The sequence below is a fragment of the Arachis ipaensis genome, chromosome B2 (assembly GCF_059453495.1).
Source record: "Arachis ipaensis isolate K30076 ecotype BB chromosome B2, ASM5945349v1, whole genome shotgun sequence".
NCBI lineage: Eukaryota > Viridiplantae > Streptophyta > Magnoliopsida > Fabales > Fabaceae > Arachis > Arachis ipaensis.
Window position 1 is genome coordinate 41,693,006 of NC_142437.1, and position 72,089 is coordinate 41,765,094.

Consider the following 72,089-nt stretch of genomic DNA (forward strand, 5'->3'; position numbering starts at 1 on the left):
TCTGATTCAAAAAGAGAGAAAGTACTGCAGATGCTGTCCGGATCTGACCTGCCTGCATTTGGAAGAGCTTTTCTAGAGCTACAGAAGTCCAAATGGATCTGACTTCTAGATCTTTCCAGCAATATATAATAGTCCATACTTTGCTTCAGATTAGAAGGCCCAAAACTGGCGTCTAATGTCAACTTCCTGCCCCCTTCCAGTGTCCAGCGCCGAAAGAGTAGAGCCTAACATCCAAAGGCCCAGAGAGGACCCCCTAGCTGGCATTCCACATCCCAGAGACCTCATAGCACGTGGATCTCATTAAGGTTCAGCCCAAATACTCATCAAGTGGGCCTCAGAAGTGGATTTTAGCACTAAATAGACTGTTTTACCCTTATTAGTCATTTGTTTAGTTTTTAAGGGATTAGATTCATGTTATTCGAACAACTTATGATCCTTTTTCACACTCTCCAATTCAGGAGAGCATATTTTTGTTTTACACTTTATTTTATTTTCAGTATGAGTTTCTAAACATCCTAGGTTGAGCGGAGGAGTCCTGCTAAGTCCTATGAATTAATTAAAGTACTATTTCTTCTTTTTCGATCCGTGCCTGATCTATCTCTAAGATGTTAAAAAATTAATCTTCTACACAAGTTTGTTTCATAAATTTAACAAACCTAGTTCCCATAACAAATTAATTTTATCACATGAGTTTCATTAACACAAACATTTCATTAAAATTTTCAATCTAAAACAAAAATCATTATACATCATGGGTCAACTTCACATTCTATCCATATTTCTTTATAAAAACCTAACCCTAACCCTAAATTTCCAAATTGAGAAACTCTAACCTTAAACCCCTTGCGTCAGCCACACCCTCACCCCTGTTTCACCCCCTTTTAGCGTAACACGCCCACCCCACGCAAAGAAGAGAGTATCGCACAAGGAGAGGGAGCTGCGCCAGTCGTCGCGGTCGCACCGCTGCCGCTATGCTCCATGTCGTTGTCGCTGCCGTTCACAAAGAGGAGAGAGACGTTGAGACAGAGAGCACTGCCAAAGGGAGAGGGTCCACCATCATTGTCGATTCGTGCTCACCAGAGGAAGTCGTTGCCACAGACGATTGTCCCGCTGTGACGCGTGCGAGAGGAGGGAAGTTGTGTGTTGTTGTTGTCGCCTCAAGCTGCCAAGCGGTCGCCGTTTCTGCTCGGGGTTGTCGTCGTTTTGTCACTGCTAAAGGAGAAGACGCGTCCGAGAGAGAGAGAGAACTAGGGGAACTGATGCGCAAAGGAGGCTAATCGGAAGACTACCAATATCATTGAATATTCCATTTAAGGGTGGAAAAAGGCCAGGCGGCCTGCCAGGGGCCTGTAGCCTGGCCTGTGTTTGACCTGACCTGTTATAAAATAGGCACAAGTTCAGACTTTTACAAAAGCCTTATTATGTTAATAGGCCAGGCCCAGGCTCACTAATTAGCCTTATTGGCTTCTCAGGCCTGCCGGACCTGTTAATACATAATTACATATATAAATAATTTTTTTATTATTAATAAATTATGAGATATTTTAAATTTATTATATTTAATTATAAATAGTTTTGTATATTTTAAATACTTTAAAATTTAAATTTTTTATAAATATTACTCTAGAGGCACAAAATCAACCGTTGATGCATCAATACATTTATTTATCATTCTCTTTAGTTCTATAGAAAATATTTTAATTATATTATAAGAAAAATAATAAATAAATGTATTGATACATCAACGGTTGATTTTGTGCCTCTGGAGCTTGTACATGTTCTCCAGATTATCGATTTTGTTCTTGTACTGTTGTTATGTAGGACATTTCGTTAATTATTTAACTTTGACCTCACTGTGGGACTAAATTGATGCTAAATGAAACATTTTTGGATTCAATTAGGACACTTTAAACCTTAAGGATCAAAACAGAATTACGCCCAAACATAGAGGACCAATTTAGTACTTTACCCTATTAAATATAAATATGTTTATTAAAAAATAATTTATTTAAAATAATATTTTTATTTTTGTAAAAAAAAATTATCAGGCCTTTTAGCAAGCTTCAGGCCAGGCTAGGCTGAATAACAGGCTAGGCTTAGTACTTTAAGAAAAAGCCAAGGCCAGACTCAGGCCAATTGACTACATGACAGGCCAGGCCTGCTAAGAGCAAAGCCTGGCCTGGCCTGACCTGTTTCCACCCCTAATTCCATTCAACTATATACATATAGTCATAGTAGCTAGAATCTCGATTTAATTATTAAAATCTTCCGATATTACAATTTTAAATTAGTCAATCGATTTTATGAAATTTTTACTAGGGGTAACGATTTTACGATTTAAATCTTGTTAAAATTTTACGTTTTACGTACTTAATTTGGTTTTTCAATTTTACGTAAAATCTCAATTTTTTTTACCTTGCGTATAGCACACTAAAATATTTAAACACCTCAAAATAGATGTCACGTACATTGGACAGAATGGACCTTAGTTTTATGGTGAATATCAACCATATTGGTGCTAAGTTAATGTAAGCCTTTTTTTCTTTTTACCCTAAATCTTTTTATATACCTCATGAAAATTTTATTTCTCCGTTTACTCTATTATTTTTTTACATTGTATGCAGCTCAACATAAGCTCACGTCCAACAATTGTCAATCCGAAACCACGGGCTAAATACCAAAAAAAATATGACAACAATATTAAAAATTATTTAATATTAGCACTTTTTGCAACTATTGGGAGTTTACTGAGCGAGATTCAGGTGATTTTTATATAGCATGATACATAAGTTCAGTAGGTGATGAAAGAATCTTCCTTTAACATTGTTGAATTTTTCATATTATAAACCAAATAAATTCTTAACTAATACGTAAGAAATGCAAAAGTATTTCAAAAAAAAATAATTTGTTCTGATAAGTTAATTAAGTAAATTATAGAAAGCTTATAAGAATTTATTGTATTAATTCACACTGCTAACAAGTTAAGATGATTTAGATTATCTTTGATACAAGAATTATTAGATATTATTGCATTAAACTTTTTTACAACTAAACTTGATTCAGATTCAATACTTAAAAATTAAAACTAAGAATTTTAGATATTTTTAACATACACTTTTTTAAGTCTAAGAATGATTCAGATTGAGTCAGACACAAGTCTCAAAAATTTACATATATTATTTTTATAAGCATTATGAAGATTTAAGAAAGATCCAAACTAAATCAAAACACTAACCTAATAATTTTAGATAGTTTTTTTTTTTACAATCTTTTCAGGTCTAAAAATTACTAATAAATCAATTTAAAAGATGTCAGTATTGTGTTTAAATTAAAAACACTTTATAGTTTTTGACGTTCTAGTTCTAGAATATAATAAAATATTGAAACTATCTGATATTTATAATTGAATCTAATGTAAAATAAACTTAAAGTATAAACTAAATACATTTTAAATACTCGTTTGAGGTAGAAGAGAGAACTTTACAAAGAAAAAAGAAAGAATATAAGAAAACAAATATGAGAAGTTTTATAGCAATTCAACACTCTGCTATTTCTTAATGTTCCATACTTCCATGCTTGCTTTGTTTACATTTTGTCAAAATGATGTTGAAAATCATTCTTCCTTCATTACAGGTTGAATTTTTAATATAGGTACCTTTTATTTTATAAAAATAGTAGACCTATTTTACACTTGTGACAATAAAGTGAGAAAGTTATTTTTTAAATATTTTAGGATTTAACATTTTTAGAGCCAAAAGTATCCATTTGAATTGGGTGCATTTCTAAAGGGATGTTGTATCTAGTGCTTAGTTTTTGAGATTTATGAACTAAACTATCATTGCTTCTTAGGTGGGCACAATATTTAGATTTATCTTTTAGAAAACAGTTAATAGTCAAAATCGTCTCTAAAAGATACATCGATCTCTATTTTCGTCCTCGAAAGAATAAAATAATCAAATTCGTCCCCGAAAGATAATAGATCTGGTCGCATAGCCCTTTCGTCATCTCTTCCGTTAATCCTTCCGTCATCTTCTTCTATGGTAAAATTTTCTATGAGACATTCTATCAAACATCTTATATGCATCATGCTTAACCCATCAGACCTTATCCTATGGTGAAATCCCAAAGCTTCAGGCAGAGAAGAATTTCTTGCATATTCTTTAAGCGTGGTGTGGTAAAGTATATCGAGCTTATCGTGGTCGTCGACAGTATCAAAGGCATATGAGGCTTCGGAGATGCTATCAAGGCTGCAGAACAAGTGCTAGTGGTATAAGCCGTTCTTGAGGACAAGGGAAAGGAATTAGCGGAGCTCAGTGAGAGAGTTGCAGATCTCTAGGAGAACTGAAGAAACTGCCTAGCCACCTGCGATGGGAAGAGTAAGCATTTAAATAGATGGCGCAGAGTGCAGCACAGTATCCGGCGATGAAATCTTGAGCGCTGTGGTGATGAAAGTCAGCGGGACGGAGCTGTAGTAGTTATGGAATTTCAAGGAAGAACGATATCTATGGTTATCCAAGCAAGAGTTGGTGGCTATAGAGTTTCAAGTGTTGATGAAGAGAATCACCAAGAAAGAAGATGGCTAATGGGTGGGGTTTCTAAAGTTGGTGGGTCGGATTTAGGCCTTTGTTGGAATAGCCTACGAAAAAAACGACGTCGTTTTATGTGTTAAAATGTAACTTAACGTGCCACGTCATTTTCTGTTAACGTCAAAAGTAAGAAAAATAACGGAAGAATAAACATGATTAGATCCGTTATCTTTCGAGGACGAATTTGATTAATTTATTTTTTCGGAGATGAAAATGAAAATCTAGCGAGGTATCTTTTAGGAATTATTTTGATTATTCACTCTCTAGAAAATTATTAATTGGTTTTCTAGTTTTTTTTTCCTTTTAAATTATCAAAAAATAATGTATAAATTAAAATTAATTTTGTATAAAATTAATTTTAAAGGGAAAATTTGGTTTTAAAGGTTAAAAACCTATTTTAAAGGAAAAAAACTATTTTTAAATAGAAAACTAATTTTTAAATAAAAAATAAATATTTTTTAGATCGATTTTTATTTTTATGATCTGTTTATTAATTTTATAATTTTTTAATAATTACTTTTATTATTTAAAGTTATCTTGGGTTATTAACTTAATTCAAATTTCTAGTTAATCAAAAGTCAAGTTTGATTTTTTTCAGTTAACCTTAGTCATGTTTATCCTTTAAAAAGAGATTTCGGATTCATTTTAAAATACTGATAGATAAAATTAAGAAAAAGTTAAATAGATATGGATAAATTAATTGCTTTCGTGATTTGATACAAATTATTTTTTCATTTTAACTTAATTTTGACTTTGATTTTATTGGACTAAAATTAATTTTATCTTCAAATCAGCAACAAAAAGATTTATACTATCATTAAATTATATTTAAGAGTATAAGAATAAAATATTTTTATCACTATCAGATAAAAAATATTATCTATGAATATTTTGATTAAATATATAGCATTTTAAATTCTATCTAAACTATTTTTAAAAATCATAATTTAAAATTTGATCTACAGAATGGATTTATAAAAATAATAACTATTTAAAAATTTCTTAGATATATTTCAAGAAAGATAAGAGTTTTTACTCTATTTCGTACGCATCATTAATTAAAAAAAAAAGTTGATTAAAAACAATACTTTTAAATTTAGAAAATTTAAACTTGAAAAGTAAAAATAACGTATATTACTAATGTAACAATATGCATAAAATGGAACAAATCTTTCAGCACTTTTAAATTTAATTCCTTACCCCAATGGATTAAATTAAAATAAGATAAGATAAAACACTATGCTTTCTCTTTTTTTTACCCGTTCCGTCCCTTTATAAACCATTGTTTGCTTCCCAAATTCCCATCATTAACAAAGTATCTGATCTTCTTAATATTTTCTCTGGACTCATATATATATATATATATATAGTCATCACAAGGCTCTTATTCTTTCCTATCAATCTATCGTTACACCAATGGCCATGCGAAAGATTTATGCATCTCTCCCTGCTGTAGCTGCTGGAGTTGGATTCTTCTTCTATAATGCGAAGGTAAGAAAAAGATATCTATTATTTATATTCATATAAAATGTTATATAATTCCAAAAAGTAACATCAAAGTTTCTATGAACGCAGGAACATGCAAGAAGAATTTCAGCATCTAATCAGGAAACAATATCTATAACAAGAGTGGTGGAAGAACAAACCAAGGCCATTAGAGAAAGAACAAACCAAGGCCATTAGAGAACCAAGTGTGGCACCACAGTTTGATGGTTTGCATTGTTTTGAAACATTTGTTATGAACAAGGTAAAAGAAAAAGATATGTATTTATTTTTGTTCATATAAAGTGTTATATAATTCCAAAAAGTAACATAAGGTTTCTATGAATGCAGAAACTTGCAAGAGAGATTTCAGCATCTAATCAAGAAACAATATCTACAACAAGAGTAGTGGAAGAACAAACCAAGGCCAGTAGGAAACCAAGTGTGGCACCACAGTTTGATGGTTTGCATTGTTTTGAAACATTTGTTATGAATTAAATTCTCTGAAAGATGTACAACTTAACTGATTCTGTGAGTTAAATAAAACAGTAGAAGAATTCATATTTGTTCTTTTAACTAATTTGTTTCAATTTATTTCAAATCATTCAAGATAGACATAGACACATGGTTAATTTCCACTGTAAACCATCCTTAATTGTTAAACGTAACAACATTGCATGCTACAACAGACTTAATTAACCGGGAAATTTGAAAAAAAAGAATGAAATTTTATGATGTAACTGAGTTTATACAACCATCATACTCTGTAGTCTGGACCAACAATTTTTCACGGTCCAAATCAGGAAAAACTTCAATGACTACCCCTCAACACTAGCCAATGGTAAATTATATTATTTTCCAATCGACATTATTTTTTTTATAATGATTTTGCCTACAACAATAAAATCTAAGGTTCTAATAGAACTCCTTCAATTGCTTGTTCTATATAATGGATTACACCTATCATCATCTTCTACCTATAATGGCAAATCTTGCAACACCAAATATGCAAGCAATTTTAAGAAAAATAGCCTATAAAAATGCACAAATCGTTTTACACAGTGCACATATTACAAGCTGTTAGGCATTTGAAACGTGGTATGTTCAAGATCCGAAAATGATCAAATGAAAAATCAAGAACTGCAAGCTATCATATGCATGGCACTTATACATTGTGCTTAATGAAGATAGATCAGTGAACCTAAATTGCAAGCATAACAGAAGCAAACTAAGGCCTTCCTCCACCCATACCCTATCTTTTAATTAGGCTCAAATGACAAGCAAACCAGAAAAAAAAAAATTAGGGCTCCAGAATGTTAATTAGTTCATTCTTAGTATCAACGTTTAATCACACATAAGAAAATTAAGGTTCTATTTGGGCATAACAGAGCACATAACAGATCATAGAAGAGGAATTCTCTCTTGTCCCTGTTTGGATTCAACTCTGGGGACTTCCGGAGCAATACTAGAAACTCCTATACAACAAGGTGAAGATAAAATTACCTGGTAAAAGGAGAAATCTGGAGAATATTCGGTGGCTTCAGGACATGAAGTAGTGTTCCAGTTTTGGAACCTGAAAAATACCCCCAAAGATAAGAATATTTTGTGAAAGACTTTACATGAAGGGATTCCGATAAAGGAAAATCTTAATTCAAGATTTCAAAACATAAACCCTACCTGTCTGATTTGTGATGCTATGGAGGAATCGGTACGCCATTGCCTGTGGGGATGTGAAAGCGTGGTTGAAGCATGGGATCTTGTAGGACTTCCGCTACTGAATCAAGCTATGGAGCCATGGAGATGGTGGTTATTTTTAATGGAGTCTTTGAATCTCGAAGGAAGAAGAAGCTTGCTGCGAACCTTGTCTGGTGCATCTGGAGAGCAAGGAATGCTGCTGTCTTTGAGAATCATCGACGATTACCGGTGGAAATAGCTGAAGAAGCTTGCCGCATGACTGAGGAGAGATGTCTCTTACATGAAGCCTGAAACTCTCATATGAACTTACTTTACCTTTGTTTTTCTTCAATCTTCAATTGTTGTTCTACTTTTCTATTACCATAGTCCAAAATACCCTTTTGCTTGGAGTTCATTGTGGATCAAGTAGTTTCTCTAATAAAATTCATTGTCTTTTGAAAAAAAAATATTTAATTACTCTATTGGTTTATATAGTTTTGTAAAATTTTTAATTAGTCTTTGTATTTTTTTATTTTTAGTTGAATCATTACACTAATTTTTTTTAATTGAGTCCCTATATTTTTTTTCCCTTTTATTTGGGTCCCTGCACTAATTTTTTTTAGTTGGATCTCTATAAAATTAAGCCAATTACTATTATGAGGGACCTAATTAAAAAAAAATTTGGTATAGGGACCCAATTAAAAAGAAAATAAATATAGGGACCTAATTAAAAATTTTGCAAAACTATAGGGACCAACAGAATAATTAAACAAAAAAAACTGTAAAAATGTTGTCAACATTGAAGGAAATTACGGTACAAACTACAAAGGAAAGAGAGCTGCTTCTCTTATGTTACTTTGTCGTTGGAGCAAGCGTGGAAGACTGACGCGGAATGCAGACACATGGACAAATTGTGAGGTCATAGGACAAAGGATTCGATGGTCCCAGAACGTTTAGACAATTAAATGGTTCCATAACAAAATATATTTTTTAAGTTTTTTAATAATTACTAAATAATTTTTAGGGTAAAGTACTAATTTGGTCCCCTACGTTTGGGGTGAATTTTGTTTTAATCCCCAACATTTAAACTGTTCTAAAAAAAGTTTTGATTTGCATCAATCAGGTCCTGCCGTTAAGTGGGTGTCAAATTCTTAACGTCGTATCCGACGTGGCAATAGAGAGGAGACAGTGGTTAATAGACGTGTAATCCTTCCCGCCTTTGGACAGAACGCATGGTTACCCTGACTCTTCTTCTTCTTCTTCTTCTTCTTCTTCTTCTTCTTCTTCTTCTTCTTCTTCTTCTTCTTCTTCTTGTGAAGCACGAAACGATAACCAAAGGCAACAAACCCTACCGATTGTCACTGAAGGGTTGCGATTCGCAGCCAGAGAAGTGACATTGTCCTTCAGTAACGTTAAAGGTCCACAGCAGCAGTTAGTTTGAAACCCTTACATTCTGGAAGAATATCGTATCAGGTATTCCGTTATTAAATCTTCTCAACCCATTTGGTTTTCATCATCTTAATGCATGTTGATATGTAATGATGCATGTTGTTGTGTGATTGTTTTATTTTATAGTTTCATATTCGTTTCTTGTTTTGGTTTGGAAGTTTTTATTTTGTCCTGGTGATTGCATTTATGCATTTTTGTTGTTCTTGATCAATTTGAGAATTTTATGAAGTCTATTGTGTTTGTCTAACAGATTGTTCAGAAAATGAGTTATTTTAGTGTCAAGATACACCATGGGGGGGAAGTTTGGGTTTGATGGTGAACCTTTACACTATGTGGGGGGTGAGACTTCCATAGTGGACTACTGTGATGAAGATAGGTGCAGTAGGTTTGAGGCCATGGAGATAGTGGTCGAACAGGGATATGTGGCACAAAACATTGCTGCAATGTGGTATAAGTCTCTGAAAGATGAAACAGATGTAGGACTGAAGATGCTTCACACAGACCAGGATGCAATGGACATGGCCAGAATTAGAATGAGGGACAACATGGTAGAGCTTTTTGCTGTTCACAAAGATGGTGCTACTACTAGGAAAGGCTGCACCATTGAGAAAGTTGAAGACATACATGCTGGTGAGGCTGCTGCACCCACTGCAGACACTATTGGGCTTGGCCCAATTGTGCTGTACAAGGCCCAATCATTTGCTCAGGCCAAGGTGGGTAAGAAGCCCACGGTGGTGAAAGAAGCCCAGAATGATATGTTGGAGGATGATGATGAAGAGAGGTTAGATTTTTCAGGTGATGATGAATCTGAGGATGATGACTACCAGCCAGGAAATGATGATGAGGAAAACAGTGATGAACAGTCGAGTGAAAACAGCTCTGGAGATAGTGATCTGGAGGTTACATTTGATGACAGCGATGATGATTAGAATGGTGATGGGGGTTTGTATGATGTTGAAGTCACAACTACGAAAGATTCCCAAAAGATGAAACAGAGTGTTCCAACTGGGAGAGTACAAGGAGAATTTAGTGGCAGTGTTAATAAGGGTAAGGAGAAAGTGGTGGCTGCTAGACTAAGGGATGAAGATGATGGGTATGAGAGTGAGGAGTTGTGGGATGTCCCTATAAGTGATGATGAAGGGGATCCCTTGTTGAGGAAGTACCCCTTGTATAAGAGTTTGAAGAATATGAAGGAGTATAAATGGGAGGTTGGGACATTGTACGTAGATAGGAATACTTTTAAGGAATGTATAACTAGTTATGTTGTGCACAGTGACAGAGGAATATGGTTCTCAAAGTGTGATAGCCATAGGTGCAAAGCTGTTTGCAAAGAAGGTTGTAAGTGGTTTGCTTACTATCATAAGATGAAGAGAGAGGAAACATGGCAATTGACCAGCTGTTACAAAAAACACACATGCAGTAAGGCAACCAAGATTGGTATCATGAGTTCTCAGTGGCTGAGTAAGAATTTTATGAAGAAGATCTGTGAAAACTGATGAGCGGATAATTTATACCCTTTTAGCGTTATTTTTACATAGTTTTTAGTATGTTTTAGTTAGTTTTTATCATGTTTTTATTAGTTTTTATTCAAAAATTATATTTCTGGACTTTACTATGAGTTTGTGTATTTTTCTATGATTTCAGGTATTTTCTGGCTAAAATTGAGGAACCTGAGCAAAAATCTAATTCAGAGGCTGAAAAAGGACTGCAGATGCTGTTGGATTCTGACCTCCTTGCACTCGAAGTGGTTTTTCTAGAGCTACAGAAGCCCAATTGGTGCGCTCTTAATTGCGTTGGAAAGTAGACAACCTGGGCTTTCCAGCAATATATAGTAGTTCATCCTTTACCCAAGATTTGATGGCCCAAACTAGCGTTCAAAGTCAGCTTAAAAGTTTTGGCGTAAAACGCCCAAACTGGCACCAGAATTGGAGTTAAACGCCCAAACTGGCACCAAAGCAGGCGTTTAACTCCAGGAACAGCCTAAGCACGAAAAAGCTTTAATGCTCAGCCCAAAAACACACCAAGTGGGCCCCGTAAGTGGATTTCTGCATTATCTGCACTTAGTTATTCATTTTCTGTAAACCCTAGTAACTAGTTTAGTATAAAAACTACTTTTAGAGGTTTATTTTACAGCTTAACTTTAATCTTATGTAACTTTTACACTTTGAGACCTCCATGGGAGGCTGGCTACTCGGCCATGCCTACCCTATTTTCACTTATGTATTTTCAACGATGGAGTTTCTACACCCCATAGATTAAGGGGTGGAGCTCTGCTGTTCTTCATGAATTAATGCAAGTACTATTGTTTTTCCTTCAATTCACGCCTACTTCTTCTCCAAGATATACTCTTGTTCTTAATTCAGTTAAGTCAGAATGAAGGGGTGACCCGTGACAATCACCCAATCTTTGTTACTCGCTTAGCCAAGATCCGCGTGCTTGACAACCACAAAGCGGTCTACATGATGTTCAACGTAGTCATTGGACGCCATCCGGAGTATATTCTCTTGGGTCTCTGATGACAAGTCATCTTAGCCTGTTTTAGCTAGTCTTTTTCTTTAGTTTTCATTAGAATTATGCACTTTCTTGAGCTACAAGCAAGCTAATTGAGTAGATTTTCATGTTTCCCTTGATTGAACCAACCATATGTGAATTCATGCCATTTCATGAGGTTTTGTGCTATATTTGTGCATATTATGAAAGAATGAATATCTCATGATTTTGAGCATAGCTTTGATTAGTTTGGTTGATTAATGATAGGTGAAGAAAGCTTGGAGAAAGGTTGAAGCAAAGAGGAATGGCTAGAAGTGAAGAATGGAAGTTGAAATTGAACTTGGAGGCTAACGTTGGCACATGACATTGCAAGGAAGTGGCCAAAGTTAGCTCCAACGTTAGCCCCCTAACTTGGAGGCTAACGTTGGCGCCACTAGCACTAAGCATTGCCAACGTTAGGGTCAAAGTTAGACCCCTAACGTTGGCACCAACGTCCAAACCAGAAGGATGTGGGTTGCTGCTATGAAAAGTTGGGGTCAAAGTTAGACCCCTAACTTTGGCCCTAACGTTGAAACCAACTTTGGCTAACTTCAAAACCGGTTCAATTGGTTCACTTCGGTTCTTCTTCAAACTTCAAGAGCAATCAACCAAGGCCTCTTTCAACCCAATTCCACCAAGAACAAAGGCCCAACTCAAGGCTTGAAGATCATTTTGGAAAGTGTATAAATAGGATAGAATTCAAGTTAGTGAGAGAGCTTTCCTTTTGGAATTTTCATAAGAGTTTTTGGAGAGCTTTTGTTACTGAGTGAACTTTAATTTCTTTGCTTTCATTGCTTTCAATTTCATTTTACACTTGTCTTGGATCTTGGATTGGAGAATTGAAGAAATTCTGTTTCAATCTCAATCTTGGATCTCTCTGTTTCTTTACTGTTAATTGAATTCCATTTTCGGTTCATTGTTCTTCATCTCTTTTCTTTGCAATTTACAATTTCCTTGCTATTGTTCTTGTTGGATCTAGGAAGGCATTGAGATCTAGACTTGGTTTTCTAGTCTCTGGGTCCTGAGATCTGAATTTCTCATTTCAATTCCCTGTTTATTGCTTTTTCTGTTCATTTACTTTACTGCTTCAAGATCCGGTTTAATCCCAATTCCCTTTCCCTCTTCTGTTTGATGCAATTTAGTTTTTCCTTGTTTAATTTCTGCAAATCCACATCCCAATCCCCTTTACATTTCAAGCAATTTACATTCCTTGCACTTCAAGATTCCGCAATTTACATTTCTTGCACTTTAAGTTTCTGCCATTTAATTTCTTGTTCTTTAAGTTTCAGCAATTTAATTTCCTGCTCTCTTTAATTTCATGCAATTTACATTCTGCAAGTCACAAATCACCCAACCAACACTTGATTCGCTTGACTAAATCAACCACTAAACTAAAATTGCTCAATCCTTCAATCCCTGTGGGATCGACCTCACTCCCATGAGTTTTTATTACTTGATACGACCCGGTACACTTGCCGGTTAGTTCTGTGATGTTTTGTGAGGGATTCGTTTCTCAACAAAATATCTCATCAAGTTTTTGGCGCCGTTGCCGGGGATTGATTAGATTGACAATGATTAAGTGAGGTGGTAATCTAGATCAAGCACTTTTTCCTTAATTTTGATTAACCCACTAACTGTTTGATTTTTTGCTTAAGCTAACTAAAACTTCATTCTAGCAATAGATTGAAGCGCTACTGGTTTGTGTGCTCTTATGTTCTGCTTGTATGTCAGGTACAAGAAGAGCCATACCCAATTTTCATGAACAAGACGAAAGAACTCTCAGGAGGCTAAGGAGAGCTGAAAGAGGGAAAAGCATTGTTGGAGAAGAGGAATCAGACGAAGAATTCCACGAGATGGAAGGAGATACATCTAATCCAGAAGGAGGAGTCAATAATCAACCACATCAGAGGAGAGTATTGGCTTCCTATACCTTTGCAAATGCTAGACATTGTGGAAGCAGCATTCTCACCCCTAATGTCAATGCAAATAACTTTGAACTGAAGCCACAACTCATCACATTGGTCCAGAACAATTGCTCATTTGGGGGAGGACCATTGGAGGATCCAAATCAACATCTATCTACTTTCTTAAGGATCTGTGACACTGTCAAATCCAATGGCGTGAATCCTGAAACTTACAAGCTTCTGCTGTTCCCGTTCTCATTAAGGGATAAGGCTGCACAATGGCTCGAAACTTTTCCCCAAGGAAGTATCACTAGTTGGGATGACTTGGTGACTAAATTTCTAGCCAAATTCTATCCACCCCAAAGAGTCATCAGGCTGAAAACTGAGGTGCAGACATTCACACAATTAGATGCTGAATCCTTGTATGAAGCATGGGAAAAGTACAAAGCCTTAATCAGAAAATGTCCTCCAGAGATGTTCAATGAATGGGACGTGCTGCAAAATTTCTATGAAGGCCTGACATTGAAATCTCAGGAGGCATTAGATCATTCTGCTGGAGGTTCACTACAACTAATGAAAACTGCTGAGGAAGCTCAGAATCTTGTGGATATGGTGGCCAACAACCAATATTTCTTTGCTCATCAAAGAAGCCGCCAACCATCACAAAGAAGAGGAGTAATGGAGCTAGAAGGAGTGGATTCAATCCTAGCTCAAAACAAGATGATGCAGCAGCAAATTCAACAACAATTTGAGCAAATGGCCAAGAGGATTGATAGTCTCCAAGTTGCAGCAGTCAACACTAGCCAATCATCAACCACATGGGGACAGAGTGAAGAAACTCAAGAAGAACAACAACAAGAGCAAGTTCAGTATATGCACAACCAAGGACCAAATGAAGTGTATGGTGATACATACAATCCATCCTGGAAGAACCACCCAAACCTCAGATGGGGAGATAACCATACCCAAAACCAACAACCATGGCAGAGGAACTCAAACCAATACAATCCAAGAAACAACCAAAATCACAACCAGCAGCAGACTAACCAAAACCCCTACAGAAAACCTCAAAACAACTACCCCAACCTCAACCAATACCAATCTAATAACCAACCCACCAACCAAAATGCCTACCATCCACCACCCACATCTCATAACCCACCTCAAGTATCACCTGAAGCCCAAAGAATCACTCACTTGGAGGCCATGATAGACAAAATGTTGAAACACCAAGAAATGGTAGCCAAGAATCAGGAAGCCTCTATAAAGAGCCTAGAGAGACAGATGGGGCAAATCTCCAAGCAAGTATCTGTTGAGAGATCTTCAAACTCATTGCCCAGTGACACAATTCCAAATCCCAAGGAGGAATGCAAGGCAATACAATTAAGGAGTGGAAGAGCATTGACAAGTAACAATGACACTACAAGGAAGCAAGCAGAAAACATCAAAGAACCAACAGAGGATGAGAATCAAACAAAGGCAGATGAGGATAAGGAGCAAGATGTGATGCCAAACAAAGACACTGAGAAACTCAAAGAGAGGAACAACCAGCCACATAGCTCAAAGGAAGTAGCTCAGGGGCAGCGACAAATGGGAAAAAGCATCACACCCCCACTGCCTTACCCTCAGAGGTTCAACAAAGAGATGAAAGACAAGCAGTTCCACAAATTCCTTGAGATTTTTAAGAAGCTGGAAATTAACATTCCCTTAGCTGAAGCACTTGAGCAAATGCCTCTATATTCCAAGTTTCTGAAGGATCTTATCAACAAGAAAAGAAGTTGGCTTGAAAGGGGAACCATATTACTCACTAAGGAATGCAGAGCCTTGATTCAAAAGGGGCTTCCTCCCAAGCTTGAGGACCCAGGGAGCTTCTTGCTGCCTTGCACCATTGGGAAATTGACAATCACTAAAGCAATGTGTGATCTCGGAGCAAGTATTAACTTAATATCATCCTCCTTGATGAAAAAGCTGCATATAGAAGAGGTCAAACCAGTACAAATGTCTCTGGAGTTGGTAGACAAGTCAATGGTATACCCCAGGGGTGTAATTGAAAATCTCTTGGTCAAGGTGGACAGTTTTATATACCCTACTGACTTTGTGGTTCTAGAATCAAACGATGATGATGGTGACTCTGTTATACTGGGAAGGCCATTCTTGGCCACTGCTAGAGCTATCATAGACGTAGAGGAAGGGGAATTAACTCTCAGGATGCACGACCAGAGCATCACTCTGAAGGTATTACCAGAGGCACAATTCAGCAAGGAGAATAAAGACTATATGAAGAGTGCCCAGGAAAGTCACAGCAACATCCCAATGCTAAGGAATGTGCAAACTGATGAAAAAGTCCAAAAAGATGTTAGAGTACTGGCCACTGAGAAGGGAGGTTCCCAAGGAAAGCCTACAACTAGAAAAGAAAAATCAACAAAAGGAAAGATGAAGCGCAGAAACAAAACAAAAAGGGGTTGGAAGAATAGAAAGATTCCAACAGAGGGGCTTTCTAAAGGTGACAAAGTGCAACTGGTATATCAACAGCTGGAGACAAATCAACAAACCGAGGATTACTACACTGTCAGCAACATACTATCATTAGAACATGCTGAAATTGAACACCAGAGAACAAAGAAGAGGATCACGGTCAGGGGAGACAAATTGAGGCCCTACAAGCACCAACCACCATAAAAGAAAGCTTCAATGTCAAGCTAGTGACAATAAAAGAGCGCTCCATGGGAGGCAACCCATGCTTTAAGATTCTTGTCACTTTACATTCAATAAATTATGATCACTTGATGCATGAATTCTTTTCTCTTTTCATGAACGTGTCCATTTATTGCATGCACTATTTTGAAACATATGCTAAGTTTGGTGTGTCTTCAAGCACACTTAACCAATATCATAAAGGATTTTGTTTCACATGCTTAAAATATTTTGATAGAGCATATGGTCGAACACTAAGTTTGGTGTCCACACAGCTTCATGAAAATTTGAAATTCATGCATCAATAATCATACTTTTGTTATTTTTCAAAACCTTATAAATAGAAATTTTTTTATGAAGGCATTAATTGTGATAAACCCTTTGACAAGAAACAAGTTTGATGTTCATCAAACCTTGATGCACCAATTCAAGGATACAATTAATCCTTCATGAAAAAAAAAAAAGAGAAAAAGAAAGTATGATGAAAACAATTCTTATGAACATTTAAACTTCACTAATTGGAAGAAGAAACTCAATTTCTTTATATATTACCAAAATCAAGTTTGGTGTCTTCCAAAGGAAGTGTCATGGTTTAAATGAGACAAGGATTGATGGTTCATAAAGTTTTAATAAAAAGTACACCCTTGCTACGGTTGGATGAGACTAATGTGTGTTGTCTTGTTGTGGTGACTAGGAAGTCAAAGAATCTTCAAAGAAAAGGACAAGACAAAGGAAAGCAGAGCATAAGGACAAAATCCTATCACATGCTTCAAGGAAGAAATCTGCCACTCCTTGAGAATGATCACGGCAAAGGCAAGGGAAGGAGCAAATTTTGTCTTCATTCATCCATACATGCACACCCTTGATCTCCATAGTGTCTAATTGCATCCTAGCCCTTCATTGCTCATTTAAAAGCATACCACCTTCAAGCCATGCACATGACCGAATCACTCCTCAATATTACAAGCCTTGTGCAACTTTTTTCTTTCACTTTAAACTCCAAACACTTAATCTTCTCTTCATAACTCCCTAGCAAGTCCGAACCTAATCTCCTTCTCCTCCAAAAACACATCAAACTCTCCAACATTCTTCACATCCCCTCTCAACCAACCAAGTGATCATAGCATCCTCTTCAAGAACCAAACGACGAAAAGGAAAAGATCCAATAGTAGAGGAAGAAACATATGAATATGACCAATGGAGGTTCAAGTCTTGGTCTCATCAAATGCAAATTCAATGGATGAACGAGAAAAAAATCTATCCTGAAATTCCATTCATGCTACCGGATGATGGATGTCAAGAAATAAAGAACAAAATCCGGAAGAGGAGATGGGAGGAACTTACATCGCCAACCACCCGAGTGAATGCCAACATCATAAGAGAGTTCTATGCGAATGTCCCAAGGATTGACACGCGTGAACCCCCAACGTACAAGAGCTATGTGCGTGGGGTGGAAGTAGACTTTAGCCCGGAGGCAATCAAAAAAGTCTTGAAACTAAAGTCAGTCCGCTTTGATGAACCGGGATACCAACAAAGATTGACTGAGAATCAAGATTATGAGGAGATTGCAAGAGACATTTGTTTTGAGAACTCAGAATGGGAGGGAGATAACAAGAATAGATACAAGTTCCTGAAGAGATGTAACCTCATTCCGGAGGCAAAAGGATGGTACGAGTTGATGAAAAGGTCAATTCTGGGGACAGTAAATACCTCAGAAGTTAACAGGGAGAGAGCTTTAATGCTGCATTGTATCATGGTGGGTGGAGAGATAAGAGTTCATGAGATCCTTGCAAGAGACATTCAAAAGATAGCTGAAAAGAACTCGGCCGGATCTTGGTTGTACTATCCGAGCACCATTTGGAAGTTGTGTGCAAAGGCCAAGGTTCCATTGGAAGAGGAGAATCCAATGTGGTTAAGCCAAGGCATGCCCATAACTATTGAACGAATGATGACGCCCCTTGAAGCACACCAAGGCCGAAGGCCACATGGAAGAAGGGAAGGAGAAGAACAAATGGAAGAAGATGAGCCACACACGGAAGAAGAGCCACAAGAGGAGGAGCAGCCACATTTTTTCCCACATGGCAATATGGATATGACTCAAATGCAAGAAGCAATAGGGAGGTTATCTCAACAATACACAAGAATCCAAGCAAGGCAAGAAGAATATCATTCTCTGTACATGCAAAACCAACAAGCACAAGAAGAAAGAGAGCTAAGAATAATAAACAAACAAAATGAATTCGAGTCAAGATTTCTTGCAATACAAGAAGAACATGCCTTTCAATCTCATGAATCTTTTGGGAAGCTGGAACAAATGCAAGCTGAAAGTTTGAAGGCTTTCAAGGAGTTCACAACACTCCAAGAAGCAAGGTATGAAGTGCAAGCTGATTATAATGTCAATAGCCAAATCAAACTAAACTATATTGGAGAACATATGCACAACATGGACCCGGCATTCCCAACTTTTGATGAATTTTTCAAAATGAGAAGTGAGATGGAAGTGAACAGGGCTATGAGACTTGAAGATAGAGTGGAAGAAGCTATGAATAGGGCTGGCTTTTGGCAAGATCAACAAGAACCAAACAAGGATGGAGGGAACACTAGCAGCCAAGTGTATGAAAGGAGAAAGAAAAGGCATGACAAATGAAAGGTGGACTTGCTCCTTGTTCATCACAACATGCATTCTATCTGTTCTAATCTATCTTTGCATTTTTAAGTAGTCATTTAAAAGTCTTTGCATTATGTTTGTTTCTTTCAAAATAAGTAGGCTAGTTTTTATGTTGGCTTGTGTGTTCATTTTCACTTAACAAGAAGTATGTATTGTCCCCTGCATCTTTAAATTCAATAAAAGAACAGTTTGAATGTGAAGTGAAATGGTCTCTGTTAGATAGAAGTGGAATAAAAGTAAGTGGTGGTATGTGTGTGATTGTATAATAGCTTACCTTTAGTGAATAAAGAGCTAGGATATCTCCTTCTAAGTAAAGAGTGGCCTACTGTCTATGAATCTCAATTGAATTGAATTCCTTGGTTAGAAAGAAAAACAAAAAGAAGGAAAGAACAAAGAGAGCAAAAAAAATGGCAAAACAAAAGAAAAACAAAAAGAAACAAAGCTGGACACCAATAGCTTGAACCTTAAAATATATGCCTGTGATGTCTTTGTACTAGGATCTGCTTGGATTAGTAAGCTCTTAGGAGTGCCTCAACACTTGGTGACTTGGGTTAACTAACCCGGGATCATCAGCTGAAAGTCCACTATCAAGAGCAACCTAACTACAAGACATTTAGTAGCCCAAAGAGGTGCTGGGCATCAATGTTTTAAGAAGGAATGTGAGCCAAGTGTCTATGGTGAATAATGTGTCAAGTATAAAGAAAAGAAAATGAACTTGCTACACATGACACTCAAATAAAGCTTTTGAATAAAGTAATAGCCAAGGATAAAGGAATAATGAGAGGTCATAGCAGTATGTCATTTGAAGCTTGAAGGAGACTTTCTAGGCCTAGAAATCAATAAGAGGTGAGTATTTACATATCCACACAAAACCCCATGAACTATCAATAATACTCTGCTAGCATGAACTTCCTCTTCCATTTCATTCTTTCTTCTTAATAATTCATTTCTTGCTTGGGGACAAGCAAGCTTTAAGTTTGGTGTTGTGATGACAAGTCATCTTAGCCTGTTTTAGCTAGTCTTTTTCTTTAGTTTTCATTAGAATTATGCACTTTCTTGAGCTACAAGCAAGCTAATTGAGTAGATTTTCATGTTTCCCTTGATTGAACCAACCATATGTGAATTCATGCCATTTCATGAGGTTTTGTGCTATATTTGTGCATATTATGAAAGAATGAATATCTCATGATTTTGAGCATAGCTTTGATTAGTTTGGTTGATTAATGATAGGTGAAGAAAGCTTGGAGAAAGGTTGAAGCAAAGAGGAATGGCTAGAAGTGAAGAATGGAAGTTGAAATTGAACTTGGAGGCTAACGTTGGCACATGACATTGCAAGGAAGTGGCCAACGTTAGCCCCCTAACTTGGAGGCTAACGTTGGAACTTGAGAGTTTCTCCCCTGGGCACCAACGTTTGCGCCAACGTTAGCCCCCTAACTTGGAGGCTAACCTTGGCACTTAAATTACAAAGGGGGAAGGCCAACGTTTGCGCCAACGTTAGCCCCCTAACTTGGAGGCTAACGTTGGCACTTAAATTACAAAGGGGGAAGGCCAACGTTTGCGCCAACGTTAGCCCCCTAACTTGGAGGCTAACGTTGGCGCCACTAGCACTAAGCATTGCCAACGTTAGGGTCAAAGTTAGACCCCTAACGTTGGCACCAACGTCCAAACCAGAAGGATGTGGGTTGCTGCTATGAAAAGTTGGGGTCAAAGTTAGACCCCTAACTTTGGCCCTAACGTTGAAACCAACTTTGGCTAACTTCAAAACCGGTTCAATTGGTTCACTTCGGTTCTTCTTCAAACTTCAAGAGCAATCAACCAAGGCCTCTTTCAACCCAATTCCACCAAGAACAAAGGCCCAACTCAAGGCTTGAAGATCATTTTGGAAAGTGTATAAATAGGATAGAATTCAAGTTAGTGAGAGAGCTTTCCTTTTGGAATTTTCATAAGAGTTTTTGGAGAGCTTTTGTTACTGAGTGAACTTTAATTTCTTTGCTTTCATTGCTTTCAATTTCATTTTACACTTGTCTTGGATCTTGGATTGGAGAATTGAAGAAATTCTGTTTCAATCTCAATCTTGGATCTCTCTGTTTCTTTACTGTTAATTGAATTCCATTTTCGGTTCATTGTTCTTCATCTCTTTTCTTTGCAATTTACAATTTCCTTGCTATTGTTCTTGTTGGATCTAGGAAGGCATTGAGATCTAGACTTGGTTTTCTAGTCTCTGGGTCCTGAGATCTGAATTTCTCATTTCAATTCCCTGTTTATTGCTTTTTCTGTTCATTTACTTTACTGCTTCAAGATCCGGTTTAATCCCAATTCCCTTTCCCTCTTCTGTTTGATGCAATTTAGTTTTTCCTTGTTTAATTTCTGCAAATCCACATCCCAATCCCCTTTACATTTCAAGCAATTTACATTCCTTGCACTTCAAGATTCCGCAATTTACATTTCTTGCACTTTAAGTTTCTGCCATTTAATTTCTTGTTCTTTAAGTTTCAGCAATTTAATTTCCTGCTCTCTTTAATTTCATGCAATTTACATTCTGCAAGTCACAAATCACCCAACCAACACTTGATTCGCTTGACTAAATCAACCACTAAACTAAAATTGCTCAATCCTTCAATCCCTGTGGGATCGACCTCACTCCCGTGAGTTTTTATTACTTGATACGACCCGGTACACTTGCCGGTTAGTTCTGTGATGTTTTGTGAGGGATTCGTTTCTCAACAAAATATCTCATCAGTCTCTAATCAACGATTCACATCGTCTCTCCTGACAACAGAGCATCTGAATCTGAGAATAGAACCTTCATGGTATAGGCCAGAACCATTGGCAGCATTCCTGATATCCGGAAAAGTCTAAACCTTGCCTGTGGTATTCCAAGTAGGATTTGGGAAGGGATGACTGTGACGAGCTTCAAACTTGCGAATGTTGGGCATAGTGACAGTGTTCAAAAGGACAATGGTCCTATTCTGACGCTAGTGGAAACTGACAGATGATTAGCCGTGCGGTGACAACGCATATGGATTTGTTTTCATCTGAGAGGATCATACAGCTTGCCATGGAAGGAGGTAACACATCTTTGGAAGAAGGCAATAGGAAAGCAGAGGTTCAGAAGCAACAAAGTATCTCCATATGCTTATCTGAAATTCCCACCAATGAATTACATAAGTATCTCTATCTTATTTTATGTTTTATTTATATTTTAATTATCAAAATCTCATAACCAATTTAATCCGCCTGACTGAGATTTACAAGATGACCATAGCTCGCTTCAAGCCGACAATCTCCGTGGGATCGACCCTTACTCACGTAAGGTTTATTACTTGGACGACCCAGGGCACTTGCTGGTTAGTTGTGCGAAGTTGTGAAGAAGTGTTGTAATAACGATTTCATGCACCAAGTTTTTGGCGCCGTTGCCGGGGATTGTTCGAGTTTGGACAACTGACGGTTCATCTTGTTGCTCAGATTAGGTAATTTTATTTTATTTTTAAGCTTTTTATTTTTGAAAATTCCAAAAAAAAAAGTTCTTCAGAATTTTTGAGAACGAATTCTAGAGTTTCATAAGATATATTGAAGCCTGGCTGGCTGTTTAGTCATGTCTAATTTTTTGGACTGAGGCTTCCACTTCTCATTAACATGCTTGTATGTTTTATGCTAAAGCTTGGCTGGCTATTTGGCCATGTCTAATTCTTTTGGACTGAAGCTTTCACTTAAAGCTTGGCTGGCCATTAGCCATGTCTAATTCTTTTGGATCGAAGCTTTAGACTAACATTGCATGATTCCTGGAATTCTTATTAAAAATTTTGTATCTCTTTATTTTCTTTTCCTAATTAATTTTCAAAAAATACCAAAAAAATTAATAAAATCATAAAAACAAAAAATATTTTGTGTTTCTTGTTTGAGTCTAGTGTCAAATTTTAAGTTCGGTGTCAATTGCATCTTTTTAATTTTTTCTCAAAATTTTCGAAAACTCATGCATGGTGTTCTTCATGATCTTCAAGTTGTTCTTGATGATTGTCTTTGTTTAATCTTGTGATTTTCTTTTTTTGTGTTTGTTGTTGTTTTTCATACGCATTTTCAATTTGTTAGTATCTCAACATTAAAAATCTCTAAGTTTGGTGTCTTGCATGTCTTTCTTTTCTACAAAAATGTTCAAAAATAAGTTCTTGGTGTTCATCTTGACATTCAAAGTGTTCTTGCATATTTTTCTTATTTTGATTCATAATTTTTATGTCTTGTGTCATTTTTGTGTTTTTTTCTCTCTTCATAAAAATTCAAAAAGCAAAAAATATCTTTCCCTAATTTCACTCATAAATTTCGAAATTTTGGATTGACTTAGTCAAAAATTTTTAAAATTTAGTTGTTTCTTATGAGTCAAGTCAAATTTTCAATTTAAAAATCCTATCTTTTCAAAACTTTCTCAAAAATCAAATCTTTTTCATTTTTCCTATCAACATTTTTGAAAATTTTAAATTGATTTTCAAAATCTTTTTCTTATTTTTAATTCACAATTTTCGAAAACTTTACTAACAATTAATGTGATTGATTCAAAAATTTTAAAGTTTATCACTTGCCTATTAAGAAAGGTTCAATCTTTAAATTCTAGAATCATATCTTTTTGTTTCTTGTTAGTCAAGTCATCAACTTTAATTTCAAAAATAAAATCTTTTTAAATTTCTTTTTCAAATCTTTTTTTTTTAAAAATAAATTTCAATCATATCTTTTTCAAAATTCAATTTCAAAATCTTTTCTAACTTCTTATCTTTTCAAAATTGATTTTCAAATCTTTTTCAATTAACCACTTAACTTTTTGTTTGATTCTTAAAATTCTTATCTTTTTCAAAACCATCTAACTACTTTTCTCTCTCTAATTTTCGAAAATCATTAACTTCTTTTTCAAATTTTTTTTAATTAACTAATTGTTTTAAATTTTAATTTTATTCTATTCCTTTTAATAATTTCGAATTCTAATAATTAAAATAAAAACAAAAATATTTTTCCTTTAGTTTTAATTATTTTCGAAAACTCTCTCTCTCTCTCATCTCTTTCTATTTATTCTATTTATTTACTAACGCTTCTCTTCTTATAATTCGAACCCTCTCTCCCTTTCTGTGTTCGAATTCTTCATCTCTTCTCTCTACATCATTCTTCTATTCTTCTCTTCTTCTACTCACATAAAGGAATCTCTATACTGTGACATAGAGGATTCCTCTTCTTTCTCTGTTCTCTTCTTTTTCATATGAGCAGGAACAAGGATAAGAACATCCTTGTTGAAGCTGATCCTGAACCTGAAAGGACTCTAAAGAGGAACCTAAGAGAAGCTAAAGCACAACTCTCTGGAGAGGACCTGACAGAAAGTTTTGAAAAAGAAGAAGTGATGGTAGTCGAAAATAACAACAATGGTGGAGATGCAAGGAAGATGCTTGGTGACTTTATTGCACCCTCTTCTGACTTCTGTGGAAGGAGCATCTCAATTCCTGCAATTGGAGCAAACAACTTTGAGTTTAAGCCTCAATTAGTTTCTCTAATGCAGCAGAATTGCAAGTTTTATGGACTTTCATTGGAAGATCCTCATCATTTTTTAGCTGAATTCTTACAAATCTGTGACACTGTTAAGACCAATGGGGTTAATCCTGAGGTCTACAGACTTATGCTTTTCCCTTTTTCTGTAAGAGATAGAGTGGTGCACGAAATTGTGTTCTCCAGGCTCGAACAAATCCTGGTAATGGCTCCAAAGCTTGGTGCTCTGATCTTAATTCATAGTTGTCACAACTTCGATACAACTAACCAGCAAGTGCACTGGGTCGTCCAAGTAATACCTTACGTGAGTAAGGGTCGAATCCCACGGAGATTGTTGGTATGAAGCAAGCTATGGTCACCTTGTAAATCTCAGTCAGGCAGATATAAATTGATAATGGTGTTTTCGAATATTATATAATAAAATAGGGATAGAGATACTTATGTAATTCATTGGTAGGAATTTCAGATAAGCGAATGGAGATGCTTTTCGTTCTTCTGAACCTCTGCTTTCCTGCTATCTTCATCCAATCAGTCTCATTCCTTTCCATGGCTGGCTTTATGTGATACATCACCACTGTCAATGGCTACTTTCGGTCATCTCACGGGAAAATGATCCAATGCCCTGTCACGGCACGGCTAATCGTCTGGAGGCATCACCCTTGTCAATGGCTTCATCTTATCCTCTCAGTGAATAATATGCTCACGCACCCTGTCACGGCACGGCTATTCATCTGTCGGTTCTCGATCATGCTGGAATAGGATTTACTATCCTTTTGCGTCTGTCACTAACGCCCTGCAATCGCGAGTTAGGAGCTCGTCACAGTCATCCAATCATTGAATCCTACTCGGAATACCACAGACAAGGTTTAGACCTTCCGGATTCTCTTGAATGCCGCCATCATTCTAGCTTACGCCACGAAGATTCTGGTTAGGAGATCTAAGAGATATTCATTCTAGCTTATTTCATGTAGAACGGAAGTGTTTGTCAGGCACATGTTCATAAGGGAGAAGGATGATGAGCGTCACACATAATCATCACCTTCATCATGTTCTTGGGTGCGAATGGATATCTTAGAAGAGAAATAAGAAGAATTGAATAGAAAACAGTAGTACTTTGCATTACTCTTTGAGGAACAGCAGAGCTCCACACCTTAATCTATGGAGTGTAGAAACTCTACCGTTAAAAATACATAAGTGAAGGTCTAGGCATGGCCGAGATGGCTAGCCCCCTAAAACGTGATCAAAAGATCATAAGGTAATCCAAAGATGCCTAATACAATAGTAAGAGGTCCTATTTATAATAAACTAGCTACTAGGGTTTACATGAGTAAGTATTTGATGTATAAATCCACTTCCGGGGCCCACTTAGTGTGTGTTTGGGCTGAGCTTAAGTGTTGCACGTGCAGAGGCCATTTGTGGAGTTGAACACCAGTTTTTGTGCCAGTTTGGGCGTTCAACTCTGGTTTTGGATCCTTTTCTGGCGCTGGACGCCAGATTTGGGTAGAAAGCTGGCGTTGAACGCCAGTTTACGTCATCAATTCTTGGCCAAAGTATGGACTATTATATATTGCTGGAAAGCCCTGGATGTCTACTTTCCAACGCAATTGGAAGCGCGCTATTTCGAGTTCTGTAGCTCCATAAAATCCACTTTGAGTGCAGGGAGGTCAGAATCCAACAGCATCAGCAGTCCTTTTTCAACCTCTGAATCTGATTTCTGCTCAAGTCCCTCAATTTCAGCCAGAAAATACCTGAAATCACAGAAAAACACACAAACTCATAGTAAAGTCCAGAAATGTGAATTTAACACAAAATCTATTAAAAACATCCCTAAAAGTAACTAGATCCTACTAAAAACATACTAAAAACAATGCCAAAAAGCGTATAAATTATCCGCTCATCACAACACCAAACTTAAATTGTTGCTTGTCCCCAAGCAACTGAAAATCAAATAGGATAAAAAGAAGAGAATATACTATAAATTCCAAACTATCAATGAAACATAGCTCCAATCATATGAGCGGGACTTATAGCTTTTTGCCTCTTGAATAGTTTTGGCATCTCACTTTATCCATTGAGGTTCAGAATGATTGGCTTCTATAGGAACTTCAGATTTCGAATAGTGTTATTGACTCTCCTAGTTCAGTATGATGATTCTTGAACACAGCTTCTTTATGAGTCTTGGCCGTGGCCCTAAGCACTTTGTTTTCCAGTATTACCACCGGATACATAAATGCCACAGACACATAATTGGGTGAACCTTTTCAGATTGTGACTCAGCTTTGCTAAAGTCCCCAATTAGAGGTGTCCAGGGTTCTTAACCACACTCTTTGTTTTTGCTTTGGACCTTGACTTTAACCGCTCAGTCTCAAGTTTTCACTTGACACCTACACGCCACAAGCACATGGTTAGGGACAGCTTGGTTTAGCCGCTTAGACCAGGATTTTATTCCTTTAGGCCCTCCTATCCACTGATGCTCAAAGCCTTGGGATCCTTTTTATTTCCCTTGCCTTTTGGTTTTAAGGGTTATTGGCTTTTTGCTCTTGCCTCTTGGTTTTAAGAGCTTTGGCTTTTTTCTGCTTGCTTTTTCTTTTTCTTTCTATATATTTTTTTTTTCGCCTTTTTTTTTTCTGCAAGTTTTGTTCTTTGCTGCTTTTTCTTGCTTCAAGAATCATTTTTATGATTTTTCAGATTATCAAATAACATGTCTCCTAGTCATCATTCTTTCAAGAGCCAACATATTTAACATTCTTAAACAACAACTTCAAAAGACATATGCACTGTTCAAGCATACATTCAGAAAACAAGAAGCATTGTCACCACATCAATATAATTAAACTAAGTTCAAGGATAAATTCGAAACTCATGTACTTCTTTTTCTTTTGAATTAAAACATTTTTCATTTAAGAGAGGTGATGGATTCATAGGACATTTATAACTTTAGGACATAGTTACTAACTACTAATGATCATGTAATGAAGACACAAACATAGATAAGCACATAACATAGAAAATGAAAAACAGAGAAAGTAAGAACAAGGAATGAGTCCACCTTAGTGATGTCCTTGAGCTCTTCTATGTCTCTTCCTTGTCTTTGCTGCTCCTCCTTCATTGCTTTTAGATCTTCTCTGATTTCATGAAGGATGATGGAGTGCTCTTGATGTTCCACCCTTAGTTGCTTCCAATAATTGTGTGGAAGAAAATGTATCCCCTGAGGTATCTCAGGGATCTCTTGATTTGCAGTCAAATGTTCTACCACTGAGCTATAGACCCTTGATGGAAGCTTTTGTCTTCCCTTTCCTCTTTCTAGAGGTTTCTCTGGCCTTAGGTGCCATCAATGGTTATGGAAAAAACAAAAAAGCTATGCTTTTACCACACCAAACTTAGAATGTTGCTCGCCCTCGAGCAAAAGAAGAAAGAATAGAAGAATAAGAAGAAGATATGGAGGAGATGGAGGGAGATGTGTATTCGGCCATATGGGTGGGATTGGGTGGGAAAGAGATGTTGGATTTTGAAGGAAAGTGGGTGTTTGGATGTGAGTGGTAAAGGGTTAATTAGGGAAGAGTGTTTATTGGGAATAGAGGATGATTGAGAAGAGAGAAGAGAGTGAGTGGAGGTGGGTGGGGATCCTGTGGGGTCCACAGATCCTGAGGTGATCCTGTGAGGTCCACAGATCTTGAGGTGTCAAGGCATTTACATCCCTGCACCAATTTAGGCATGTAAAATGCCCTTGCACACAACTCTGGGCGTTCAGCGCCAGGTTGGTGCCCATTTTGGGCGTTCAACGCCCATTTGCTGCCATTTCTGGCGTTGAACGCCAGAACCATGCTTGTTCTGGGCGTTCAGCGCCAGGATGCTCCCATTCTGGGCATTCAGCGCCAGAATTATGCTCTGTTCTGGCGTTTGAACGCCAGACAGATGCTCCTCCAGGGTGTGATTTTTCTTCTGCTGTTTTTGATTCCGTTTTTGATTTTTTTGTTTATTTTGTGACTCCACATGATCATGAACCTAAGAAAACATGAAAAATAATAATAATAAGAATTAGATAAACATTGGGTTGCCTCCCAACAAGCGCTTCTTTAATGTCAATAGCTTGACAGTGGGCTCTCATGGAGCCTCACAGATGTGCAGAGCCTTGTTGAGACTCTCCAACACCAAACTTAGAGTTTGGATATGAGAGTTCAACACCAAACTTAGAGTTTGGTTGTGGCCTCCCAACACCAAACTTAGAGTTTGACTGTGGGGACTCTGGTTGACTCTGCTTGGAGAGAAGCTTTTTCTGCTTCCTCTCTATGGTTGCAGAGGGAGATCCTTGAGTTTTAAACACAAGGGAGTTCTCATTCCATTGGAGGAATATTTCACCTCTGTCAACATCAATCACAGCTCTTGCTGTGGCCAGGAAAGGTCTTCCTAGGATGATGGATTCATCCTCTTCCTTTCCAGTATCCAGAACTATGAAATCAACAGGGATGTAAAGGCCTTCAACCTTTACTAACACGTCCTCTACTTGTCCATAAGCCTGTTTTCTAGAGCTGTCTGCCATCTCTAATGAGATTTTAGCAGCTTGCACTCCATAGATTCCCAGTTTCTCTATTACAGAGAGGGGCATGAGGTTTATTCCTGAACCAAGGTCACACAGAGCCTTAAAGATCATGGTGCCTATGGTACAGGGTATTATGAACTTTCCAGGATCCTGTCTCTTCTGAGGCAATGTCAGTTGATCCAGATCACTTAGTTCATTGATGAACAAGGGAGGTTCAACTTCCCAAGTATCAATGCCAAATAATTTGGCATTCAGCTTCATGATTGCACCAAGAAACTTGGCAGTTTGCTCTTCAGTAACATTCTCATTCTCTTCAGAAGAGGAATATTCATCAGAGCTCATGAAGGGCATAAGGAGGTTCAATGGGATCTCTATGGTCTCTAGATGGGCCTCAGAGTCCTTTGGTTCCTCAGAGGGAAGCTCCTTATTGATCACTGGACGTCCCAGGAGGTCTTCCTCCTTGGGATTCGCGTCCTCTCCTCTCCTCACAGGTTCGGCCATGGCGCTTATGTCAATGGCCTTGCATTCTCCTTTTGGGTTCTCTTCTGTATTGCTTGGGAGAATACTAGGAGGGATTTCAGTGATCCTTTTACTCAGCTGGCCCACTTGTGCTTCCAGATTTCTAATGGAAGACCTTGTTTCATTCATGAAACTTACAGTGGCCTTAGATAGATCAGAGACTAGATTTGCTAAATTAGAAGCATTTTGTTCAGAGTTCTCTGTCTGTTGCTGAGTTGATGATGGAAAAGGCTTGCTATTGCTAAACCTGTTTCTTCCACCATTATTAAAGCCTTGTTGGGGCTTTTGATCCTTCCATGAGAAATTTGGATGATTTCTCCATGTTGAGTTATAGGTGTTTCCATAAGGTTCACCTAAGTAATTTACCTCTGCTATTGCAGGGTTCTCAGGATCATAGGCTTCTTCTTCAGAAGATGCCTCTTGAGTACTGTTGGATGCAGCTTGCATTCCATGCAGACTCTGAGAAATCATATTGACTTGCCGAGTCAATATTTTATTCTGAGCCAATATGGCATTCAGAGTATCAACTTCAAGAACTCCCTTCTTCATAGGTGTCCCATTGCTCACAGCCAGCCAGCCAGCCAGGCTTCACATGCTTCATGAAACACTAGAATTCATTCTTAAAAATTCTGAAGAAAAATATTTTTTTTTTTCGAAAACAAAGGAGAAAATTTTGAAATATTTTTGAAAAATTTTTTTGAAAAGAAAACGAAAAGAAAATTACCTAATCTGAGCAACAAGATGAACCGTCAGTTGTCCAAACTCAAACAATCCCCAGCAACGGCGCCAAAAACTTGGTGCACGAAATTGTGTTCTCCAGGCTCGAACAAATCCTGGTAATGGCTCCAAAGCTTGGTGCTCTGATCTTAATTCATAGTTGTCACAACTTCGATACAACTAACCAGCAAGTGCACTGGGTCGTCCAAGTAATACCTTACGTGAGTAAGGGTCGAATCCCACGGAGATTGTTGGTATGAAGCAAGCTATGGTCACCTTGTAAATCTCAGTCAGGCAGATATAAATTGATAATGGTGTTTTCGAATATTATATAATAAAATAGGGATAGAGATACTTATGTAATTCATTGGTAGGAATTTCAGATAAGCGAATGGAGATGCTTTTCGTTCTTCTGAACCTCTGCTTTCCTGCTATCTTCATCCAATCAGTCTCATTCCTTTCCATGGCTGGCTTTATGTGATACATCACCACTGTCAATGGCTACTTTCGGTCATCTCACGGGAAAATGATCCAATGCCCTGTCACGGCACGGCTAATCGTCTGGAGGCATCACCCTTGTCAATGGCTTCATCTTATCCTCTCAGTGAATAATATGCTCACGCACCCTGTCACGGCACGGCTATTCATCTGTCGGTTCTCGATCATGCTGGAATAGGATTTACTATCATTTTGCGTCTGTCACTAACGCCCTGCAATCGCGAGTTAGGAGCTCGTCACAGTCATCCAATCATTGAATCCTACTCGGAATACCACAGACAAGGTTTAGACCTTCCGGATTCTCTTGAATGCCGCCATCATTCTAGCTTACGCCACGAAGATTCTGGTTAGGAGATCTAAGAGATATTCATTCTAGCTTATTTCATGTAGAACGGAAGTGTTTGTCAGGCACGCGTTCATAAGGGAGAAGGATGATGAGCGTCACACATAATCATCACCTTCATCATGTTCTTGGGTGCGAATGGATATCTTAGAAGAGAAATAAGAAGAATTGAATAGAAAACAGTAGTACTTTGCATTACTCTTTGAGGAACAGTAGAGCTTCACACCTTAATCTATGGAGTGTAGAAACTCTACCGTTAAAAATACATAAGTGAAGGTCCAGGCATTGCCGAGATGGCCAGCCCCCTAAAACGTGATCAAAAGATCATAAGGTAATCCAAAGATGCCTAATACAATAGTAAGAGGTCCTATTTATAATAAACTAGCTACTAGGGTTTACATGAGTAAGTATTTGATGTATAAATCCACTTTCGGGGCCCACTTAGTGTGTGTTTGGGCTGAGCTTAAGTGTTGCACGTGCAGAGGCCATTTGTGGAGTTGAACGCCAGTTTTTGTGCCAGTTTGGGCGTTCAACTCTGGTTTTGGATCCTTTTCTGGCGCTGGACGCCAGATTTGGGTAGAAAGCTGGCGTTGAACGCCAGTTTACGTCGTCAATTCTTGGCCAAAGTATGGACTATTATATATTTCTGGAAAGCCCTGGATGTCTACTTTCTAACGCAATTGGAAGCGCGCCATTTCGAGCTCTGTAGCTCCAGAAAATCCACTTTGAGTGCAGGAAGGTCAGAATCCAACAGCATCAGCAGTCCTTTTTCAACCTCTGAATCTGATTTCTGCTCAAGTCCCTCAATTTCAGCCAGAAAATACCTGAAATCACAGAAAAACACACAAACTCATAGTAAAGTCCAGAAATGTGAATTTAACACAAAATCTATTAAAAACATCCCTAAAAGTAACTAGATCCTACTAAAAACATACTAAAAACAATGCCAAAAAGCGTATAAATTATCCGCTCATCATAGAGCTAGGACATGGTTTGACTCACAACCTAAAGAAAGCCCGAACTCTTGGGAAAAGTTAGTCAATGATTTCTTAGCCAAATTCTTTCCACCTCAAAAGTTGAGTAAGCTTAGAGTGGAAGTCAAAACCTTCAGATAGAAGGAAAGTGAATCCTTCTATGAAGCTTGGAAAAGATACAAGCGATTGATCAGAAGGTGTCCTTCTGGCATGCTTTCAGAATGGAGCATCTTATGTATATTCTATGATGGTCTGTCTGAATTGTCTAAGATGTCATTGGACAACTCTGCTGGTGGATCTCTTCATCTGAAGAAGACGCCTGAAGAAACCCAGAAACTCATTAAAATGGTTGTAAATAACCAGTTCATGTACAGCTCTGAAAGGAATCCTGTGAATAATGGGACAACTCAGAAGAAAGGAGTTCTTGAGATTGATACTCTAAATGCCATATTGGCTCAGAATAAAATCTTGACTCAGCAAGTCAACATGATCTCTCAGAGTCTGACTGGAATGCAAGCTGCATTCGGCAGTACTAAGGAAGCCTCCTCTGAAGGAGAAGCTTATGACCCTGAGAATCTTGGAATGGAAGAAGTGAATTACATGGGAGAATCCTACAGAAACACTTACAATCCTTCATGGAGAAATCATCCTAATCTCTCATGAAAGGATCAACAGAAGCCTCAACAAGGCTTCAATAATAATAATGGTGGGAGACCACGGTTTGGCAATAGCAAACCTTTTCCATCATCTTCTCAGCAACAGACAGAGAATTCTAAGCAGAGCCTCTTTGACTTAGCAACCATAATCTCTGATCTAAGTAAGACCACTCATAGTTTCATGACTAAAACAAGGTCCTCCATTAGAAATTTGGAGGCACAAGTGGGTCAGCTGAGTAAAAGAGTTACTGAACTCCCTCCAAGTACTCTCCGAAGCAATACAGAAGAGAATCCAAAAAGAGAGTGCAAAGCCATCAATATGTCCAACATGGCCAAACCTGCAGACTTCATAATCCTAGACACTGGGAAGGATGAAGATGAATCCATCATCCTTGGAAATTCCTTCCTAGCCATAGCAAAAGCTGTGATTGATGTGGACAGAGGAGAGTTAGTCCTTCAATTGAATGAGGACTACCTTGTGTTTAAGGCTCAAGGATCTCCATCTGTAACCATGGAGAGGAAGTGATAAACCACTATTTTATGGTTTATATTGTGCTAAATTGAGTGGTTTTTCATCCATTATTCTCACGCTTATTCATAGAAATCGCATGTTTTACGTTTTCCTTCCTGATTTTGTGCTATGATTGAAAACATGCTTCTTTGGCCTTAATTTCACTATGTTTAATCCTCTTTTATTACCATTCAATACCTTGATATGTGCGTTAAGTGATTTCAAGGATTATAGGACAGGAATGGCTCAAAGGATGGAAAGGAAGCATGCAAAAATGGAAGGAATACAAGAAGTTGAAGAAGTTGCTAAGCTGTCCAGCCTGATCCTCTCGCACTCAAACGGTCATAACTTAAGCTACAGAGGTCCAAATGACGCGGTTCTAGTTGCGTTGAAAAGCTAACATCCGGGGCTTCGGAACGATATATAATTTGCCATAGCTGCCTCGAAGCCAGATGACGCGAACGCGTGGATCACGCGGATGCGTGACCTGGCGAAAACCCAATCCGCGCGAACGCGTAGACGACGCTTCCGCGTCACTTTCCCGCGACCTGAACGTAACAGAAATTGCTAGGGGCAATTTCTGGGCTGTTTTTGACCCAGTTTTTGGCCCAGAAAACATAGATTAGAGGCTATAAAGTAGGGGAATGCATCCATTCATTAAGATGTCTTCCATTATTCACTTTTTATAATTTAGATGTAGTTTTTAGAGAGAGATGTTCTCTCCTCTCTCTTAGGATTTAGGATTAGGATTCCTCTTAAAGGATTTAGGATTTTTATTATTTCAACTTACAATTTCTTCTCAATTTCCAGGTTCAATGTTCCTTTTATTTATTTTTCCAATTTAATTTATGAACTTTTCCATGTTACATTTGATATCTTTATTAATGCAATTTGAGGTATTTTAGATCTATGATTTTTATTTAGCTTTCTACATTCTTGGCTTTGGTTGATTAATTGGTAACTCTTGAGTTGTCAAACTCATTGTGATTGATAATTGATATCTTTGCTGATTGATTTAGATTCCTATAACTCTAGTCTTTCCTTAGGAGTTGACTAGGACTTTAGGTGTTAATTTAATTTAACCACTTGACCTAGTGGGAGCAAAAATATAATTCTCATCACCATTGATAAGGATAACTAGGATAGGAATTCTAATTCTCATACCTTGTCAAGAGTTTTATTATTATTAATTTATTTTTCCTGTCATTTAAATTACCTGTTCCTTATTTTAAAAACCCCCTATTTACAAGACTCATAACCAATAATAAAAACACCTCCCTGCAATTCCTTGAGAAGACGACCCGAGGTTTAAATACTTCGGTTATCAATTTCAAAGGGGTTTGTTACTTGTGACAACCAAAACTTTTGTAAGAAAGGAATTCTTGTCGGTCTAGAAGCTATACTTACAACGGGAATTTATTCGTGAAAATTCTAGATCGCACGAGAGTTTTGTTCTTCAAAAATGGCTCCGTTGCCGGGGAATTGCAAACGTGTGCCTTATTATTGGTTATTGTAAATATTTTTCTTTTGCTTGTTTATTTGTTTCTTTTTATTTTCCTTTTTAATTTTTATTAGCTACTATGAGTTCTCACCCCTATCGCTTTGAGTTTGGTTCCAATGTTGTTGCAAGGAATGAAAATTATAATAGGAACGTGCATCAAGGTCAAAACAATCAGAGATGGAAGGAGCCACGAGGATCTGATCAACCCTTTCGGCAACAACACCTTCCACAGTACCACAGACAAAGACCGTCCCATAATGCATGCCAAGACAATAGTTATGGTGGACCTTTTCGTGACAACCAACCTCCACCAAATTACTATGGTCAAGAGCCATTCCAGGGAGCGTATCAAGATGATGGATATGGTGGATCCCCTTGTAGTTACCAACAAGGCCCACCACATGATTATGAACTGCCTCCTCAACAAACCTTTGGACCACCATACTCACAAGCCCCTTACTACCAAACACCATCACATGATTCTAACCCTTATCCACCATACCAACCACCCTATGAGCCATATGAGCCATACATAGATCCACCCCAATTCCAACCCAATTACTCCCCAGAACCACCACCTCAATATTCACCATCTCCATATCCTTATCAAGAAGAACCACCTCCATATTATGAGCCCTCTCTCCCAACCAATGAACCCTCATATCTACCCCAATCTCCAATGGACGACACCCTTCGCGTTCTTCTTTAAGGGCAAGCGAAGATGCAAAGGGGCGTACTGGAACTCGCTACTGCCTTAACCGAGGTAGTAAATAAATTAGCTTCCCAACATCTGAGCATTCAAAGTACTCCCATGGCTACATGTGGGGAATCAAAAGAAGAGCGAAGCATGAAGGAAACACTAGAAACTTCGGTGGACAATGAGGAGCATGACTTTGTATTGGAACAAGTGGAGGAAGCCATAATAGTTGCAGAGGAAGAAGTGGTTGAAGATTTAGAAGATGCTGAACCTCCATGGGAATCTAGGATTGTAGAGTACCCCTCCAATAAGATTGAAATTGATGTCAAGAAGGCTAGTGCACAACCTCCATGGCATATTCCCTATGAAGACTTGGATGTGATAGATCAAGAAGTAAGTTCCCTTGGTGATGAGAATCATGGATCAAGTCCTCCTAGTGATAAATCTACATCCGTAAATGAACTCCTTGAATATGAAGACTCTTCCCTGATTGAGTCTGAGAATAATGTGGAAGCGAAAATCCTTAGAAAAGGGCGGACGGGAGTTGAGTACGCTTTGTCAAGAACGTTGGAGACTTCTCCACCTAGGTTGTCGTCTACTCCTTCACTTGAGTGGGTAAAACTTATCTCTGCTCGTTTTCATATCCCACTTGAGTACGGTATTCTTGAAATGGACGGCCAACTCAGGAAGCTTTGTGGCATAAAGCGTAAGAGGAGACTGTTTAGTGATTGGAGTTACAAATCCAGGCTCATCAAGGTTAAAATTTCAAGAGTTAGATATAAGGACTCGACCGGTGATAATTTGGTTAGATCTAAAAGAAGAGTTTGGTACTCCATAGAGAATTCAGATTGCTTGCCACCCGGATGGAATCATGATGATCAACAAGAAGACGGGTGCAAAAGCAAGGTTTGGGACCCCAGAATTCAGTCTAGAAATCAACACTCTTGGGGCCTTGTCACTTGCTTTAACCTGCTTGAAGGCTTTCTGCGCCTAGTTTAGGATCCCAGAGGCCATTGGAATTACAAACATTGGTGGAAATTTCTGGATGAGTTCAAGCACAAGCCACCATAATAGGGAGCTCACCAAATGTCCAACTTAAGGACTTTAACTAAAAGTGCTAGGTGGGAGACAACCCAACCATGGTATGATCGTTCCTTTCTCAATTTTAATTTTATTTCGTTTTGTTTGTTTTTAGTTTTATTCTATTAAACCTGGAATCATGCATAACGCTCATATTAGCATTGCATTCTGCATACTGCATTATTATTAAAAAAAATATTTCGCACGTGACGCAACAGCGTCGACGACGCGTCCGCGTCATATATGCCTCAAGGAAGAAAAGAGATTTTACAGAGAGTCACGCGACAGCGTGGCTGGAGGCGCGCCTTTAGCACAATTTGACCCCACGCGACTGCGTTGCTGACGCATCCGCGTCATGTGGAAAAAATGCCTCCCACGCGTCCGTGTCACCCACGCGAATGCGTGCCCTAAAAATTGACGTAAAAAGGGGTGTATGGCATCAAGTTGTGATGGAGTGGCGCTGGAACCGTGCTAGAAGCACAGCCCTACCACACGAACGCGTGCCCCACGCGTCCGCGTGCCCCACGCATCCGCGCCGTTTTTCAAAAAAAGGCCAACCACGCGATCGCGACCCCACGCGACTGTGTCACCCTAAAATTTGACAATATGAGTTTCAAACAGAGAGTTGCGCGACCGCGAGGCTGCCCTCGCGCTAATGGCACAAATCGATCCACGCGACCGCGTGGATGACGCATCCGCGTCATTTCGTAGAAGCGCTATCCGCGCGAACGCATCACTCACGCGTCCACGTCGCCTGCGCCGTACAGCTTATCCAGATCAGCCAAATATCTTACCTTTTCTTCCCCAAATCTAATCTTTTCTTTCCCTTCTTATTTCTTTCTTCCCCCTTTCTTACTTTCTTTTTTCTTTTCCATTGGTGTTAAAATTCTCTTCTTCAACTATTGCATTTTTTTTGCATTATTATGGTGCTTCTTGACTTGTTTTATTGTGATTGGGTATATTATTCATAAGTCAATGCTAATTTTTATAATACTGATATTCCTTTTGCATTGATATGCACTTAAACTATCTTGCATTACCCACACTCTCTTCCCCATTGTTGCAACTTTTGCACTATTGATATGCCATTTGCTTCCACTATTTTCTCACTTGCATGTTGTAGCTACCATGTAATTGAGACCTTTATTATTTGACATTAACACCCATATTTTATTTATGTCTTATCTTTATTTCTGGGTTACTTTCCTTCTTTTTCTCTTCTTTCAGGATGGCCATCGAGGAAGGGAAAGGGAAAGCTTCTAACTGGGGAGATAGGCAAGTCAATCTGCACAATCTATAGAGAAAGGCATCAGTTGGAGCAGCCCATCCACTTGTACATCTTAGCATGCACCGAGGACGGTGCAATCTTTAAGTGTGGGGAGGTCGATACCGATCTCCATGGGTTAGTTAGTTCTTTTTTCAACACCAATGTTAATTTGTTAATTGCTGCATTTGCATGTTTGTTTGATTTTATGCATTTAGTTACTACTTGGTTGAAGTAATATTTTCTTTTTCAATAAATTTTTATAGTATTTCACTAATTTAAATTGAAAAAATTGTGTTAAACTTGTTTGGAAGTTGTATTTGGAACATGGTTTTTGAGCCAAAGAATACACAACCTGTGAGATTTTGAGCTTATTTATATGGTTACATTATTTAACCATAAATTTTTATTCTTGTGTGTTTTCTTCTCTAGAATTGCAATCTTTGCTTTGTTCCATTCTATATGTCCATTATTTAGTGTATTTACATGCTTGCATATGATTGAGGCCATTACTTGTTTTAAGCTCACTAATCCCAAATAAGCCTACCTTTTACATCACCCTTGTTAGTCCCCTTGAGCCTTTTAATCCCATTCTGTTCTATAACCACATTACTATAAGCAGAAAAACACTTAAATATCCCAAATTGAATCTTTGGATAGCTTAAGATAGAAAATGTGTATCAATTAAGTATGGGAAATGGTGGAAACTTGGGTTGATGAAAGTGTATAGTGTTTCATTGACAAAATATTAGGAATTTGGGTGCCTACTCATGTAAAACAGAAAAATCAAAAATCCATGTGCGTTGATGTTATTTTTGCTTTATTTTAAATAAAAAAATAAAAAAAATAAAAAAATAAAAATATTCAATAAATAAGGGGACAAAATTACCCCAATGTTAAGTTAATGAAAAATCAATGCATATGTGATAAAATTAAAGAAAAGTTGATACATGAATATGTATTGTAAAAGTGGGAATTATGGGTAGCTAGGCATGAATTTAAAATATATAGAGTGTGTGTATAGGTGAAGAGCTTAGGTTAATTAAAGATTCATATTATAGCTCACTTGGCCATATATATACCCTCACCCTTACCTTGGCCCCATTACAACCCTGAAAAGACCTCATGATGTTTGCATTGGTATACTAAATATTTGTTGATTGGTTAGATGAAGAACAAAGTTTAGAAAGCATGATTAGAGAAGAGTAGAGTGAATTACCCTATACACTTGAGAGACTAGAGTGATATACACTACTAGTGAGGGTTCAATGCTTGATTCTATGTTCCCTGCTTTCATGAGCTGTCTTCTTACAAGTTACTTGTTTTTACTGTATAATTTGAATTAGTGGAATTTGATTTATGTTTATCCTAAAGAACTTATTTACTTTTGACCAAGTAGGTAGAATCATTTCTGTATGTAGTTGCATTCATATAGATAGGTTGCATTTCATACATCTTACCATTCCCTTTCACTCTTCTAGTTCTCTTAAGCTTAGCATGAGGACATGCTAATGTTTAAGTGTGAGGAGGTTGATAAATCACTATTTTATGGTTTATATTGTGCTAAATTGAGTGGTTTTTCATCCATTATTCTCACGCTTATTGATAAAAATCGCATGTTTTACGTTTTTCTTCCTAATTTTGTGCTATGATTGAAAACATGCTTCTTTGGCCTTAATTTCACTATGTTTAATCCTCTTTTATTACCATTCGATACTTTGATATGTGCGTTAAGTGATTTCAGGTATTATAGGACAGGAATGGCTTAGAGGATGGAAAGGAAGCATGCAAAAATGGAAGGAAACAAGAAGTTGAAGAAGTTGCTAAGCTGTCCAGCCTGACCCTCTCGCACTCAAACGGTCATAACTTGAGCTACAGAGGTCCAAATGACGCGGTTCCAGTTGCGTTGGAAAGCTAACGCGTGGATCACGCGGATGCGTGACCTGGCGAAAACCCAATCCACGCAAACGCGTAGACGACGCTTCCGCGTCACTTTTCCGCGACCTGAATGTAACAGAAATCGCTGGGGGCAATTTCTGGGCTGTTTTTGACCCAGTTTTTGGCCCAAAAAACACAGATTAGAGGCTATAAAGTGGGAGAATACATCCATTCATTAAGTTGTCTTCCATTATTCACTTTTCATAATTTAGATGTAGTTTTTAGAGAGAGAGGTTCTCTCCTCTCTCTTAGGATTTTAGATTAGGATTCCTCCTAAAGGATTTAGGATTTTTATTATTTCAACTTACAATTTCTTCTCAATTTCCAGGATCAATGTTCCTTTTATTTATTTTTCTAATTTAATTTATGAACTTTTCCATGTTACATTTGATATCTTTATTAATGCAATTTGAGGTATTTTATATCTATGATTTTTATTTAGCTTTCTAAATTCTTGGCTTTGGTTGATTAATTGGTAACTCTTGAGTTGTCAAACTCATTGTGATTGATAATTGATATCTTTGCTGATTGATTTAGATTCCTATAACTCTAGTCTTTCCTTAGGAGTTGACTAGGACTTTAGGTGTTAATTTAATTTAACCACTTGACTTAGTGGGAGTAAAAATATAATTCTCATCACCATTGATAAGGATAACTATGATAGGAATTCTAATTCTCATACCTTGCCAAGAGTTTTATTATTATTAATTTATTTTTCTGTCATTTAAATTACTTGTTCCTTATTTTAAAAACCCCCAATTTACAAGACTCATAACCAATAATAAGAACACCTCGCTGCAATTCCTTGAGAAGACGACCCGAGGTTTAAATACTTCAGTTATCAATTTCAAAGGGGTTTGTTACTTGTGACAACCAAAACTTTTGTAAGAAAGGAATTCTTGTCGGTCTAGAAGCTATACTTACAACGGGAATTTATTCGTGAAAATTCTAGATTGCGCGAGAATTTTGTTCTTCAGGAAGCATGAAAAGCTTCTCTCAATACAGAGTCAAACAGAGCCCCCACACTCAACTTCTAAGTTTGGTGTTGGGAGGCCAACATTAAGCTCTGAATCTCTGTGAGGCTCTCTAAGAGCTCACTGTCAAGCTATTGACATTAAAGAGGCGCTTATTGGGAGGCAACCCAATTTTATTTAATTATATTTATATATTTATTTTCCATTATTATTTTATGTTTTCTTTAGGTTGATGATCACGTGAAGTCACAAAAACAACTGCAGAATTAAAGCAAAATAAAAAACATCATAAAAAAACAGCACACCCTGGAGGACAGACTTACTGGCATTTAAACGTCAGTAAGGATAGCAGAATGGGCGTTTAACGCCCAGCCTGGCTGCATTCTGGGCGTTTAACGCCAGAAAAGGGTGTCTGGCCAGCGTTAAACACCAGAATGGGACAGCAGACTGGCGTTTAATGCCAGGAAAGGTAGCAGAGCTGGCGTTAAACGCCAGATTTGGCACACTGAGGGCGTTTAAATGCCAAAATGGTGCAGGGACTCGAATTCCTTGACACCTCAGGATCTGTGGATCCCACAGAATCCCCACCTACCCCACCTCTTCTTTTCTCCTCTTCACACCTTTCCATAACACTCTTCCCCATACACCCTTGACCAATCACCTCAATACCTCTCCCCCAAACACCCTTCACCTATCAAATCCTACCCTCTTCTCCATACTCTCTTCACCACTCACATCCATCCATCATTAAACCCCACCTACCTCACCATTCAAATTCAAACAATTTTCCTCCCAAACCCACCCCTAAATGACCGAAATCTCTTTCTCCCCTACCCTATAAATACCCCTCCTCACTACCTTCATTTTCACACAATATACACATTATTACCCACCTTGGCCGAACCCACCACACATCTCCATCTCCTCAATTTCTTCTTCTTCTTCTCCTCCTTTCTTTCTTCTTTTGCTCGAAGACGAGCAAATATTTTAAGTTTGGTGTGGAAAAAGCCCCACTTTTTGTTTTTCCATAACCACTAATGGCACCTAAGGCCGGAGAAACCTCTAGAAACAGGAAAGGGAAGGCAATTGCTTCCACCTCCAAGTCATGGGAGATGGAGAGATTCATCTCAAAGGTCTATCAAGACCACTTCTATAAAGTTGTGGCCAAGAAAAAAGTGATTCCCGAGGTCCCCTTTATGCTCAAAAAGAGTGAATATCCGGAGATCCGACTTGAAATTCGAAGAAGAGGTTGGGAAACTCTCACCAACCCAATCCAACAAGTCGGGATCTTAATGGTTCAAGAGTTCTATGCCAATGCATGGATCACTAAGAACCATGATCAAAGTGTGAACCCGAACCCAAAGAATTGGCTCACAATGGTTCGGGGGAATTGCTTAGATTTCAGTCCGGAAAATGTAAGGTTGGCGTTCAACTTGCCACCAATGAGAGGAGATCATCATCCTTTTACTAGAAGAGTCAACTTTGATCAAAGGTTGGACTAAGTCCTCATGAACATCTGTGTGGAAGGAGCTCAATGGAAGAGAGACTCAAGAGGCAAGCCGGTTTAATTGAGAAGGCCTGACCTCAAACTCGTGGCTAGGGGATGGCTAGAGTTTATCCAACGCTCTATCATTCGCACTAGCAACTGGTCTGAAGTTACTATAGATCGGACCATCATGATCCATAGTATCATGAATAGAGAGGAAGTAGAAGTTCATGAAATCATACCTCTAGAACTCTACAAGGTGGCGGACAAGCCCTCCACTTTGGCAAGGTTAGCCTTCCCTCACCTCATCTGTCACCTATGCAATTCAGCTGGAGTTGTCATAGAGGAAGACACCCTCATTGAAGAGGACAAGCCCATCACTAAGAAAAGGATGGAGCAAATAAGAGAGCCCACTCATGGACCTCAATAAGAGCATGAGGAAATTTCTCATTAAGAAATCCCTGAGATGCCTCAAGGGATGCACTTTCCTCCACATAACTATTGGGAGCAAATCAACACTTCTTTAGAAGATTTAAGTTCCAACATGGAGCAACTAAGAGTGGAGCACTAAGAGCACTCCATCATCCTCCATGAAATTAGAGAGGACCAAAAGGCCATGAGAGAGGAGCAACAAAGGCAAGGAAGAGATATTGAGGAGCTCAAGCACTCCATAAGATCTTCAAGAGGAAGAAAAAGCCGCCATCACTAAGGTGGATCCGTTCTTTAATTTCCTTGTTCTTATTTTTCCATTTTTCGATTTCTATGCTTTATGTTTTATCTATGTTTGTGCCTTTATTACATGATCATTAGTGTTTAGTGTTTATGCCTTAAAGCTATGAATGTCCTATGAATCCTTCACCTTTCTTTAAAAAAAAAGTTTTTAACTGAAAAAGAACAAGAAGTACATGACTTTCAAATTTTAAAATAGTTTAATTATTTTGATGTGGTGGCAATACTTTTTGTTTTCTGAATGAATGCTTGAACAGTGCATATTTTTTATATTGTTGTTTATGAATGTTAAAATTGTTGGCTCTTGAGAGAATAATAAAAAAGGATAAATGTTATTGATGATCTGAAAAATCATAAAATTGATTGTTGAACCAAGAAAAAGCAGTGAAAAGAAGAAGCTTGCGGAAAAAAATGGCGAAAAAAATAATAAAGAAAAAGAAAAAGCAAGCAGAAAAAGCCAATAGCTCTTTAAACCAAAAGGCAAGAGCAAAAAGCCAATAACCCTTTAAAGCAAAAGTCAAGGGTAAAAAGGATCCAAAGCTTTGAGCATTAATGGATAGGAGGGCCCAAAGGAATAAAATCCTGGCCTAAGCGGCAAAATCAAGCTGTCCCTAACCATGTGCTTGTGGCATGAAGGTGTCAAGTGAAAAGCTTGAGACTGAGCGGTTAAATTCATGGTCCAAAGCAAAAAGAGTGTGCTTAAGAGCTCTAGACACCTCTAACTGGGGACTCTAGCAAAGCTGAGTCACAATCTGAAAAAGTTCACCCAGTTATGTGTCTGTGGCATTTATGTATCCGGTGGTAATACTGAAAAACAAAATGCTTAGGGTCACAGCCAAGACTCATAAAGTAGCTGTGTTCAAGAATCAACATACTGAACTAGGAGAATCAATAACACTATTTGAATTCTGAGTTTCTATAGATGCCAATCATTCTGAACTTCAAAGGATAAAGTGAGATGCCAAAAATGTTCAGAAGCAAAAAGCTACAAGTCTCGCTCATCTAATTGAGACTAATCTTCATTGATATTTTTAAAATTCATTGTATATTCTCTTATTTTTATCCTATCTTGTTTTTAGTTGCTTGGGGACAAGCAACAATTTAAATTTGGTGTTGTGATGAGCGGATAATTTATACCCTTTTTGGCGTTGTTTTTACATAGTTTTTAGTATGTTTTAGTTAGTTTTTATCATGTTTTTATTAGTTTTTATTCAAAAATCACATTTCTGGACTTTACTATGAGTTTGTGTGTTTTTCTGTGATTTCAGGTATTTTCTGGCTGAAATTGAGGGACCTGAGTAAAAATCTGATTTAGAGGCTGAAAAAGGACTGCAAATGCTGTTGGATTCTGTCTTCCTTGCACTCGAAGTGGATTTTCTGGAGCTACAGAATCCCAATTAGCACGCTCTTAATTGCGTTGAAAAGTAGACATCCTGGGCTTTCCAGCAATATGTAATAGTCCATACTTTGTCCGATATTGAATGGCCCAAACTAGCGTTCAAAGTCAGCCTAAAATTTCTGGCATAAAACGCCCAAACTGGCACCAGAATTGGAGTTAAACGCCTAAACTGGCACCAAAGCTGGCGTTTAACTCCAGGAATAGCCTAAGCACGAAAAAGCTTCAATGCTCAGCCCAAGCACACACCAAGTGGGCCCCGAAAGTGGATTTCTGCATTATCTGCACTTAGTTATTCATTTTTTGTAAACACTAGTAACTAGTTTAGTATAAAAACTACTTTTAGAGGTTTATTTTACAGCTTATCTTTAATCTTATGTAACTTTTACACTTTGAGACCTCCATGGGAGGCTGGCCACTTGGCCATGCCTACCCTATTTTCACTTATGTATTTTCAACGGTGGAATTTCTACACCCCATAGATTAAGGTGTAGAGCTCTACTGTTCTTCATGAATTAATGCAAGTACTATTGTTTTTCCTTTAATTCACCCTACTTCATCTCCAAGATATACTCTTGTTCTTAATTCAGTTAAGTCAGAATGAAGGGGTGACCCGTGACAATCACCCAATCTTCGTTACTCGCTTAGCCAAGATCCGCGTGCCTGACAACCACAAAGCGGTCTACATGATGTTCAACGTAGTCATTGGACGCCAGCCAGAGTATATTCTCTTGGGTCTCTAATCAACGATTCACATCGTCTCTCCTGACAATAGAGCATCTGAATCTGCGAATAGAACCTTTGTGGTATAGGCTAGAACCATTGGCAGCATTCTTGAGATCCGGAAAGTCTAAACCTTGTTTGTGGTATTCCGAGTAGGATCTGGGAAGGGATGACTGTGACGAGCTTCAAACTTGCGAATGTTGGGTGCAGTGACAGTGTGCAAAAGGACAATGGTCCTATTCCGACACTAGCGGAAACCGACAGATGATTAGCCGTGCGGTGACAGCGTATATGGATTTGTTTTCATCCGAAAGGATCATACAGCTTGCCATGGAAGGAGGTAACGCATGGTTGGAAGAAGGCAATAGGAAAGCAGAGGCTCAGAAGCAACAAAGCATCTCCATACGCTTATCTGAAATTCTCACCAATGAATTACATAAGTATCTCTATCTTATTTTATGTTTTATTTATATTTTAATTATCAAAACCTCATAACCAATTTAATCTGCCTAACTGAGATTTACAAGATGACCATAGCTTGCTTCAAGCCGACAATCTCCGTGGGATCAACCCTTACTCACGTAAGGTTTATTACTTGGACGACCTAGTGCACTTGCTGGTTAGTTGTGCGAAGTTGTGAAGAAGTGTTGTGATCACGATTTCGTGCACCAAGAACCCTAAAATCAAGTTGAAAACTTTGATAAAGAAGGCTCAGAGCAAGTGGAATGTTGATCTCACAATAACCAAAGCTGCCAGAGTGAAGCAGCAAGCCTTGGATGAGATTAATGGTACTTATGGAGAGCAACATAGGAGGATTCATGACTATGCTGCCGAGTTACTGAGGTCAAATCCAGGTTCCACTGTCCAGATACAAGTGGAAAGACCTCCTGAATTTCAATTGGAGACACCAATTCCTGGTAAGGACATGAGACCACGATTTGAGAGGATCTATATCTGCTTAGATGCTTGCAAACAGAGTTTCATGTTGTGCAGACCCATGATCAGCCTTGATGGATGCTTTATCAAGACTCCATATAGGGGTCAACTTCTAACAGCCATTGGATGGGACCCCAATGATCAGATTTTGCCAATTGCCTATGCTGTTGTTGAAGCAGAGACAAAAGACTCGTGGAGATGGTTTTTGCTGAATCTGTGTGACGATTCGGGAGTTGATAAGATCGGATGGTGTACATTCATGAGCGACCAGCAAAAGGTATCTCTCAATCTAAGCAGTACTCAACTAAAATTGTCTAATTAATTTTGTCTTTAATTCATGTTGTGCTATTATTGACTGGTGCTATTTTTTAAATTCTGCTTCCAAGGGATTGATCCCTACCTTTGATGAGTTGCTGCCTGGCATAGACCACAGGTTTTGTGTCAGGCACTTATATAGCAATTTCAGAAAAAGGTTCCCAGGTGTACAGCTAAAGATGATGTTGTGGAAGGCTGCAAAGGCAACATATATCCAGGAGTGGGAGAGAAGGATGAAGGAGATTCAGCTGATTGATCAAGGCGCTTATAATCATCTCATGGAGATCCCTGCCAAGTATTGGAGCAAGTCCAGGTTTAATTATTTTCCTAAAGTTGATACACTTGTAAACAACATGTGTGAGTGTTTTAACTCTGTTATTGTAGAGGCTAGAGAGAAATCCATTGTGTCTATGTTAGAAGATATTAGGGTTTATCTAATAAATAGGTGGGCTGACAACAGACAAAGTATAGTTACATATGCTAGAGAAATTTTGCCAAAAATAAACAAGAAAATTGAAAGAGAGTTTGATAAGGGTGGGGAATGGTTGGCCATATATGCAGGTAGGGACAAGTATGAGGTGTGTAGCAGTCAGGGTAATAGAGACAAATTTGTTGTGGACTTAAACTTACATGAGTGCTCCTGTAGAAAGTTTCAACTAACAGGTTACCCTTGTGAGCATGCCATGAGTTGCATTAGGAAAATGTGTTTGGATGTTAAGAACTATGTGAACAAGTGCTACAGGAAGGAGACCTATGTGGCCTGCTATCAACATGTAATCTACCCAGTGAATGGACCAAATCTCTAGGCTCGGACTGAGAATGATGATGTGTTGCCACCAGTGTTTAGGAAACCAATAGGGCACCCAAAACTAAGCCGGAACAAGACTGGTGATGAGCCACGCAACAATGGACCACTGGCTAAATTATCCAGGACTGAACAACAAAAATGTTCCTACTGTTTTGCACTTGGTCACAACAAAAGAACCTGCCCTAGAAAACGTAAGGTGGAGGCCTCAGCAAAAAAAGGTAAAGTTGTTGTTGTCAATTTGAACAAAATTCGTTATATGTGATTGTTGTTACTATCTGATGAACCCAATTTGTTGAACCCAATCCCCTGATGTCACTGTTTGTTGTTACTATTTATAGAATAAAGCAGCTCCACAAGCCAAGAAAGGTGCTAGCACAACTAGGACTCCAAACTCCAGCAACATCCCAGCCAAGACAACAACACAACCAGCAACAAAACTTCAGCCAAAGAGAAAGAGTTGTACACAAGTTGGAAGGAGCCAAGAGTCACAAACATCCTCCAAGAGACTTAGATGCAGTAGCAGCGCCAGTCAACCCCAGCCATCGACAGCAACAATCACTAGCCCATCAAGTAGGACCCTGAAGTTCATGGCAAAAACACCACCTAGGGCTTGGAAAGCATTGGAATGAAGAACATAGTAGATTTTTGTGTTTTTTTTCTGTTTTGTAATGAAAGTGACAATGACCAAGGGCTAATATCCCTGTGATACTTTAGACAGCCTACTTTAAGACTACTACTTTCATGTTGATCTGTTTTGTGTTGTTATCTTTTCATGGTTATATTTAAGACTTGTTTGGATATTGTAATGGCTAAAAGAAGCTACTTTAAGACTTCTACATTATCTAATGATTTAGATGAATTTTCAGCAGCATAGTTATGTGAATTGGCAAATCAAGCCTTCTATTTATTGGTAGATCAAACTGAAATAAACTTTTACAGAGCCAAATAATCCATGTTAAAATACAGGAACTCATAGCTTTTCATTTCACTCAAAAACTTGATAATGTTTACAGCAAATGCCTTTACGCATACAACTTCCAAAAAGTTTCAACTAACACATCACTGTTATCACCCTAATTGTATGTCAATTTTTTCAATCCCCTAAATAATTCACATTCCCTCCAAACTAGGGACAACAACAGCAAAGCAAACAAATATAACTGCTAACCCCCTAAACCTCAATTAAGTCGATCATATAGCAGCAGCCCAGCCATTGTCCATCCAAGAATTCCAATAGCAAGTGCCAATGCAAATTTTCTTTCAGCTTTCTGCAGTTCTTGTTTTAACGAACTTGCTTTGTTCTTTAGTCTTTCAATTTGTGGATCTTGCCCTTCAGGCTCTGCCCAAGAAAAATAATTGCATCCTTTTCCTATCTGTTCTCAACCAAACCAAAACGAAGACATCAAACAGTTCAGATCCTCCAAACACTAACACCCAACGCAATTTTGAAACAACAGATAGAAAAGAGGAGACTCACCTGATAGTTGACACAGCCCCAAAATCTTCTTCCTGGGTTCTCCGCTGTAGATGATGTCCGCAATGCTGGTCTCTCTTCACAGAAGCATGTCCTCCTTCTCCCACGACTCTTGCTGCTACTACGCGAACCTTGGAAAGACGACTGAGGAGCCATTCTCAGCAGATGAAGAACAACAATTTTGGGGATTAAGGTTTACTTATTGGACCGGATTTCATTTCTTTTTTTTTGTGCTTCTAATTGTTAACTGTAGCCACACCCTCTCCCTTGCCACGTCGGATACGATGTTAAGAATTTGACACCCACTTAACGGCAGGACCTAATTGATGCAAATCAAAACTTTTTTGGATTTAAATAGAACAGTTTAAACGTTGGGGACTAAAACAGAATTCACCCCAAACGTATGGGACCAAATTAGTACTTTACCCTAATTTTTATCTAATTTTAATTATAAATTAATCCCTCATATATTATTTAATTATAAAATTTATTTTTTATTTTATAAATTATTATTTATCATTCATCTATTATGTTTATTAATAGTAAAAAACAAAAGGAGGATTCTCCCATAAAGATGCGTAAAACGTCTTTTTGCAAAGACACCTATGTGTCACATTATTATTGGACGTATTAATGAATCGGTTATTTTTTAATTTCTTACCAAACTAGAATAAAATCGATTTTTTTATAATAATAACAATAAACCCAATTGTTATTAGATCCGGTCGAATCGACCAATTTACATAACCCACTGGATCATGGTTTTTTTTGTTTTTTTTTTAAAACAAAAATCAGGGATATATTTGTCTTTTTATAAAAAATTTAAACATGATTCGGTTTAGATTGTATAAATCTGTCAGATCAAATCGGGTCTAATAAATATAGTACGGACAATTGGGTTTATTATTGTTGCTATAATAAATCAATTTTGTTCTGGTTTATTAAAAAATAAATTATTGACCGATTTAATAAAGATGTCCAATAATATCATGACACATGTAAACGTCTTTAAATAAAGACATTTTTAATGTCTTTATCGAAGTGGTCTCCTGGTGCACGAAATCACAATTACACTTTACAATTCCACACAACTAACCAGCAAGTGCACTGGGTCGTCCAAGTAATACCTTACGTGAGTAAAGGTCGATCCCACGGAGATTGTCGGCTTGAAGCAATCTATGGTTATCTTGTAAATCTTAGTCAGGAGATTAATAATGAAAAGAGTTTTGTTTATAAAAAGTAAAAGAACATGAAATGAATAATACTTGTTATGCAGTAATGGAGAACAAGTTGAGGTTTTCGAGATGCTCTGTTTTCTGAATCTCTGCTTTCCTTCTGTTGTCTTCTTCACGCACGCAAGGCTCCTTTCATGGCAAGATGTATGTTGGTGGATCACCGTTGTCAATGGCTACCATCAGTCCTCTTAGTGAAAATAGTCCAAATGCGCTGTCACCGCACGGCTAATCATCTGTCGGTTCTCACTCATGTTGGAATAAGATCCATTGATCCTTTTGCGTCTGTCACTATGCCCAACACTCGCGAGTTTGAAGCTCGTCACAATCATTCCATCCCAGATCCTACTTGGAATACCACAGACAAGGTTTAGACTTTCCGGATATCAAGAATGCTGCCAATTGATTCTAGCTTATACCACGAAGACTCTGATCACACGGATTTGAATGCTCTGTTGTTAGGAGATACAATCAAACTCGTGAACCAGGAATCAAAGAGGTACACACTCAATCTAATGTAGAATGGAAGTGGATGTCAGGCACAAGTTCATAAGTTGAGAATGGTGATGAGTATCACGGATCATCACATTCATCATATTGAAGTGCGAATGAATATCTTAGAATAGAAACAAGCGTGATTGAATAGAAAACAGAAATAATTGCATTAATCCATCAAGACACAGCAGAGCTCCTCACCCCCAACCATGGGGTTTAGAGACTCATGCCGTAGAAGATGCAAATCCAGATGTAAAATGTCATGAGGTACAAAACAAATCTCTAAAAGTAGTTTTTATACTAAACTAGTAGCTAGGGTTACAGAAAATAAGTAACTAAGTGCAGATAGTGCAGAAATTCACTTCCGGGGCCCACTTGGTGTGTGCTTGGACTGAGTATTGAAGCTTTCACGTGTAGAGACTCTTCTTGGAGTTAAACGCCAGCTTTGGTGCCAGTTTGGGCGTTTAACTCCAGCTTGTAACTCAGTTCTGGCGTTTAACGCCAGAATATGGCAGGAAGTTGGCATTTAAACGCCAGTTTGCGTTGTCAAAACTCGGGCAAAGTATAGACTATTATATATTACTGGAAAGCCCAGGATGTCTACTTTTTAACGCAATTAAGAGAGAGCCAATTGGGTCTCTATAGCTCTAGAAAATTCATTTCGAGTGCAGGGAGGTCAGAATCCAACAGCATCTGCAGTTCTTTTTCAGCCTCTGAATCAGATTTTTGCTCAGGTCCCTCAATTTCAGCCAGAAAATACCTGAAATCACAGAAAAACACACAAACTCATAGTAAAGTCCAGAAATGTGAATTTTGCTTGAAAACTAATTAAAAATATAATAAAAATTAATTAAAACATACTGAAAACTACCTAAAAACAATGCTAAAAAACGTATAAATTATCCGCTCATCACAACACCAAACTTCAATTGTTGCTTGTCCCCAAGCAACTAAAAATTAAATAGGATAAAAAGAAGAGAATATACTTATAAATTCCAAAATATCAATGAAACTTAGCTTCAATTAGATGAGCGGGACTAGTAGCTTTTTGCCTTTGAACAGTTTTGGCATCTCACTTTATTATTTGAAGTTCAGAATGATTGGCATCTATAGGAACTCAAAATTCAAATAGTGTTATTGATTCTCCTAGTTTAGTATGTTGATTCTTGAACACAGCTACTTTATGAGTCTTGGCTGTGGCCCTAAGCACTTTGTTTTCCAGTATTACCACCGGATACATAAATGGCACAGACACATAATTGGGTGAACCTTTTCAGATTGTGACTCAGCTTTGCTAGAATCCCCAGTTATAGGTGTCCAGGGTTCTTAAGCACACCCTTTTTGCTTTGGATCATGACTTTGACCACTCAGTCTCAAGCTTTTCACTTGTACCTTCATGCCACAAGCACATGGTTAGGGACAGCTTGATTTAGCTGCTTAGGCCTGGATTTTATTTCCTTGGGCCCTCCTATCCGTTAATGCTCAAAGCCTTGGATCCTTTTTACCCTTGCCTTTTGGTTTTAAGGGCTATTGGCTTTTTCTGCTTTTTTTTCTTTTTTTTCCGCAAGCTTTGTTATTCACTACTTTTTCTTGCTTCAAGAATCAATTTTATGATTTTTCAGATTATCAATAACATTTCTCTTTTTCATCATTCTTTCAAGAGCCAACAAATTTAACATTCAGAAAACAAAAGGTATTGCCACCGCATCAATATAATTAAACTAATTTCAAGATAAAAATTGAACTTTATGTACTTCTTGTTCTTTTGTAATTAGGAACATTTTTCATTTAAGAAAGGTGAAGGATTTATGGGACATTCATAACTTTAAGGCATAGACACTAGACACTAATGATCATGTAGTAAAGACACAAAACATAGTCAAACATAAAGCTCAAAACCGAAAATAGAAAAACAAATAGACAAGGAGATTAAGGAACGGGTCCACCTTAGTGAGGGTGGCGTCTTCTTCCTCTTGAAGAACCAATGGTGCTCTTGAGCTCCTCTATGTCTCTTCCTTGCCTTTGTTGCTCCTCCCTCATGGCACTTTGATCTGCAGTCAAATGCTCTTCAACTGAACTATGGACCCTTGAGATGAACCTCTCCATCTCTCATGACTCGGGGGTGGAAGCAACTGCCTTCCTTTTCCTCTTTCTAGAGGTTTCTCTGGCTTTACGTGCCATAAATGGTTATGGAAAGACAAAAAAGCAACGCTTTTTTTTCACACCAAACTTAAAAGATTTGCTCGTCCTCGAGCAAAAGAAAAAAGAATGGTTTGATTTTGAATGGTGAGGTGGGTGGGGATCCTATGGGGTCCACAGATTCTGAGGGGTCAAGGACTTCTCATCCCTGCTCCATTTAGGCATGCAAAACGCCCTTAGAGTGCAATTCTGGTGATAAACGCCAGGTTGCAGCCTGTTTCTGGCGTTTAACGCCAACTTTTCTTCCTTTTCTGGCGTTTAATGCCAACTTGGTGCTTTGTTCTGGCGTTAAACGCCAGCTTGTTGCTTCTTTCTGGCGTTAAATGCCCAGAATGGTGCCAGACTGGGCGTTTAACGCCCATTCTGCTACTCTTACTGGCGTTTAAACGCCAGTAAGTGTGTCCTCCAGGGTGTGCTATTTTTTATGCTATTTTTATGACTCCACATGATCATCAACCTAAAAAAAACATAAAATAACAATGGAAAATGAAATGAAAAAGTAATTAACATAGATAAATAGGATTGGGTTGCCTCCCAATAAGCGCTTCTTTATTGTATTTAGCTGGACCTTACTGAGCTTTCAATCTAGTCTCAGTTTTGAGCATTCTTGCTCAACATTGCATTCAAGATAATGCTTGACTCTCTGTCTATTAACAATGAACCTCTTATTAGAATCAATAACTTGAAGCTCCACATAGCCATATGGTGACACACTTGTAATCACCTATGGTCCCTTCCACCGAAATTTTAATTTCCCAGGGAATAATCTGAGTCTAGAGTTAAATAGCAGGACCTTCTGTCCTGGTTCAAAAACTATAGATGACAACTTTCTGTCATGCCACGTTTTTGCTTTCTCTTTGTAAATCTTAGCATTTTCGAAAGCATTGAGTCTGAATTCCTCTAGCTCATTCAGCTTGAGCAATCTTTTCTCTCCAGCTAATTTGGCATCAAAGTTTAGGAATCTGGTTGCCCAATAAGCCTTATGCTCCAGTTCCACGGGCGGATGACAGGCCTTACCATACACAAGCTGGTATGGAGATGTCCCTATAGGAGTCTTGAATGCTGTTCTGTATGCCCACAGAGCATCATCCAAGCTTCTTGGCCAATCCCTTCTACGGGTACTTACAGTCCGTTCCAGGATTCTTTTTAGTTCTCTATTAGAGACTTCAGCCTGCCCATTTGTCTGTGGATGATATGGAGTTGCTACCTTGTGGCTAATTCCATATCGGACCATAGTAGAGTAAAGCTGTTTATTGCAGAAGTGAGTGCCCCCATCATTGATTAGTGCTCTAGGGACACCAAACCTGTTGAAGATATGTTTCTGGAGGAACTTCAGCACTGTCTTAGTATCATTAGTGGGTGTTGCAATGGCCTCTACCCATTTAGATACATAGTCGACTGCCACCAGAATATAAGTGTTTGAGTATGATGGTGGGAAAGGCCCCATGAAGTCAATACCCCATACGTCAAACAACTCAATCTCTAAGATCTCTTGCTGAGGCATGGTTTAACCCTGAGGCAGATTACTAGCTCTCTAGCAACTGTCACAGTTACACACAAACTCTCGGGAGTCTTTATAGAGAGTAGGCCAGTAAAAGCCACATTGGAGGACTTTTGTGGCTGTTCGCTCAGCTCCGAAATGTCCTCCATATTGTGATCCATGACAATGCCATAAGATCATCTGTGCTTCTTCTCTAGGCACACACCTACGGATTATTCCGTCTGCACATCTCTTAAAGAGATATGGTTCATCCCACAAGTAGTACTTTGCATCAGTAATTAATTTTTTTGTTTGCTGCCTGCTGTACTCTTTGGGTATGAATCTTACCGCTTTATAGTTTGCAATGTCTGCAAACCACGGTACTTCCTAAATGGCAAAGAGTTGCTCATCCGAAAAGGTTTCATAGATCTCAGTAGAGGGGAGGGACGCCCATTCTACTAGTTCTATCCGAGACAGATGATCAGCCACTTGGTTCTCTGTCCCTTTTTTGTCTCTTATTTCTATATCAAACTCTTGCAGAAGCAACACCCATCTTATGAGCCTGGGCTTTGATTCCTACTTTGTGAGTAGATATTTAAGAGTAGCATGGTCAGTGTACACAATCACTTTTGATCCTACTAAGTATGATCTAAACTTGTTAATGGCATAAACCACTGTGGTTGTGTAATTTCTCTGTACTTCATTTAGAACACGGCTGGCATAGTAAATGACATGTAGAAGCTTGTTATGCCTCTGTCCTAATACTGCACCAATGGCATGGTCACTAGCATCACACATTAGTTCGAATGGTAATGTCCAGTCTGGTGCAGAAATAACTGGTGCTGTGACCAGCTTAGCTTTCAGAGTTTCAAACGCCTGCAAACACTCTATGTCAAACATAAATGGCGTGTCAGCAGCTAGCAGATTGCTCAGAGGTTTTGCAATTTTTGAAAAATCCTTTATAAACCTCCTATAGAATCCTGCATGCCCCAGAAAGCTTCTGATTGCCTTAACATTGGCAGGTGGTGGTAATTTTTCAATTACTTCCACTTTAGCTTGATCCACCTCTATTCCCTTGTTTGAAATTTTATGCCCAAGGACAATTCCTTCAGTCACCATAAAGTGACATTTTTCCCTGTTTAAAACTAGGTTAGTCTCTTGGCATCTTTTCAGAACAAGTGTTAAATGGTCAAGGCAGGAGCTGAATGAGTCTCCAAATACTGAAAAGTCATCTATGAAGACCTCCAGAAATTTCTCTACCATATCAGAGAAGATAGAGAGCATGCACCTCTGAAAGGTTGCAGGTGCATTGCACAGACCAAAAGGCATCCTTCTATATGCAAACACTCGAGAAGGACATGTGAATGCTGTTTTCTCTTAGTCCTGAGGATCTACTACAATTTGGTTGTAACCTGAATAGCCATCCAAAAAGCAGTAGTAGTCATGACCTGCTAGTCTTTCTAGCGTCTGGTCTATGAATGGTAAAGGAAAGTGATCCTTCCTGGTGGCTGTATTAAGCCTTCTGTAATCAATACACATACGCCACCCTGTAACTGTTCTTGTAGGAACCGGTTCATTCTTTTCATTATGAACCACTGTCATGCCTCCCTTTTTGGGGACAACTTGGACAGGGCTCACCCAGGGGCTATCAGAAATAGGATAAATAATCCCAGCCTCTAGTAACTTGGTGACCTCTTTCTGCACCACCTCCTTCATGGCTGGATTTAGCCACCTTTGTGGTTGAACCACTGGTTTAGCATCGTCCTCCAATAGGATCTTGTGCATGCATCTTCCTGGGCTGATGCCCTTAAGATCACTTATGGACCACCCAAGAGATGTCTTGTGTGTCCTTAGCCCTTGAAGTAGTGCTTTCTCTTCCTGTGGATTTAAAGCAGAGCTTATGATCACCGAAAAAGTGTCAGCTTCTCCCAGAAATGCATATTTCAGGGATGGTGGTAGTGGTTTGAGCTCGGGTTTAGGAGGTTTTTCCTATTCCTGATGAATTTTCAGAGGCTCTTTTATTTCCTCTGATTCCTCCAGATCAGGTTGAACATCCTTAAAGATGTCTTCTAGCTCTGATTCGAGACTCTCAGCCATGTTGATATCCTCTACCAGGGAGTCAATAATATCAACATTCATGCAGTCTTTTGATGTGTCTGGATGCTTCATTGCCTCAACAGCATTCAGCCTGAACTCATCCTCATTGACTCTCAAGGTCATTTCCCCTTTTTGGACATCAATGAGGGTTCGTCCAGTTGCTAGGAAAGGTCTTCCTAGAATGAGAGTTGCACTCTTGTGCTCCTCCATTTCCAGCACTACATAGTCAGTGGGGAAGGCAAATGGCCCAACATTAATAATCATGTCCTCAATTATGCCTGACGGATATTTAATGGAGCCATTAGCAAGTTGAAGACATATCCGGGTTGGTTTGACCTCTTCAGTCAAGCCAAGCTTTCTGATAGTGGATGCAGGGATTAGATTGATACTTGCCCCAAGGTCACATAGAGCTGTCTTGGTACAAGTACCCTCTAATGTACATGGTATCATAAAGCTTTCGGGATCCTTAAGCTTTTCTGGTAAGCTCGTTAGAATGACTGCACTGCATTCTTCAGTGAGAAAAACTTTCTCTGTTTCTCTCCAATCTTTCTTATGACTTAAGATCTCTTTCATGAACTTAGCATAAGAGGGTATTTGCTCAAGTGCCTCTGCAAACAGAATCTTTATTTCAAGAGTCCTGAGATAGTCTGCAAAGCAGGCAAATTGTTTATCCTGTTCTGCTTGGCGGAATTTCTGAGGATAAGGCATTTTGGCTTTATATTCTTCAACCTTAGTTACTGCAGGTTTATTTCCTATAGAGGCAGGTTGAGAAGCCTTCTTGAGGGAGTTATTATCAGCACTTGCAGGTGTCTGATCCCTCACTGGCATTTGAACGCCAGAACTGGACATGGATTGGGCGTTTAACGCCAGATTCCTACCCTTTTCTGGCGTTTGAACGCCAGAACTGGACATGGATTGGGCATTTAACGCCAGTTTTCACCCTTTTCTGGTGTTTGAACGCCAGATTTATTCCTCTCTGGGCTTTTACTGTCCTCAGAGGGATTTTGGGTAGCAGGTTGCTCATCCTCTGTCAGCTGTTCTTTTCTTGGCTTTCTGCTACTTTGAGTTGAGGTATTTAATATTTTTCCACTTCTTAATTGAACTGCTTGGCACTCTTCTGTTATCTGTTTCTCTAACTATTGTTTTGTCTGATTCAATTGTGATTCCATATCTTTGTTAGCGTTTTTGGTTTCTTGTAGCATCTCCTTAAATTTTACTAACTGCCTTGTTATAGAAGATAGTTGTTGATTGAGTTCAGCAACTTGTTCTTGAGGACTAAAGTCAGTTGATACTGCCTTAGCTTCTTCTTTCATGGAGGACTCATTACTTATGTACAGATGCTGATTTCTGGCAACTATATCGATAAGCTCTTGAGCCTCTTCAATAGTCTTTCTCATGTGTATAGATCCACCAGCTGAGTGGTCTAGAGATATCTGAGCTTTTTCTGTAAGCCCATAGTAGAAGACGTCTAACTGCACCCACTCTGAAAACATTTTAGTGGGGCATTTCCTTAGCATCCCTCTGTACCTCTCCCATGCATTATAAAGGGATTGATCATCATCTTGTTTAAAGCCTTGGATGTCCAGCCTTAGATGTGTCATCCTTTTTGGAAGGAAATATTGATTCAGGATTTTGTCTGATAACTGTTTCCATGTTCTTATGCTTTCTGTAGGTTGGTTATTTAACCACCTCTTAGCTTGATCTTTTACATCAAATGGAAATAGTAATAATCTGTAGACATCTTGATCCAATTCCTTATCACGTACTGTGTCAATAATTTGCAAGAACTGTGCCAGAAACTTAGTAGGTTCTTCCTGTGGAAGACCGGAATAGTGGCAATTTTGTTGTACTATGACAATGAGCTGAGGATTTAGCTCAAAACTGCTTGCTTTGATGGGAGGTATATAGATACTACTCCCGTATGCAGCGGTAATGGGGTTAGCATATGACCCCAGAGTCCTTCTGGACTGTTCATTTCCACTTATGTCCATGATGGAGAAAAGAGAATTGATGTGAATTGCAAGTAAAATATAGTTTTATTTTTATTTTATTTAATTAAAGGCAAACCGAATAATTAAAAAAAATAAGATAAAATAAAATAATTAGAAATCAAAATATAAATTTTGAAACTAAAAGAAAAAGGAAAAAATAAATTCGAAAACTAAATTAATTACTTAATTAAGAGGATTTGAAAAATTTTGGATATGATTTTTGAAAAAGATTTTGAATTTTAAAATTGTAAAACTAAAACAGGATAAAATAAAAACTTTTAAAATAGAAATCTGAATTTTTAAATAAGATTTTCAAAAATTCAATTAGATAGAGAGAAAAGATATTTTTGAAATTAGTGAGGAAAGAGAAAAACAATAAAATGACACCAAACTTAGAATTTTTAGATCAAAACAAAGAAAACAAACAGGAAAACTTTGAATATCAAGATGAATACCAAAAGCAACTTTTGAAAAATTTTTGAGAAAACTAAAACACAGAGGACACCAAACTTAAAAATTTTTGTACTTTGAACACTAATAATTCAAAAAAATGAAAGAAAAATTAACTTATGCAATTGACACCAAACTTAAAATATAAAACTAAACTCAAACGGAAGACTCTAAACCAAAAAGAAAAAATTTTCCTAATCTAAGCAACAAAATAAACCGTCAGTTGTCCGAACTCGAACAATCCCCGGCAACGACGCCAAAAACTTGGTGCACGAAATCACAATTACACTTTTGTAATTCCGCACAACTAACCAGCAAGTGCACTGGGTCGTCCAAGTAATACCTTACGTGAGTAAGGGTCGATCCCACGGAGATTGTCGGCTTGAAGTAAGCTATGGTTATCTTGTAAATCTTAGTCAGGAGATTAATAGTGAAAAGAGTTTTGTTTGTAAAAAGTAAAAGAACATGAAATGAATAATACTTGTTATGCAGTAATGGAGAACATGTTGAGGTTTTGGAGATGCTCTGTCTTCTGAATCTCTGCTTTCCTTTTTAGTCTTCTTCACGCACGCAAGGCTCCTTCCATGGCAAGATATATGTTGGTAGATCACCGTTGTGAATGGCTACCATCCATCCTCTCAGTGAAAATGGTCTAAATGCGCTGTCACCGCACGGCTAATCATCTGTCGGTTCTCACTCATGTTGGAATATGATCCATTGATCCTTTTGCGTCTGTCACTATGTCCAACACTTGTGAGTTTGAAGCTCGTCACAATCATTCCATCTCGGATCCTACTTGGAATACCACAGACAAGGTTTAGACTTTTCGGATCTCAAGAATGCTGCCAATTGATTCTAGCTTATACCACGAAGACTCTGATCACACGGATTTGAATGCTCTGTTGTCAGGAGATACAATCAAACTCGTGAACCAGGAATCAAAGAGATACACACTCAATCTAATGTAGAACAGAAGTGGTTGTCAGGCATGCGTTCATAAGTTAAGAATGGTGATGAGTGTCACGGATCATCACATTGATCATGTTGAAGTGCGAATGAATATCTTAGAATAGAAACAAGCGTGATTGAATAGAAAACAGAAATAATTGCATTAATCCATCAAGACACAGCAGAGCTCCTCACCCCCAACCATGGGGTTTAGAGACTCATGCCGTAGAAGATACAAATTCAGATGTAAAATGTCATGAGGTACAAAATAAATCTCTAAAAGTAGTTTTTATACTAAACTAGTAGCTAGGGTTACAGAAAATAAGTTACTAAGTGCAGATAGTGCATAAATCCACTTCCAGGGCCCACTTGGTGTGTGCCTGGGCTGAGTATTGAAGCTTTCATGTGTAGAGACTCTTCTTGGAGTTAAACGCCAGCTTTGGTGCCATTTTGGGCGTTTAACTCCAGCTTGTAACTCAGTTCTGGCGTTTAACGCCAGAATAGGGCAGGAAGTTGGCGTTTAAACGCCAGTTTGAGTAATCAAAACACGAGCAAAGTATGGATTATTATATATTGCTGGAAAGCCCAGGATGTCTACTTTCCAAATCAATTAAAGGCATGCCAATTGGGTCTCTGTAGCTCCAGAAAATTCATTTCGAGTGCAGGGAGGTCAGAATCCAACAGCATCTGCAGTTCTTTTTCAGCCTCTGAATCAGATTTTTGCTCAGGTCCCTCAATTTCAGCCAGAAAATACCTGAAATCACAGAAAAACACACAAACTCATAGTAAAGTCCAGAAATGCGAATTTTGCTTGAAAACTAATAAAAATATAATAAAAATTAATTAAAACATACTGAAAACTACCTAAAAACAATGCTAAAAAGCGTATAAATTATCCGCTCATCACAACACCAAACTTAAATTGTTGCTTGTCCCCAAGCAACTAAAAATTAAATAGGATAAAAAGAAGAGAATATACTTATAAATTCCAAAATATCAATGAAACTTAGCTTCAATTAGATGAGCGGGACTAGTAGCTTTTTGCCTTTGAACAGTTTTGGCATCTCACTTTATCCTTTGAAGTTCAGAATGATTGGCATCTATAGGAACTCAGAATTTAGATAGTGTTATTGATTCTCCTAGTTTAGTATGTTGATTCTTGAACACAGCTACTTTATGAGTCTTGGCTGTGGCCCTAAGCGCTTTGTTTTCCAGTATTATCATCGGATACATAAATGGCACAGACACATAACTGGGTGAACCTTTTCAGATTGTGACTCAGCTTTGCTAGAATCCCCAGTTATAGGTGTCCAGGGTTCTTAAGCACACCCTTTTTGCTTTGGATCATGACTTTGACCACTCAGTCTCAAGCTTTTCACTTGTACCTTCATGCCACAAGCACATGGTTAGGGACAGCTTGATTTAGCTGCTTAGGCCTGGATTTTATTTCCTTGGGCCCTCCTATCCATTAATGCTCAAAGCCTTGAATCCTTTTTACCCTTGCCTTTTGGTTTTAAGGGCTATTGGCTTTTTCTGCTTTTTTTTCTTTTCTTTTTTTCCGCAAGCTTTGTTATTCACTGCTTTTTCTTACTTCAAGAATCAATTTTATGATTTTTCAGATTATCAATAACATTTTTCTTTTTCATCAATCTTTCAAGAGACAAAAAATTTAATATTCATAAACTCCACTATCAAAAATATGCACTGTTCAAGCATTCATTCAGAAAACCAAAAGTATTGCCACCGCATCAATATAATTAAACTAATTTCAAGATAAAAATTGAACTTCATGTACTTCTTGTTCTTTTGTAATTAGGAACATTTTTCATTTAAAAAAGGTGAAGGATTTATGGGACATTCATAACTTTAAGGCATAGACACTAGAAACTAATGATCATGTAGTAAAGACACAAAACATAGTCAAACATAAAGCTCAAAATTGAAAATAGAAAAACAAATAGACAAGGAGATTAAGGAACGGGTCCACCTTAGTGAGGGTGGCGTCTTCTTCCTCTTGAAGAACCAATGGTGCTCTTGAGCTCCTTTATGTCTCTTCCTTGCCTTTGTTGCTCCTCCCTCATGGCTCTTTGATCTGCGGTCAAATGCTCTCCCACTGAACTATGGACCCTTGAGATGAACCTCTCCATCTCTCATGACTCGGGGGTGGAAGCAACTGACTTCCTTTTCCTCTTTCTAGAGGTTTCTCCGGCCTTAGGTGCCATAAATGGTTATGGAAAGACAAAAAAGCAAAGCTTTTTTTTTCACACCAAACTTAAAAGGTTTGCTCGTCCTCGAGCAAAAGAAAAAAGAATGGTTTGAATTTGAATGGTGCGGTGGGTGGGGATCCTATGGGGTCCACAGATCCTGAGGGGTCAAGGACTTCTCATCCCTACTCCATTTAAGCGTGCAAAACGCCCTTAGAGTGCAATTCTGGCGTTAAACGCCAGGTTGCAGCCTGTTTTTGGCGTTTAACGCCAACTTTTCTTCCTTTTCTGGCGTTTAACACCAACTTGGTGCTCTGTTCTGGCTTTAAACGCCAGCTTGTTGCTTCTTTCTGGCGTTAAACGCCCAGAATGGTGCCAGACTGGGCGTTTAACGCCCATTCTGCTACTCTTACTGGTGTTTAAATGCCAGAAAGTGTGTCCTCCAGGGTGTGCTATTTTTGATGCTGTTTTTATGACTCCACATGATCATCAACCTAAAGAAAACATAAAATAACAATGGAAAATGAAATAAAAAAGTAATTAACATAGATAAATAGGATTGGGTTGCCTCCCAAGAAGCGCTTCTTTATTGTCTTTAGCTGGACCTTACTGAGCTTTTAATCTAGTATCAGTTTTGAGCATTCTTGCTCAACATTGCATTCAAGATAATGCTTGACTCTCTGTCTATTAACAATGAACCTCTTATTAGAATCAATATCTTGAAGCTCCACATAGCCATATGGTGACACACTTGTAATTACATATGGTCCCTTCCACCGGGATTTCAATTTCCCAGGGAATAATCTGAGTCTAGAGTTAAATAGCAGGACCTTCTGTCCTGGTTCAAAGACTCTAGATGATAACTTTCTGTCATGCCACCTTTTTGCTTTCTCTTTGTAAATCTTAGCATTTTCGAAAGCATTGAGTCTGAATTCCTCTAGCTCATTCAGCTGGAGCAATCTTTTCTCTCCAGCTAATTTGGCATCAAAGGTTAGGAATCTGGTTACCCAGTAGGCCTTATGCTCCAGTTCCACGGGCAGATGATAGGCCTTACCATACACAAGCTGGTATGGAGAGGTCCCTATAGGAGTCTTGAATGCTGTTCTGTATGCCCACAGAGCATCATCCAAGCTTCTTGCCCAATCCCTTCTACGGGTACTTACAGTCTATTCCAGGATTCTTTTTAGTTCTCTATTAGAGACTTTAACCTGCCCATTTGTCTGTGGATGATATGGAGTTGCTACCTTGTGGCTAATTCCATATCGGACCATATGGAGTTGCCCTTTTTGGGGACAACTTAGACAGGGCTCACCCAGGGGCTATCAGAAATAGGATAAATAATCCCAGCCTCCAGTAACTTGGTGACCTCTTTCTGCACCACCTCCTTCATGGCTGGATTTAGCCGCCTTTGTGGTTGAACCACTGGTTTAGCATCGTCCTCCAATAGGATCTTGTGCATGCATCTTGCTGGGCTAATGCCCTTAAGATCACTTATGGACCACCCAAGAGCTGTCTTGTGTGTCCTTAGCACTTGAAGTAGTGCTTTCTCTTCCTGTGGATTTAAAGCAGAGCTTATGATCACCGGAAAAGTGTCACCTTCTCCCAGAAATGCATATTTCTGGGATGGTGGTAGTGGTTTGAGCTCGGGTTTAGGAGGTTTCTCCTCTTCCTGAGGAATTTTCTGAGGCTCTTTTATTTCCTTTGATTCCTCCAGATCAGGCTGAACATCCTTAAAGATGTCTTCTAGCTCTGATTCAAGACTCTCAGCCATGTTGATCTCCTCTACTAGGGAGTCAATAATATCAACACTCATGCAGTATTTTGATGTGTCTGGATGCTTCATTGCCTCAACAGCATTCAGCCTGAACTCATCCTCATTGACTCTCAAGGTCATTTCCCCTTTTTGGACATCAATTAGGGTTCGTCCAGTTGCTAGGAAAGGTCTTCCTAGAATGAGAGTTGCACTCTTGTGCTCCTCCATTTCTAGCATTACAAAGTCAGTGGAGAAGGCAAATGGCCCAACCTTGACAATCATGTCTTCAATTATGCCTGATGGATATTTAATGCAGCCATCAGCAAGTTGAAGACATATCCAGGTTGGTTTGACCTCTTCAGACAAGCCAAGCTTTCTGATAGTGGATGCAGGGATTAGATTGATACTTGCCCCAAGGTCACATAGAGCTTTCGGGATCCTTAAGCTTTTCTGGTAAGCTTGTTAGAATGACTGCACTGCATTCTTCAGTGAGAAAAACTTTTTCTGTTTCTCTCCAATCCTTCTTATGACTTAAGATCTCTTTCATGAACTTAGCATAAGAGGGTATTTGCTTAAGTGCCTCTGCAAATGGAATCTTTATTTCAAGAGTCCTGAGATAGTCTGCAAAGCGGGAAAATTGTTTATCCTGTTCTGTTTGGCAGAGTTTCTGAGGATAAGGCATTTTGGCTTTATATTCTTCAACCTTAGTTACTGCAAGTTTATTTCCTACAGAGGTAGGTTGAGAAGCCTTCTTGAGGGAGTTATTATCAGCACTTGCAGGTGTCTGATCTCTCACTGGCGTTTGAACGCCAGAACTGGACATGGATTGGGCGTTTAACGCCAGTTTTTCACCCTTTTCTGGCATTTGAACGCCAGATTTATTCCTCTCTGGGATCTTACTGTCCTCAGAGGGATTTTGGGTAGCAGGTTGCTCATCCTCTGTCAGCTGTTTTTTTCTTGGCTTTCTGCTGCTTTGGGTTGAGGTATTTAATGTTTTTCCACTTCTTAATTGAACTGCTTGGCACTCTTCTGTTATCTATTTCTCTAACTGCTGTTTTGTCTGATTCAATTGTGATTCCATATCTTTGTTAGCGTTTTTGGTTTCTTGTAGCATCTCCTTAAATTCTGCTAACTGCCTTGTTATAGAAGATAGTTGTTGATTGAGTTCAGCAACTTGTTCCTGAGGACTAAAGTCAGTTGATACTGCCTTAGCTTCTTCTTTCATGGAGGACTCATTACTTATGTACAGATTCTGATTTCTAGCAACTATATTGATAAGCTCTTGAGCCTCTTCAATAGTCTTTCTCATGTGTATAGATCCACCAGCTGAGTGGTCTAGAGATATCTGAACTTTTTCTGTAAGCCTATAGTAGAAGATGTCTAACTGCACCCACTCTGAAAATATTTCGGAGGGGCATTTCCTTATCATCCCTCTGTACCTCTCCCAGGCGTTATAAAGGGATTCATCATCCTCTTGTTTAAAGCCTTGGATGTCCAGCCTTAGATGTGTCATCCTTTTTGGAGGGAAATATTGATTCAGGAATTTGTCTGATAACTGTTTCCATGTTCTTATGCTTGCTGTAGGTTGGTTATTTAACCACCTCTTAGCTTGATCTTTTACAGCAAATGAAAACAGTAATAATATGTAGACATCTTGATCCAATTTCTTGTCACGTACTATGTCAGTAATTTGCAAGAACTGTGCCAGAAACTCAGTAGGTTCTTCCTGTGGAAGACTGGAATACTGGCAATTTTGTTGCACCATGACAATGAGCTGAGGATATAGCTCAAAACTGCTTGCTTTGATGGGAGGTATACAGATACTACTCCCGTATGCAGCGGTAATGGGGTTAGCATATGACCCCAGAGTCCTTCTGGACTGTTCATTTCCACTTATGTCCATGATGGAGAAAAGAGAATTGATGTGAATTGCAAGTAAAATATATATTTTTTTTTATTTTATATAATTTAAGGCAAACCGAATAATTAAAAAAATAAGATAAAATAAAATAATTAGAAATCAAAATATACATTTTGAAACTAAAAGAAAAAGGAAAAAATAAATTCGAAAACTAAATTAATTACTTAATTAAGAGGATTTGAAAAACTTTGGATATGATTTTTGAAAAAGATTTTGAATTTTAAAACTAAAACAAGATAAAATAAAAACTTTTAAAATAGAAATATGAATTTTTAAATGAGATTTTCGAAAATTCAATTAGATAGAGAGAAAATATATTTTTGAAATTAGTGAGGAAAGAGAAAAACAATAAAATGACACCAAACTTAGAATTTTTAGATCAAAACAAAGAAAACAAATAGGAAAACTTTGAATATCAAGATGAACACCAAAAGCAACTTTTGAAAAATTTTTATGAAAACTAAAACACAGAGGACACCAAACTTAAAAATTTTTGTACTTTGAACACTAATAATTCGAAAAAATGAAAGAAAAATTAACTTATGCAATTGACACCAAATTTAAAATATAAAATTAAACTCAAACGGAAGACTCTAAACCAAAAAGAAAAATTTTTCCTAATCTAAGCAACAAAATAAACCGTCAGTTGTCCAAACTCGAACAATCCCCGGCAACAGCGCCAAAAACTTGGTGCACGAAATCACAATTACACTTTTGCAATTCCGTACAACTAACCAGCAAGTGCACTAGGTCGCCCAAGTAATACCTTACGTGAGTAAGGGTCGATCCCACGGAGATTGTCGGCTTAAAGCAATCTATGGTTATCTTGTAAATCTTAGTCAGGAGATTGATAGTGAAAAGAGTTTTGTTTGTAAAAAGTAAAAGAACATGAAAAGAATAATACTTGTTATGCAGTAATGGAGAGCAGGTTGAGGTTTTGGAGATGCTCTGTCTTCTGAATCTCTGCTTTCCTTCTGTGTCTTCTTCACGCACGCAAGGCTCCTTCCATGGCAAGCTGTATGTTGGTGGATCACCGTTGTTATTGGCTATCATCCGTCCTCTCAGTGAAAATGGTCCAAATGCGCTGTCACCGCACGTCTAATCATCTGTCGGTTCTCACTCATCTTGGAATAAGATCCATTGATCCTTTTGCATCTGTCACTACGCCCAACACTTGCAAGTTTGAAGCTCGTCACAATCATTCCATCCCGGATCCTACTCGGAATACCACAGACAAGGTTTAGACTTTCCGGATCTCAAGAATGCTGCTAATTGATTCTAGCTTATACCACAACGACTCTGATCACACGGATTTGAATACTCTATTGTCAGGAGATACAATCAAACTTGTGAACCAGGAATCAAAGAGATACACACTCAATCTAATGTAGAACGGAAGTGGTTGTCAGGCATTCATTCATAAGTTGAGAATGGTGATGAGTGTCACGAATCATCACATTGATCATGTTGAAGTGCGAATGAATATCTTAGAATAGAAACACGCGTGATTGAATGAACAGAAATAATTGCATTAATCCATCAAGACACAGCAGAGCTCCTCACCCCCAACCATGAGGTTTAGAGATTCATGCCGTAGAAGATACAAATCCAGATGTAAGATATCATGAGGTACAAAACAAATCTCTAAAAGTAGTTTTTAAACTAAACTAGTAGCTAGGGTTACAGAAAATAAGTAACTAAGTGCAGATAGTGCAGAAATTCACTTCCGGGACCCACTTAGTGTGTGCTTGGGCTGAGTATTAAAGCTTTCACGTGTAGAGACTCTTCTTGGAGTTAAACGCCAGCTTTGGTGCCAGTTTGGGCGTTTAACTCCAGCTTGTAACTCAGTTCTGGCGTTTAACGCCAGACTAGGGCAGGAAGTTGGCATTTAAACGCCAGTTTGAGTCATCAAAACTCGAGCAAAGTATGGACTATTATATATTACTGGAAAGCCCAGGATGTCTACTTTCCAACGCAATTGAGCGCGCGCCAATTGGGTCTCTGTAGCTCTAGAAAATTCATTTCGGGTGCAAGGAGGTCAGAATCTAACAGCATCTACAGTCCTTTTTCAGCCTCTGAATCATATTTTTGCTCAGGTCCCTCAATTTCAGCAAGAAAATACTTGAAATCACAGAAAAATACACAAACTCATAGTGAAATCCCAATCGATTAAAATTTTATCTTTGATTCGTTACATCCGTAGAGGATTGTGAAATCGTGTTTCTTAGAAAATCAATCGATTGAATTAACAAAACAATCGATTGGATTTAAGGTTTCCCATAACTCAATCGATTGAAATTTAGGTTACCACAAAACAATCGATTGAAAGTTGCAAGGCTGTATGGTTTGCCCAAAAATCAATCGATTGGTCATATTGCCCAATCAATTGAACTCATCAAAGCAATCTGGGTTTAGTTAATTCAATCGATTGGTTATGTTACCTAATCGATTGACTTACGCTATTAGAATGATATGTGAAAGTTTAATCGATTGGTATGATAATACAATCGATTGAAGTTTGTACGTGACTAATGGTATATCCAATTCAATCAATTGGTATGAGCATTCAATCGATTGAAATGTGACGTAAATAAGTTTTTTTCTGCATTCAATCGATAATGCGCTCTATATTAAGCCTGGTAACCATACATATTCATCCTCCCTCCCCTTTGTAAACATAACAGCACCATTTCTGCATAACCTCTCTTCTCTCTCTAAATCCAGAAAACTTCTATCTTCTTCTTCTCCAATCTCACCAACATCCACTCTAAACTACATACATATTATTAATCCTCATCCAAATCCCTACAAAACCCACTGAACCAATATCTACAAAATGGCCAGAACTAAAAACGGAAAAAGAGGTTGGGTTGAGGATGAAAGTTCTGCACTTCATCCTATTACATGGCAAGGTGGCTGCCATCTCTGAGGGCATTGAACAACTATGTGAAAAAGTTCGAGTCAAGGGCAATTGTTCCTCTCAGGTATTTCATTCATGATAGACACTATAATTTGGTCTGGAATGCTTTGCAAACATAGCACTTAACTGATTTTGTACAAAATAAGGATGATTATTATCCCCACTTAGCTAGGGCTGTTTATAGTACTTTGAATTATGTTGTTCCTGAAACTGATGAAAAGGGTGAGGAAGTAATGCCGCTGATTGAGTTTGATTTAGGGTCACGACATTATAGAGTTACTTTGGAACAATTAGATGAACAATGAAATTTAGTTTATCACGGGACAAAATTTACTAGAAGTATTACTGCAGATGAGGAATGGGGTGAATATAATAGATTGGTTGGTTTGTAGAGTCTGTAGTATGAGGATCCACATATGGATGCTAGAGATAATATAAGTTGCAGTGGTTTGGGTAATGAGCAGCGTATATTGATGTATTTATTTTCATACATGTTGATTCCAAGAAAACATAATCATGGAATTTTATTTAACGAAGATATTCTAGTACTTTGGGCTATGGTGACGGGAAAGGAGATAAACTGGCCTTATTTTATGGTTCATCATATGCTTGAAATGAAGAGAGGAAAATCAAGTGTTGGTTTAGGATATGTTTGCCAATGGACCAAGATTTTCAAATGGCTTGGAATTGACTTGAGTGAAGAGAAAAGTATCGTCTTGAGTAATGTAGCCAAGATTGATGACAACACTCTAAGACAGATGGGAATAGATCCAGATGCCCAAGAACCTCAGGTCTAAGGACAACCATAAGACTCTGAGGTGCAAGCACAACCCCAGGAATTCCCACCACCACCACCTCCTTCGCCAACAATGCGAGATTTGATGGATGAATTGCGAAGCATAAGATTATACATTGAGGGACAATTTGCTGAGATGAGGCAGCGTCAAGACAGGTAAACTGAAGCTATCAATCATCAAGGAGAAGCAATTGATCTTCTATACACTAATCTAGGCATCATAAACCCAAGGGGCATCATCCCAAGGCCTGGACCATGAAGAAAATGTGTCAAAGAATGAAGAAAATCTATTTCAGGGATTGAAATTATTTCAGTTGTTCTTAAAATCAATTGATATGCATTCAATCGATTGAATTAGGAAACCAATCGATTGAAGAATGCTTGCAATCCTCTTGTGTATGCATTCAATCGATTGTTTTATTGGTAAAATTGATTGAAGTATACTCAATTACTGATTCAATCGATTGTTTTGTTAATGAAATCGATTGAAGTATCCTCAATTATTGTTTCAATCGATTGGTAAGTGCTTGAACATGTACAGTACTATTCAACTAGATTTCTCATGTTTTCCATGATAATATTAATAGAATGGTTTGTTCCTGTTTTTATTTAACTATTACTGATCCGTCCAATATTATTATTATTATTATTATTATTATTATTATTATTATTATTATTATTATTATTATTATTATTATTATTATTATTTGAGTATTTATCAACTTAAAAATAATTATAGATAAGATATAATCATATGAATTAATAAAATTCACTTTGTTAAATTTTAAAATAAAAATCAAGATAAAATTCAATTTGTATTTGATTTTAACCAAAAGATAAGATAACATGAAAACTTTTAGAATTATTCACTTATTTTACAATTAAAAAAAATAAGAATTGAAATTTAACTATCTTTATTAGGTGTATATATATGTGCTCACACCGACTAATTTTTTATACTTTGGCAAATTATTTTAAATATTTATCATTCAACCAAATTTACTCATTTTTTTTTATTCTTCAATTGATAACAATCATGGATATTCCTCTTAATGAAGATTTAGTGTCCAATGATGCATGTAATACATAGAATATGTCACTGGCTACAGACTATGATCTTATCACAATTAATCTAGTTGATCAAATTGGAACTATAGTTCCCAATGCTAAGGTAAGACGTAATGGATTTTTATTTTCTAGTAGAATTTATTATGAGTAATTTAATCTTTTATTTTTTCTTTCTACATGATAACCTAGTCATCAATAACGATGTTATTCAAAATAAGGATCTAAATAAAAGTGAAGAATTGTCTATTAAAGTGGAAGAGGTCCTCCTTAGCATGCAGGTAATTTAAGTTGGCAAATAGTAATGCAATTTATATTATGTAATACATTTTATATATTATAAAAATTTTTTTGCTATTAGTTGTGATTAGAGAAATTTTTCTTTTTTTCCATTGACAATCTTATCAAAATAACCATCACTCTTTTTGTATTTTTACATTTATATAGAGTTATTTTACCTAAAATTTTTGTAGTCAATGAGAGTTGCAAACATGGCTCGAGACGAAAAAATTGATAAAATACTTAAATCTGTAAGCCGCATTGGACAATGATGACACAACTGAATCTGAACAATGATTTTGAGACTCTAACCAAACTTTCTTCGCAAAAAACACGTCCATTCCCAAATAGATTAAAGGCTAAGAATTCGGATATTGATATTCATACTGCTATATCGGATGATGAAGATGATCTTATTGAGTTGGATAAGAGGTCTTTCACTCACAATGATGCGTTCAACATCAAAATCAATATGGACAAACCAGTATCCCCAACTGTAAGAGCTGCAATGAAAAAGAAAAATATATCAAAGGTATATGCATGTGCAATAAAATTCATACATCATATTTATTAGTATATTTCTAACATGATAATAAGTGTTTACTGACCAATTTTTTTCTTAGGGTAAGACTATTATGGGGACACAGAAAAAATTACTGTTCACTCTCCCAGGCGAAGTTAGAAAGCCAAAAGATTGAGCCCAAATCATTCAATAAATCCAAGGCGTCTTATGCACCGAGACAACCTACAAAAGGCTATAGAAGACCTGTTTATTTCTTTTCTATTACCAACGTAATTACCTCTTAGGCACCAATCTTTAATTATCTAGTTTGTTATGAGTAGTGCTAATTAACCATCTAGTCTACAATGAGTATTGCTAATACTTTTGTGTTAAACCTTGTAGTCAATGAAGTGTAAATTTATGCCAACTCCAACCATGCGTCTTTTGGAAGATCAAAAAAGGTCTGTGCATATGCATTTTCAGCCTCACTAGATTCATCGTAAGTTAATTTGATATTATCCGTGTTGTCGATCAATGAGGACCCATCTAATGTGTTTTAGTTTTTAATTGATACAGTGAAGAACTTATGGTAATAGACACAATCAGAGCTACTAGATCAAACTTTGATCATTTCGTACATGACAGACCCATTACTGATAAGGTACACAAATCATCTATTAATTAATTTACATTTGATTTTTCGCACAATCTAGTAATATATTTGGATTATGGTTTAGATTTTTGAATTAGTGGCATTGAGATGCACTGATGAGCAATCTGATATAAGTTTCAAGACAACATGACAACTTCCACCGAGATTTGTGGTATGTTCTATAACACCTAACAAGATAATTCTACTGATTATAAGTTATAAATGTAATGCTGATAAAGAACCATGCTTTATCATGTACTGACAGTTATATGAATGCATTAATGTTTTTAGGTGGATGTCTTCAGCAAGATACATTTAAAGCAGAAGATGCAACAGCAACACTATATTTATAAATTTATGCAACTTACTGCTAATTTAAAATTTGTAAGATTTTTTTAGGATATTCTTTGTTGAATATAGTTTTTCCTTATCAACATACATAACTCACGGGTAAATTTTATGGTCTAGATATATGTTCCTATTCAAGAGGGTGACCACTAGTATCTAATGGTAATCTTGG

General features: G+C 37.8%; 1 protein-coding gene and 1 long non-coding RNA gene across 2 annotated transcripts; one reads left to right on the top strand and one right to left on the bottom strand.

Annotated features, from left to right (window-relative positions):
* Nucleotides 1–5,697: 5,697 nt before the first annotated feature.
* Nucleotides 5,698–8,061, bottom strand: LOC148573740 (uncharacterized). Its single transcript, XR_015904944.1, has 3 exons — nucleotides 7,746–8,061; nucleotides 7,572–7,641; nucleotides 5,698–6,064 (listed from the first exon to the last, which is right to left on the bottom strand). It is a non-coding gene; the product is annotated as an uncharacterized LOC148573740 (long non-coding RNA).
* Nucleotides 8,062–10,177: 2,116 nt separating this feature from the next.
* On the top strand, nucleotides 10,178–47,109 carry LOC148573741 (uncharacterized). Its single transcript, XM_088505834.1, has 3 exons — nucleotides 10,178–10,529; nucleotides 45,802–46,265; nucleotides 46,375–47,109. Exons 1-3 carry the CDS (start codon nucleotides 10,178–10,180, stop codon nucleotides 47,107–47,109), a joined length of 1,551 nt encoding a protein of 516 aa, XP_088361960.1.
* The last annotated feature ends 24,980 nt before the right edge of the window (nucleotides 47,110–72,089 follow it).

What these genes read in the sequence shown, in the direction of transcription:
- LOC148573741 (XM_088505834.1), top strand. Translation starts at nt 10,178, where the DNA reads ATGAAACAGAGTGTTCCAACTGGGAGAGTACAAGGAGAATTTAGTGGC. An exon ending in AGCTGTTTGCAAAGAAGGTT is followed by an intron (nt 10,530 to 45,801) that starts GTAAGTGGTTTG and finishes CAATAACCAAAG; the next exon opens with CTGCCAGAGTGAAGCAGCAA. An exon ending in TCATGAGCGACCAGCAAAAG is followed by an intron (nt 46,266 to 46,374) that starts GTATCTCTCAAT and finishes TCTGCTTCCAAG; the next exon opens with GGATTGATCCCTACCTTTGA.